Genomic DNA, 71651 nt, shown 5'->3' on the forward strand with positions numbered 1-71651 from the left:
CATAACTCTGTCCTCTATATTTGCATCTCCATTGCTGCCCTGAGAATAGGTTTATCAGTACCCTCTTTCTAGATTCCGTATATGTGTGTTAATGTGAGATATTTGTTTTTCTCTTTCTGACTTCCTCCACTCTGTGTAATAGGCTCTAGGTTCATCCACCTCATTAGAACTGATTCAACTGAGCAATATTCCATCATATATATGTACCACAGCTTCTTTATCCATTCATCTGTCGATGGACATCTAGGTTGCTTCCATGTCCCAGCTACTATAAATAATGCTGCAATGAACATTGGAGTACATGTATCTTTTTCAGTTTTGGCTTCCTTGGAATATATGCCTAGAAGTGGTGTTGCTGGGTCTTATGGTGGTGTTACGGAGAAGGCAATGGCACCCCACTCCAGTACTCTTGCCTGGAGAATCTCATGGATGGAGGAGCCTGGTAGGTTGCAGTCCATGGGGTCGCACAGAGTCGGACATGACTGAGTGACTTCACTTTCACTTTTCACTTTCATGCATTGGAGAAGGAAATGGCAACCCACTCCAGTGTTCTTGCCTGGAGAATCCCAGGGACGGGGGAGCCTGGTGGGCTGCCATCTCTGGGGTCACACAGAGTCGGACACGACTGAAGTGACTTAGCAGCTGCAGCAGCAGCAGCATGGTGGTGTTATTCCTAGTTTTTTAAGGAACGCCCATACTGTCTTCCATAGAGGCTGTATCAATTTACATTCTCACCAGTAGTGCGAGAGGGTTCCCTTTTCTCCACACCCTCTCCAGCACTTGTTTGTGGATTTTTTGATGATGGCCATTCTGACCAGTGTGAGGTGATATCTCATTGTAGTTTTGATTTGCATTTCTCTAATAATGAGTGATGTTGAGCATCTTTTCATGTATTTGTTAGCCATCTGTATGACTTCTTTGGAGAAATGTCTATTTAGGTCTCTTGCCCAATTTTTTGATTGGGTTTATTTTTCGGGTAATGAGTTGTATGAGCTGCTTGTGTATTTTGGAAATTAATCCTTTGTCAATTGTTTTTTTTGTTATTATTTTCTCCCATTCTGAGATTTGTCTTTTCACCTTGTTTATAGTTTCCTTTGCTGTGCAAAAGCTTTTACATTTAATTAGGTTACACTTGCTTATTTTTGTTTTTATTTCCATTATTCTAGGAGGTGGGACATCACTGACTCAATGGACATGAGTTTGAGTCAACTCCGGAAGTTGGTGATGGACAGGGAAGCTGGGTGTGCTGCAGTCCAGGGGGATGCAAAGAGTCGGACATGACTGAGTGACTGAACTGAACTGAACTGTTTATTTTTGTTTTTATTTCCATTTTTCTAGGAGGTGGGTCATAATGGATCTTGCTGTGATTTATGTCATACAATGTTCTGCCTATGTTTTCTTCTGGGAATTTTATAGTTTCTGGTCTTATATTTAGGTCTGTAATCCATTTTGAGCTTATCTTTATGTATGGTGTTAGGAAGTGTTCTAATTTTACTCTTTTATGCTTGGTTGTCCAGTTCTCCCAGCATCACTTATTGAAGAGACTTTTTCCCATTGTATATTCTTGCCCCCTTTGTCAAAAATAATCTGGTACCCATAAGTGTGTGGGTTAATTTCTTAAATCCATTTTTGCTATATCTGAGGTCATAGACCAAGAGATTTAAACTAAAGTCCAAAAAACCCACAGTAGATAAAATTTATTTCTGACTAAGTATATATAATATTATGGCAATGTCTGTCAGCTGGAATGTGAGTTAAGTAGATGGTGAGTTGATGTGAGTGAGGAACAGTTTCCTAAGAGGATTATCTGGAACCCAAGAAAGGTGTCCTGTTTCCTGGACGAGAGGAGAGCTTTGCCCCATGAGTATTTGAAAGAAAGGGGTCAGAGCAATAAGGAGCTCTAGTTACAGAATGACGTGGTGGTGGGGGGTGGCCAAGTATACGGTGTGACAACTGCAGATCTTTTTATAGATGTGGATCCTTTAATAGATGCTGAGATATAGTGCTGGTGGTTGTGTTGTAGTTATTGTTGACTTGCTTGGTGATGATATTTTGAGTCTATGAATTCCTTCTAGTGAGCTGTCTCCAAATGCTAGAATTTGAAAGCGCTCCAAGAACTCGTAGAGGCCATAGAGCCAGTACAGTTAAACCACAAAACTCAAACATCGTGAAACACTGTAGTATTTTCAGTCTGCAAAGAAAGATTGCAGTATTTGTTTTCTGATGGATATGGGAAGATAGATAGCAGGGAACCAACTTCAGTAAAAAAATGTTTTCCTTGTAGATCCTATGCTAGCTGAAAATTGAATGCCATGTTCTGGAGATTGGGAAGCAATACTGAAAATAAAAATCATGTTCCAGGAGGTAATAAAGAATCTTAGAATGTGCCATGTGAAGAACAGCCCACGGAACCAGAGAAGAACTGGTGATGGTGGGAGCAGGAAAACATATAGCAAATCTTCAAATACCTGATGAGCTTCAATATATATAAGGAAACAATACATTTGTTTCAAGAAAAAATTAGGACCAATAAGAATAGACATTATAGATAGGCTGATATTGTTTCAATGTATAAAAAATCTAATAACAGTGCATCCTTTTAAACTTTATGGCAGTTATAGAAAATGAAAGAATTTCTACAGCTCATTGTGGAAAAAAGTGGTTCAATGAATCCTGCCTGCCTGAGGTCTGAGATGTTTAATATCTTGACAACCTGTAATCCATTCACAGCACATTTATGGGAAAATTTGTTAATAATATGATCAGTGGGCTCTGAAAAGAGTAAATTCCTCATCATAGTAAACCTTCAGGCAGAGTTTGGAAACAATGTAGATGGGATGCTGTAATGGCAATTTTAAAAATCCTTTAAAATGTATAAACTTTTTATTGTATTGTTTCATGAATTCTGACAAATGCATAGACTCCTACAACTACCACAACAATTAAGATACAGAATCATTACCATCCTCCAGAATTATTTTTTACTTCCCCATTGTAGTCAAATCAACACCCATCCCTTAGCACTGGCAACCACCGATCTGTTCTGTACGCTGAAATTTTTACTTTCCCAGTGAAAGTGAAAAGAAAGTGAAAGTGGAAGCCACTCAGTCGTGTCCAACTCTTTGAGACCCCACGGACGATACAGTCCATGGAATTCTCCAGGCCACAATACTGGAGTGGGTAGCCTTTCTCTTCTCTAAGGGATCTTCCCAACCCAGGGATTGAACTGGGGTCTCCTGTATTACAGTTGGATTCTTTATCAACTGAGCTATCAGGGAAGCCTGGGACTTTCCCAGAATGCCATGTAAATGAAATCATACAATATCCAGCCTTTTGGAACATGTTTCTTTCACTCATCATAGTATATTTGAGATTCATCCATATTGTTGACTCATCCAAGTTTTGATCCTTTTTATTGCTGAGTAGTACTCCATTGTATAGATCTACCACATTGTCCCTCCATTCACCAGTTGAAGAATATCTAAGTGACTTCTGGTTTCCAGTATGGCATGTAAGGAGCTTGGAAGTCATGTCTCCATTCTAACAACAATTTAAAAGCTGAACAAACTGAAAATCAACAACTTTTCTTATATTCATCAGAGAATTGAGATCCCAGGAAAGACTACTGCCCCTGAAATTGAAGAGAGAGATAGGTGGATACAGAGAATCACAATTTATTGGAACAGAAACATACAAGTAGTGACCTTCATGAGAATGATTACTGGGTTTCCTTTACTCAGTACTCATATCCAGCTTTCAACAAAAATTACAAGGTATATCATAGGCAACAAACAGAGTTTGAGGAGACAGAGCCAAACTTGATATGGCAAGAATGTTAGAACTGTCAGTCCAGGAATTTAAAACAACTGTGGCTCAGTGGCTCAGTGATAAAGAATCTGCCTGCAATACAGGAGATGCAGGTTCAACCCCTGGGTTGGGAAGATCCCCCCTGGAGGAGAGCATGACAACCCACTCCAGTATTACTACCTGGAGAATTCCATGGACAGAAAGGCCTGGTGGGGTTACAGTCCATAGGGTTGCAAACTTTAGGATGTGACTAAAGTGACTGAGCACACATGATTAATATGCTAAAAGTTTTAATGATAAAAGTAGACAATATGCAAGAACAGATAGGTGGAAATCCAGAGATGGAAATCCCAAGAAAGAGTCGAGAAGAAATGCTAGAATTCAAAACTACCAATAGAAATGAAGACTGTCTTTAATGGGCTCATTAGTAGACTGGACACAACTGAGGAAAGGATCAGTGAACATGAGACCATGCTAACAGAAATTTCCAAAACTAAAGCAAAGAGAAAAAAGATGGAAAAAAGCTGGAACAGAATATCCAAGAACTGTGGGCTAACTACAAAAGGTATAATGTACCAGAAGAGAGAAAGGAACAGAAAAAATATATCTGAAGCAATAATAACTGAGAATTTCCCAAAATTAATGTCAGACGCCAAACCACAGATCTAGGAATCTCAGAGAATACCAATTAAGATAAATTTCAAGAATGTTTGGGTTGCTTCCAGTTTAGAAGGAATAAACTACTAATACTACAAACATTAGCAGCATATAGGTTTTTGTGTGAATAGAACTTTTCACATTTTTGGAGTAAACCAAGGAGAATTTCTGGTCATAAAGTAAGCCCATATTTAATTTTATAAGAAACTGCCCAATTGTTTCCCAAAGTATCTGTACAATTTTGCATTCCCATCAGCAATAAGTGAGAACTCCAGATTCTACATCCTTACCAGCATTTGGTATGATCAATTTCTTGATTTTAAAATTTTAGTGATTCTAATAATGGTATTTTAATCAGTTATCCTAATCAGTGGTTTTAATTTGCATTTCCTCTGTGAATAATGATGTTGAAAATCTTTTTATGTGCCATCCATATATTTTCTTTGGTAAACTGTTCAAATCTTTTGCCTATTTGAAAAATTGGATTATTTTCTTATTGTTGAGTTTTGAGAGTTCTTTATATATTCTGGATACAAGTTCTTTATCAGTTATGTGATTTTCAAATATTTTTGCCCAGTCTGTGATGTTCTTTTCATTTTAAAAACATTTTTAAAGCCTTTTATGAATGTGTGTGCGTGTGCTCAGTTGCTCAATTGTGTCCAGCTCTTTGTGATGCCATAGACTGTAGCTCCTCTGTCCATGGGACTGTCCAGGCAAGAATACTAGAGTGGGTTGCCATTTCCTCCTCCAGGGGATCTTCCCAACCCCTGGATCAAACCCTCATCTCCTGCATTGCAGGTGAATTCTGTATTGCTGAGCCATGGTGGAAAGACTTTTTTTGTCCCCAAAGCCTCTTATGACTCCGTATTTTTCATTTTGATGGAGTCCAGGTTAATAATAATGTCTTTTGTTACTTATGGATGTTTTGGGGGTTGTATTTAAGAACTTTTCCTGACTCAAAATAACAAAGATTTTCTCCTATGGTTCCTTTAAGGTGTTTGATAGGTTTATACTTTATATTTGGGCATATTATCCATATTGAGTTTATTTTTGTATATGGCATAGGGTGTATGCTGAGGTTGACTCTTGTGGGTATGGATGTCTAACTGTTCCATCACTACTTGCTGAAATGACTGTTCTTTCTCCATTAAAAATTTTTTGCACTTTTATCAAAAAATTGTATTGAGTTAATTAACCATATTTGTAAGGGTCTATTTCTGATCTCTCTATTGATTCTGGGTACCTCTAAAATCTCTGGAGAATGTTAATTTTTGTGTTATTGAGCCCATCCAGTGAATTTTCTCTGTTTCAGAAACTATTTTAAGGGTCTAAAATTTCCACTTTGTTCTTCTTTAGCATTTCTATTTTTTCTGGTGAAACATCTATATTTCCATTCATTTCAAGAGTGTCCAATTTCATGGATCATGGTTATAATCATCACTTTAAATCTTTATAATTCCAACACCTGGATCGTCTTGGGTTTGGTGTCTGTTGATGCTCTTTTCCTTTGAGAATTGAGCAGATTTTCTCTTTGTTGCTTTTTCTGTGAGTCAAGTAATTTTGAATTGTATTCTGGAATTTTGAATATCATGTTGTGAGACTCTGGGTTGTATTAAAATCCTCTGGAGGACAGTAATTTTTGTTTGTTTATTTTCGTAGGCAGTGTACCTGGTTAGGCTCATACCCCGAGTTGTGTTTTGCCTTCTGAGTAGTGGTTCCAATATCAGTTCAGTTTTCAAAGCTTTTGCTGTGCTCTGTGTGTCTGCCCAACACATACACCATTCAGGTGTTTATCTGTTCCTTGGACAGTGATTTATATCATAATTTAGTTTTCAAAACCTTTCCCGTTATTCTTTGGGTCTGTTTTGTGCAATGTGTAACTCAGGAGTGAGTCTGAGACTGGTAATAGTTCATATTCAGAACTAATGGGTTTCCTTCTCCAGCTTTCTCATCCTCGGACTTTCCCTGACTCTCCCTGGCTCCCAAGGGTCCTTTTTTTGGCAGTCTTCTGGATAGAAACCCACTGTTTCTCCCAGAATTTTAGCCCATGCACTTTCTGAGCACCTGTGGTGCTTCCTAGGCAACATGAAGAGAAAGAAGAGAGAAAAATAACAGGAATCCTGCCACACTCTTCAGACCATTGGGCTTTCCTTTCCCAATTTTGTGTAAACTGAGAGATGGTTGTTTGAGTTTTAGGTGCCCACACCTCTGTGGCCACCATCATGACAGTGAAGCATTGAGGTCTGGGAGGGAAAGAAAAAGAAAAAGGGATTCTCTCCCATCTCCTTTGCCTGACAAGCACCCTTTCCTGATCCTCTGGTTAGAAAAGGGGGCTTCTTTTTTATTTTTACTTTTTTTACAGTCTATACCTGGTGACAGTTGCAGGACTTAGCCCATCCTTGGATCAAAGCCAAGAGATACAGGAAAGAAAAACCAAGTAATCTCATTGCCATACCAATTGCTCTTCAGATTTTGACTTCCCTTCTCAATCTACTTGCTTCTGTTCATTTTTCAGAGTTCTTAGCTAGTTGCTATTGTGTTCTCTCTGGAGGTTTTAGTTATAATCAATGGGAGAGGCTATAATGGGCTCGCTCTGTTTTGATCAGCACCAGAAGTTCTGTAATGACAATTTAAATGCTGAATGATGGTTCTTCCAGAGAGTTATTCTCAAACCTAGCAACAAATTTGAATTAGCTGGCAAGCTTAAGAAAAAAAAAATTCCAGAGACACAGACATAGAGAACAAATGTATGGGTCCCGGTGGCGGGGGCCGGAAGTGAAGATTGGGATTACTATTGCTCCTATGTATAAAATTGATAACTTATGAGAACCTACTGTACAGCACAGGGAACTCTATTGTGCTCTGTGGTGACCTAAGTGGGAAGGAAATCCAAGAAGGAGGGACTATATGCAAACATATAGCTGACTCACTTTGCTGTATAGTAGAAACTAACTCCAATAGAAATGAAAAAAAAAAATCCCAGATTCATCTCTTGAAGATAGGAATCTAAGAATTTGTAAAAGATGCTTCTGAGTTTCTGATATAGCCAACCCGGCACCAGTTTTGGGAGCGGGGTGCTCAGACTCAGGGTCCGAGCTGAAGTGTGAGCAGCCCTGGATGAGATGATTTCTAAGGTCCTTTTCAACCCTGAGATCCTCAGGCTTTATGTTGAGAATATTTCATTCAGAAAGCTGCTTAAGGGAGGTGCCTGTCTATCCATTTCCCTCAGATATGTAACTGTTGCTCTGGATCACATATGTTGTCTCAAATAATGCCACAGAACAGACCAAAAATACGTAGAACTGATAGGCAAAATCAAATAGTAATACCAACAGGAAAATGAACAGACTTTCAACCTGTAAGATGAGTTTCATTGGAAATGAGAGCTTCTTGTAATAACAGCAGCAACAAATTCTCAATCTGCTTTATGTGGTGTTAGGCAGGAGGGGAGACCATGTATTTTCAGGTCTGAGGATTAGTGGTTTCATTAAGTGGCTCCTTTTCTCTCTAGGATCATCCCTTTCCCATATATTTGATAAACTTCTTTTGGTTGAGTGCAGTTTCTGCTTATGTGCTAGGAATCGACTTTCAATTTGCTTTTCATAACATGCTTTCAAAATTTATTTCTAAGGGACCTCAGAAATCATTTCCTTGGGCTTACACCTCTAATGATACAAGAGGAAACCAGGCCTGCACAGTTATGTGTCTTAATTAGGGGGTCAGAGCTGGGGCCAGAAGCCAGCCGTGGGCTCCCAAGCCACATATTTTCTGTCTGACTGAGCTGAGGCAGGTGAGGTCTCGGATGCAAAGGCTCCTGGCATCGTAACTGAGCTGGGTCAGATGCTGCAGTGGGTGCACAGTGACTAAGTTACATGCAGTGCGTTTGTAAAGGGCACGTTGACCTAAAAATGCTTTAGCTCCTGGATTTGCAGTTACGAAAATCCTGGCAACCAAAATGACCCACAGCTTATAAAGTGCCAACAGACTGGCACATCCTATTCTCTGCGCACTGGGCACTAGACAGCCCTTGGTCACCTCTGAACTCCCCCAGTCCCATTTCCTTTTAAATGTGCTGCACAGTGTTTTATAGTCAGGGTTAAATCAGAGAAGCAGAACCTCAATAAGGGATATACATACATACATACATATATATATATATATATATATTTTTTTTTTTTTACAGGAATTAGACCTTGCACCACCATTGTAGGAGGAGCTGGGAGAGTAACGGTTTGAAAGGGTGAAATGGAGAATCAGGGCTGGCATCAACCAGTCAGTCCAAGGAGCCAAGCACTCCTCTTTTGGTGAACTCAAAAGCGTAGCCATTACACGAAGGGGTTTTTGTGAAATGGTGTTTTGGCTTAAGCAACTTGATACAGCATTAATCACTATAGGTAGGGAGCCTAAAATAGAAATAGCTGTCATGCTTTGAGAGTAATGTTCCTGGCTCTGTTCTCATTTGTCATGAACAATCTGGAATCAGCCTGTTTCACCACAGTCTGAAAACGTGTGACAGCTTTAGTGTGACGGAGCGCTGGGACGTGGGGCCCTGGCATCAGAATAGCTTTGTCCTCAGGCTGATCTGCATGTGCATGCTGGCTTTGCGCACTTACTGTGGGATTGGAGCTATACTTTCTGAAAAGCTACGTATTTGCTTTCTCATTTGTAAATGGGGCCAGTAGTAATCACCCCATAATACTGATTTGGAGTAGGTATACTAGTAGATGCTCTAAGAAAAATGATTCTTTTTATTTATCTAGTTCCATCCTTTCGCCTAGTACATCTAAGACATGTACTATTTCTCAGAATATCTCCGTGTAGGAATGCCCTTATTGTCTATTGGATTTTGATAATGAATCTAGGTATATAATTTATATTCAGCATTCCTGGCACTCCATCATGTCCCAGATTCCTAGTATCAACAATTTTGTATTTGTATCGACAGTGAAAGGACGACTATTTAGCAAGAAAAACATCTGACGAAGCTCATGGACTTGCCCCCACAGGAGAGAAATAGAGCACTCTGTAATTAGTTAGGAATCTATTGACTTGGCTTAATTATTTTTGAACTTTTTATTTTGTATTGCTGCTGCTGCTGCTAAGTCACTTCAGTCGTGTCCAACTCTGTGCGACCCCAGGCTCCCCTGTCCCTGGGATTCTCCAGGAAAGAACACTAGAGTGGGTTGTCATTTCCTTCTCCAATGCATGAAAGTGAAAAGTGAAAGTGAAGTCACTCAGTCGTGTTTGACTCCTAGCGACCCCGTGGACTGCAGCCCACCAGGCTCCTCTGTCCATGGGATTCTCCAGGCAAGAGTACTGGAGTGGGGTGCCATTGCCTTATCCAATTTTGTATTGGGCTATGGCCAATTACAGAGAAGGCAATGGCACCCCACTCCAGTACTCTTGCCTGGAGAATCCCATGGACGGAGGAGCCTGGTGGGCTGCAGTCCATGGGATCACTAAGAGTCGGACACGACTGGGCGACTTCACTTTCTTTCATGGCCAATTAACAATGTTGTGATAGTTTCAGATGACCAATGAAGGGACTCAGCCATACATACAGATGTGTTCATTCTGCCCCAAACTCCCCTCCCATCCAGGCTGCCTCATAACATTGAGCTGAGTTCCATGTGCTATGTAATAGGTGCTTGTTGGTTATCCGTTTTAAATATAGCAGTGTGTACATGACCATTCCAAACTCCCTAACTATCCCTTCCCCCTGGCAACCATAAGTTCATTTTCTAAGTCTGTGAATCTCTTTCTGTTTTGTAAATTAGTTCATTTGTATCATTTCTTTCTAGATTCTACATATAAAGGATGTCATGTGATATTTCTCCTTCTCTGACTTACATCCCTCAATATGACACTCTGAGTTCATCCGTGTTGCTGCAAATGGCATTATTTCATTCTTTTTGATAGCTGAGTAATATTTCATTGTTGACTCATTGGAAAAGACTCTGATGCTGGGAGGGATTGGGGGCAAGAGGAGGAGGGGACGACAGAGGATGAGATGGCTGGATGGCATCACTGACTCGATGGACGTGAGTCTGAGTGAACTCCGGGAGTTGGTGATGGACAGGGAGGCCTGGAGTGCTGCGATTCATGGGGTTACAAAGAGTCGGACACGACTGAGTGACTGATCTGATCTCTGCTCTGATATATGTGCCACATCTTTATCCATCCCTCTGTATTGACTTGGTTTATAAAAGTGAGTGGGTGACATCAGCACCCCTGGAATCCTTCCATTTTCCTAGGTTAGGAGAGAGATTCATTAATCATGAAGTCAGAAGAAATAGGCAAGTTGAAGCTGATATCAAAGTTGGAGAAAGAGAATCAGAAAAACAGAACTTGAAAAGCATAATTATTCTGTAGCCATTAATTTTAGGAGGATAGAGACCTATATGTTTGATAGCCCTTGGGGACATTACTGTATTATAGATGCCCAAAATTGTTTGTTGAATTTGAATTTAATAAAATAATGCTCATGAACTTCTGAAACATGAAGAAAAATTTTAGTTATATTCAAAGTACTCTGTTTAGGAATCTGGAAAGCTATATTATCATTTTAGAAAGACTTTAATTAGTAGTAACTAAAATAAAAAATTTATGCAGGATAAACTTTTAGAAGAGTCAAAGAGGATATTTTATTATCAAAAGTGGGATAATTGGCATTGTTTTACCATAATGTTGAAAACAATGCTGAGCATATGGTAGAAATTGAATGAATGCTTTTTTTGGGGGGGAGGGATGAAACCTGAGATTCAACTAGAATAATGCTTTTAAATTAGAAATCAGAAAAAAAAAAAAAAAAAGAAATCAGATTATGCAGGGCAGATTGGACTCTGAACTTAACTCATGGAATATGGAAAATTCTCTTGAAATCTCTCAGAAATGTAGTTAATTACCTGACTGTTGAAGGACACTGATAATATATTCCCTACCTACTTTTCTACAAATTGTTGACAATCACAATAAATCTAATATAGCTACTGATCCAACTGAGCAAGTAATTGACCTGAATGCCCTTAACAGAACTTTGAGATATAAAATCACTCTCTGTAAGTTGATTAAAAGGTTGATACTTCTTTTCAACCTAGAATAATGATAATTTTCTTTCCAGCTTATCTCTTATTTTAGCTTCTCAAGATTTAAAAACTACCAGTCAATGGTAAATACAGTAAAGAATCTACAGTCAACCCATACTCTTCTGTATAATTAATAGAATTGCTCAGGCAGCTTATCTGCTTAAATTCTGAAAATCTCTTTATCCTTTATCTGCAGAAACACTAATCGCTTGAAAAGGACAAGGCTGAGGAAAACTTGTATTAGAGCTGGGTTTAAACAATTTTTTTTTTTTTTCTGCAGCAAATTCTGTTGCCCTAATTCCCTGGGTTACTTGCATCTCTTCTTCATACTATCACTACCCTTCTAGGTATTTTGAACATCATGTTGCATTCATTTGAGCATATGTGAGTTGCCTACGTTTTCTGGTAAGATAAGCATTTCTTTCTTTCTTTTTTTTTTTGCAGTACAAAATTATTGTAATAGCACAGTCCTACACACAGAGAACATACCAAGAAACATATTCGGTTTCCCAATAGCAGCAAAACACGATAGATCTTTAATTCTGTTGTTTTAATTTTTGGCTGCACTGCAAGCTGGGCCAACTCGCTTGTTGCGGTGCGTGAGCTTCCATTGTGATGGCTTCTCTTGTTGTGAAGCATGGACTCTAGGGAGTGTGGGCTCAGTAGTTGTGCATTGGTTTAGTATCCTGCACATGTGGGGTCTTTCTGGACCAGGGATTTCTTAAAGTGAAAGTGTAGTTGCTCAGTTGGGTCCACCTCTTTGTGCCCCTATGGACTGTTGCCCACCAGGCTCCTCTGTCCATGGAATTCTCCAGGCAAGAATCCTAAGTGGGTTGCCATTACCTTCTCCAGGGGATCTTCCCAACCCAGGGATTGAACCTGGGTTTCACGCATTGCAGGCAGATTCTTTACCGTCTGAGCCACCAGGGAAGCCCAAGCATTTCTTAAGGTCTCTTCTCTTCAGCCCTTGGCTGGATTTCACCAGGCCCAGGGAACAGGGAACTAACTGGTCTGGGAACTGGGAAACCTTGGCTCTGAGTTTCACTCTGTGATTTGGTAAGCGTCCTTTGTTTGCATCACAGGTGTGAGCAGCAACATGCAGCAAAGGAAATTTCTTGGAAGGATAGCGAAGATGTGCAGAATCAGCAGATGACTGAAAATCAGGCTTGAACTCCAGCAGGTGTCATGGCTTTTCCAGAGCAACAGTCTTGTGGTGGGGACAGAGGAGTAAGAATGCTGCTGCAAGGATGAAATGAATATCAAATTCCAGGGAGGTTGGTTTAGACTGGATGACAAGCCTGCTCTCATTCGATATGAGTTGGGAACCGCAGTTACAGTGTGCTGGGCTCCACCCAGTAATTCCTTAAGAGGAAATTCAGGAGGCAGTTTGAGGAAGAAATTTCATGCTGGCCAGGTAACTTTGTCCACTCTACTATCTGGCATCTTTTTTTTTCTTCTTTTTTTAAAATTTTATTTTATTTTTTAACTTTACAATATTGTATTGGTTTTGCCATATATCAAAATGAATCCACCACAGGTATACATGTGTTCCCCATCCTGAACCCTCCTCCCTCCTCCCTCCCCATACCATCCCTCTGGGTTGTCCCAGTGCACCAGCCCCAAGCATCCAGTATCGTGCATCGAACCTGGACTGACGACTCATTTCATATATGATATTATACATGTTTTAATGCCATTCTCCCAAATCTCCCTCTCCCTCTCCCACAGGGTCCAGAAGACTGTTCTATACATCAGTGTCTCTTTTGCTGTCTCGTATACAGGGTTATTGTTACCATCTTTCTAAATTCCATATATATGCGTTAGTATACTGCATTGTTGTTTTTCTTTCTGGCTTACTTCACTCTGTGTAATAGGCTCCAGTTTCATCCACCTCATTAGAACTGATTCAAATGCATTCTTTTTAATGGCTGAGTAATATTCCATTGTGTATATGTACCACAACTTTCTTATCCATTCATCTGCTGATGGACATCTAGGTTGCTTCCATGTTCTGGCTATTATAAACAGTGCTGCGATGAACATTGGGGTACACGTGTCTCTTTCAATTCTGGCATCTTTAAAGTTGCTTCCAGCTTTAAAAATGGAGAGTGATTCTCCCATGAAACCCTTGGGATTTCCATGTCCCAGTGATGTTTGTTTCTATGAATGCCTATAAAACCAGTGAACAATAATAAGATAAACTGGAAGAAGACATTTATGAAGACCCGTGGGTTATGTAGCTGTGTTGGTTATCTACTGCTGCATGACAATATCACTGCAAACTTAGTGTCTTCAAACAGTGTGAATTTATTATCTCTTAGCTTCTGTGGGTCAGGAGTCTGGGAATGGCTTAGATGGGTTTTCTTATAAGGCTGTCAAGGTGTCATGGCTGAATATTCATTGGAAGGAATGAGAGTCGGACATGACTTAGCAACTGAACAATGAGTATGTATAACTGATACACTTTGTTATACACCTGAAACTAATGCAACATTGGAGGTCAACTATACTCCAATAAAAATTTAAAAAATGAAAGAAAATCTGCCTTCTTAGCTGTACTTGGTTGTTCAAACAAAATGTATTTGAAAGGGGTGAGTTTATAAACATTCAGATTACCCTGAAATGATGTGCCTGGTTCTCCTAGAGCTGCTGGGCATGCATCTGGAGGGAGATGGGTAATAAATGGATAAAGACATGGGTTAAGTCCTTGCATAAACTTACAGTGTGACCCTGGACTTGCTGCTTGAATCTCTGATAGTCTCAGTGACCTTGTCATACTAGCTTGTAGAGGTAATGCCTTTAAAATACATAGGGTGATGCCTGGCACATTGTAAACATGCAGGAAATAGACATTATGATGATCCTTTAAGAACCCCAACCAGAGAAGACACGTGTCAATTCTTAAGGTGCAATTCGTCACATAACCAGAGGATCAAGAAAATGTATGCTGAACACACTGTAGCTCATTCCTTCTCTTGAAGCTCATGGAGGGTTTGATGCGGTAATTCCTTGTGTGTATAGGATTCGAAATTAGAATCCAATTTGCCCATCCCTGGAGCTGGGCCATTTGGAAAGAGGACTGTAGCTAAGAGTTGGACACCACTGAGCGACTTCACTTTCACTTTTCACTTTCATGCATTGGAGAAGGAAATGACAACCCACTCCAGTGTTCTTGCCTGGAGAATCCCAGGGGTGGGGGAGCCTGGTGGGCTGATGTCTATGGGGTTGCACAGAGTCGGACACAACTGAAGCGACTTAGCAATAGCAACATAGCAACTGTAGCTGCAACCCCTCTTCTGTTGACAGTGGGAGGCCCGGGGTGGATGCTTGGCCATGCCAGGGCAGGGCAGGGAGCACCCCAGCTCCCACCTCTCATTTCCAACCTCCCAGGGTGTGGTGGAAAGCACACAGGACTACGCTGGTTGTCCTTGGCAAGCAGTGGCTTCTCTGAAGCCATTTTCTGTAAAAGTGGAGCCATATGCAGGATCAAAAGAGGGGAAGAACACAGGGGATAAGCTTGGCGTATCTAAGGGGAACCAGGATGCATGCTCCACACCAAGACTTTCTTCCCACAGGCCAAATGAAGATGTTAAATACATTTTAGAAAAGTTTTAATTTGAACAACTTATGATTAAAAATACATTTTATAAATAATTTTTCCATAGACTTGATTAAGGATTGTTGCAAACTTTACAAAAAGACATACTGCAACAACAGCGGAAAGAAATTACAAAAAAATATAGCTACAGTCCTCCCATTTAAAAATACATTATACATCACAGCGTTGTCTTTGTGCAAAGTTAAAGAGAGCGCTGTGTTAGGCCTGTCACAGGTTCACCCGAAGGGAAGTAAACTTTAACACAGTTACTCGGCATAATAGGGTAGGCACAGCTGAAAAAACCAACCCCTGCCCCCAGAAGTTAATATATCTTAGTTCAACATTTTATTTTTTAGGACTGATGGCTGAACTTAGCTTAATACAAATATATATTTATATGTCTGTGTGGATATATATATATTTAAGTACGAAAATAAGTGTCTGTTTTGCAAATAAGTAAACCCTCAACGTATTTACAGTATTTTCAGAGAATGTGTTCTCCAAATCAGTCTGAGGCCATCTTCTCTGTTACACAACTCTTCAGAAGATTAAACGAAGCCAAATATGTCAATTAATGGACATCCTCCGCTGAGACTTCCAGTTTTCGCTGTGGGACGAAGAGCGTTCCCACGGAGGTGTAATTAGCACCATCAAAATCCATGCAGGGGGAGCCTGTTGGCTTTGTTGGCCCACCTGGAGTACGGAAGAAGCTTTCGGCCACTGGCTGGGACCCTTTGGGTGTCACAGGAACAGGCTGATTGGAAAGAGAGGAATGGAGAAAAGTCAGACCCACACAGACAGGTCCATGTCCTGGCAAACTCAGCAGAGTGAACTGGAAGGACGTGTCATATGATGGGAACCTTGAATGCCCTGAAATCTGCTAAATGAGCCTGCCTGAGTTTCACATGCTCAACTATTTTTCTTAAGGGGAAACAAAAAGCTCATGATAACCCCATAATCTGGACTCCTTGAGCACTCTTGCTGGATTTACAAGGAAGGCAAGCCTTTAAGCATTTCCTTCTCCCATCCTTTCCTTGTCCGAAAGCAAAAGTGAGTCTCCCATGATACTAATATTTGGGATTTAAGAACTAAAAGAGAAAAAACATCAGTGAATGGACATGCTCTTACCTGTTGTGCCCCTGTCCCTGCAAATGATTGTCCATTTGTTTGGTTCTGGCTCAGGATGGATGCGTCACACTTGGTGGCCCTTCCTTGCTCAGCGCCTGCATTTTCGGGTGTGACACTAACAGCCTCTATTCTTGGCGACACGGCAATGGTTCCGGGTCCAGGGCTGGTGGACACCTGCACACCGGGGGAGATGAGGCCCAAGTGCTGCAGGGTGAAGTTTACAATGGCTGAGCTCGGGTTCTGGATGGGAAGTGGGTGGCTCGAAGAGAGAGCCGGGCTGTTCCCAACAGGGACGGCTGCCATGGAAGTTGGTGAGACCATTAGCTTCAAAGGTGTTACTTGAAAAGAGGGAAAATTAACAGCAGTGAGTTCAGATGATGTCACTGGAATAACACCTGGAAAGAAAAGGCAGGACAATATCTTAAAAGCACAATATCTTAAAAGCACATTTGTCCAAGAAGTATATAAGGCTCAAGTGAGCTTGAGAATGACTGTGTTTGAAAGATGTTTTTAAGTACACTCACCTGCAATCGGGGAGCTGTAGATACTGTGATTTGGGGAAAGTGTACCTGAGTTTTCATTACTAGACAGAATGGACTCTGCCCCCAGGGTTGAGCACTGGGTGAGAGGGATTAGGTATCCTGATGGGAACAAGGTCTAGAAAACAAAGAGGAAGGGTTTATTTTACACACGAATACAGAAAGAAATGATGGAAACAGTGACAGATTTTATTTTCTTGGACTTCATAATCACTGTAGATGGTGACTGTAGCCATGAAATTAAAAGATGCTTGCTCCTTGGAAGAAAAGCTATGACAAACCTAGACAGCATATTAAAAAGCAGAGACATCACTTTGCCCACAAAGGTCTGTCTAGTCAAAGCTATGGTTTTTCCAATAGTCATGTATGGATGTGAGAGCTGAACCATAAAGAAGGCTGAGCACCAAAGAATTGATGCTTTTGAACTTTTGGTATTGGAGCAGACTCTTGAGAGTCCCTTGAGCAGTCTTCCTGGGTTTGCAAGGAAGGCAGGCCTTTAATCACTTCACTCTCCCATCCTTTCCTTCTCCCAAAGAAGGCGCTCAGCCTTCTTTATGGTGAGACAAACAAGTCAATATTAAAGGAAATCAATCCTGAATATTCATTAGAAGGACTGATGTGGAAGGTGAAGCTCCAATACTTGGGCCACCTGATGTGAAGAGCTGACTCATTAGAAAAGACCCTGATGCTGGGAAAGGTTGAAGGCAGGAGGAGAAGGGGATGACAGAGGATGAGATGGTTGGATGAAATCACCAACTCGATGGACATGAGTTTGAGCAAGCTCTGGGAGATGGTGAAGGACAGAGAATCCTGGCGTGCTGCAGTCCACGGCGTTGCAGAGAGTTGGACACAAGTGATCGACTGAACAAAAACAAGAAAAATGACCACGTGCCTCTTCTGGGACTAATATCCATTGGTGGTTATTTGTCTCATCAGACCAAAGCCTCCAGTGGTATGGGCCACGGGCAGGCCAGCTCTATGGCTCTTTGAAGACACTATCCCTCCTTCCCATCCCAACAGTTGTCCTGAATAACCACATGTTCCTTAAATGCCAGCTGGCGTCTTAGGAAGTGTCCTAAAGTCAGCACTGAGTCTGCTTAAGGGCAAGATTTACCTAGCACTCCCCACCACCCTCAGGGTCCTAAGTCTGCTTCCGGACTTCTTGGTATGATGTGGTGCTGTCAGAACAAGCTGAATGCAGCTGGCCACCGTAGTGCCACTGCTGTGTTATCATCTGATTGTCCTTGAATTATGTGGGATGGTATTTCCCAGAGACTATTCTGAGGGACCCTAGTTCTTTCTATGGGATGCAAGCAGGTACTACTTGAATCATAATTAAATTATGTTTGGGGAAATGCTGAATTCAACAAAGGAAAATGGAATCTTTATGACAGAATTTCTAAGGGAATTTCATGATGGCATACAGTGTGAATCTCCAAGAGAGTGTTCATCATTTAACATTTCCCAGGCTATTCAGCAACTAAATGTTTGGTAGTACTGGTATTTAAGGAAAAAAAAAAAAACATGTTAAGAAATGTTGATTTAGAGAAAGGGAATGTCAAACCACAGGACTAAAATATAGCCTCTTGGCTGTTTTTGCAAATAAAATTGTACTGGAACATAGCCATGCTCATTCATTTACATATTGTCTGCAGATGCATTCCTACTTTAAAAAATTTTTTTACAATGGCAGAGTTGAATCGGTGTAACAGAAACCATATGGCGCACAGAGCCAAAAACATTTACTCTCTGGCCCTTTACAGAAAGCTTCCCTTGTGGCTCAGTTGGTAGAGGATCCGCCTGAAATACAAGAGACTGCCTGCAGTGCAGGAGATGCAGGTTCAATTCCTGGGTCAGGAAGATCCCCTGGAGATAGAAATGGCAACCTACTATAGTATTCTTGTCTGGAGAATTCCATGGACAGAGGAGCCTGGCAGGCTATAGTCCATGGGGTCGCAAAGAGTCGGACACGACTTAGTGACTAAACCACACAACCTGTACAGAAAAGTTTGCTGACTCCTGATTTGGAATAAAGGAATTATAGAACTATAGATCTTTTTCCCCCCTAGTACTTTAGGTTCCAGTGATACCAAGCAAACACTCTTATACAAATGAAAGGGCAGGGTACCAGGTTTCAAAAATGACAGATAAGAGCACTGATTAATTCATATTAGATGTCCAAATGTCATGCAGAAAAAGCTTTAGGGAATAAAGTTACATTCCACACGGAAATGGCCAGAGTGTTGGGCTGTGTGTGTCTGCAGCACGCCTGCTCATCACGGTACTTTTCCAACAGAGCCTACATGGGTGGCTGAGCCACCTGCAAAGTCTGATCCGTCTTACCAGGAACAGGATTGGTAAAAGCGAAAAGCAGCTCTTGTAAACCAGAGGCCCACCTTTCATCTCCCTGCAGATCTTTCTTCTCACCACTGTCAAAACAACGCCCTATGCTTTGATCTAGCTATTAATAGGTCCAGTCAGAATCCCCAGTGCTAAGGGGTACCACAAACTTTCAATTTTATTTCTTAGATGCTTGGTTCTGTTCAATATCTTTACTAGCAGGTTCCTTGAAGGCTTCAGGAATAGAGAATTTTCAAGGGGCAGATTTAGGTGTTTTACCATCGGCTGCTCTTTGGCATCTTACAGTACAATGTTTTCTGGTTTAACTCTCTTTAAAAAATCTCCAGCAAAACTCTAATAATTACTTTTCCTTTTCCTATAAACTATATTCATCACAAAATTGTTTCATCTCTAATGCCAATCCCTTTTTTAAAATTAGAACTATTCAAGTAGCTGGATGAAAATAATTTGACATATTGTCACTTGTAAGTCTTCTCACCCAGACTATATATATCAACACTCCTACCCTTCTTCCTACGACATGATCCTCTTTTGCTTTCGCCATATTTCTTACTATTCACTACCTGATATGCTTGTGTGTGTTTGTATTCTCTCTTCTCTCCACCCCCAGAAGTGTAGATTCTCAGTAAATGTTTGTTGAATGAATTAACACGTGAATCTCTCCCTTTCTTTGTTCTGCTCAGTCCATGCTAAAAAGAATTGGTCAAAATGAAGTCAGAGATGAAAAAAAGAGCAGGGGGTGTGAGCAATCTATCCAGTGAAAACCCTAATCCTGAATCACTAAGTGAGCAACAGGAGACCATTATTAAATCATACTCATTGCCTCAAAGAGATTACAGACCTCCCAGAAAATCAAATCAAGCTGAAGCCTTGTGATTTTCCCCTAGCATGTGTATTAAATGCAAAATGATACTATGCTAAGATAATGGATGTTTTGAATGGTTACCATGAGGCCATCCTCAGGGAAGATCTGACAGACTCTAAAGCCTCCTTAATAACAACAGTTACAGATAATACCCGTCAGCTTCTACAGTGCCTTGAAAGGATCACAAACCCCTTTATGTATACCATCATGTAATAAATTCATTTAACCTCACAAAAACTGTAAGATGGCCCTGGGGCAAGTGCTCAAAAGCAATCATCCGCAAAGGCAGGTGCTGATTTGATCCAGAGCACAAGTGCTTTATACCCAGTAGACAATCAGGAAAAACTGGCAGAACAAATTCTTTATAGATGTGGGAAAACAAGATGTAGAGATGTAAAATAACCCGAGTTAACAGCAGGGACAAAATGAGAGATTAACTTCTGCTTCCATGTTTAGTGATGTTTGTTTATCTGCTGATGCTGTCTTTCATATACAATTGTCCCAAGAGTGGAAAACGAGATAACGTATGCAAAAGCGCCCAACACTTCTGCCATCTAGTATGTGGGTAGGCAGCCAGTACATGTTCTTTCCTTCCTAAATTAAACTCCATCCAGGAAAAAAACTGTCTAGAACATCAAAACATCTAGAAACCAATGCATCAGATACCCTAAACCTTGCCAAGCTAAGTCTGATTTTTCTATTTGCACAACATGGAAATTTTGGTTTAAATTTGACGTAGAAAGTAAAAACAAGGGGGATCCATTTCTCTGCTAGGCCACAGATGTCAGTTACGTGATGTCAAACGAATATCAAGTAATGACTCAGAAAGCGGGAGTTAGAGGAACCCTATGTGTCCATCCATTCATTTGGGGTCACGTCTGCTTGTAAATTATTTAAGACTTTCATGGCAGGTGTTTGCATTCCAGTGTGGGATAGAGAAATGGACTTAAGGACAACCACCCACAGTGCTTTAAAAAGAGAGCAGATAATCCCTTCCTCCAAAGGTTAAAAATGCTTCTGCCGCCAACCCAGTCAGGGGATTAGCTGCCTGAGGCCTTGTTTGGATTATGGGACGCTAAGGAACAGTTCCCTGTTTTCTGGGAGACTGCTCTTTGCTCTGGTAAATTTCACGAGCCAGCAGAGTCCCTCCTAATTAACTGGGGGGTACCTAAAGCTTTGCACAGTTCAAGGCTGTACTTACTGTGGAGACATTTTCAGGTGCTTTCTGGTCTTCTTTAAATTTCTTTTTGGAACCACTGTCCTCGAGCATGCTTGCCCTCTTGGAGCCTTTTTCTCTAGCTGGCTCCCTCTCTCGGTTCTTTGCACCTTGTCTCTCCGGCCCTGGCAGCAAACTTCCAGGCCTGGTGGATACACTGGACTTTGGGGCGTCACTGTCTGCATTCTCGCCGGTGGCATCAGTGGAGTCCTCTGATATCATAGCGTTAGAAGAGGTGGTGGGGCAGACCGTGGGGCTCAGGCCTGGGGGTGGCGTTATAGTTTGGGCCTGGGCAGGCTGCAAGTAGATGGCATACGATGTCCCCGAAGGGGTCTGAGGTAGGATCACCGGCACTGCTGGTGACAACGGGCTGGGGAGGAGGGGGACCACCCCCAGGGGCTGGATGAGGGATGGTGCCATCATCTCTGGCTCGGCATTTGCTGGAGTGTCCAGAGGGGCCACGGATTGGCAGTGCCCAGATCCTGCCAGCTGTACTGTCACATTCTTTCTGGGTTCACTAAAAGACAAGATTGAAAACATGAGACAATGGAAACACATGTTCTCTAAAATGTTCTACTATTTTAGATTGCCCCAGATTGAAGCTACGCTTTTATGTAACTAGCAGATAGTTCCTGTAATGATTCCATATTATGAGTTAAGGAGAAGATTCTCTCACCGGTTTCCAAGGTTATTGCCTATTCTTACATGAAATAAGTAATCCTAATGATGCAACATAAAGTAACGCATCCTGTTACTGAAGAGCATTGCCCACCTACCTTGATTGCTCTTCTAACTGCATTTTGCAGATAGCTGCGAGCTGAGCCATTTTGCTCCGGAAAGGTACAGAATTCTGAGTGCTCTCAGCTGGTAAAAGAAAAAGAGGGTGGGGGAGGGAGTTGGTCAAAGCAAAAGAATGAATCTTCACAGAGATGAAACATCACTGAGGTCAAAGGAACAGAAAACATGCACTGCTCCCTCCCCCAAATCACACAGCAATTAAATGATAAACCCCACGATTCACATTTTATCCTTTAATTCAAATGTAAGTTGGGCTTCAAGTATGTTTGGGACTATGGAAACAAACAATTCTCTAGCAAGTCCCGAGGGATCAAGGAAGCTAAATGTCAATGAGGAGGGATTCTTTGAAGCAGAGCCCTGACACGATAGGACACATACCTTTGTGGGTTTTGATAGGGCTACTGGGAGCAGAATTTATCTTTCTCCGGTCACTCTCTATGCTCTTTACCAGTTTGATGAGAGATGGGTGTCGAGTGAAGTTTGGTTTCCCACGTGTGGAAAAGAGGTTTTTGGCACAGTTCTCTTTTGAAGATTGCCTCGCTTCCAAATCAGAGGCAGCACAAGGAAGGACTGGGCTGAGACCTGAAACTGGAAAGGGCAGTGTGTTAAGACATGAGTGGTTCAGCCTCCTTCTGGGGTATGAGGTCAGTGCGTGCACGCTCGCTCAGTTATATCCAACTCTGTGCGACCCTATGGACTGTAGCCCGCCAGGTTCCTCTGTTCATGGGGATTCTCCAGGCAAGAATACTGGAGTGGGTTGCCATTTCCTCCTCCAGGGGATCTTCCTGACTTGGGGATCGAACTGGCATCTCCTGTGTCTCCTGCATTGGCAGACGGTTTCTTTACCACTGAGCCACCTGGGAACGGTTCTAAAATGATTTCAGATTAAAGTGGCAACAGTTACGTGCCTACTATGTGCCAGATACCATTTCAAGGGCTTTACCTAAAAAACCCTGTTCATCTTATTCTGAATGAATTCTGAGATGATAATTCACTTTAACATCTCTGAAAGACTTTGTCATCTTATAACCAGTGGTGTGCTCTCAGGGTGACTGTCAGTGGTTTTTATTTCTTACTGAAATATAAAACATCGGGCATATCAGCATCAGTGGAGACTTCATCTGATGAAATAGGGTGACCGTCCCTGCTATGGACTGAATGTTTGCATCCCCTGCCCCATTCCTTCTCCCCAAATTCACATGTTGAAACCTGATGTCCAATGTGATGGTACTGAGAGGTGGGGCTTTTGGGAGATGTTCATGAGGGTGGAACCCTTTTGAATAGGATTAGTGCTCTTATAAAAGGGACTCCACAGAGCTCTCTAGTCTTCTTCCACTATGTAAGGTTACTATGAAAAGACTAGAAAAGTCTAGAAAGCAGGTCCTCACCAGACACCGAGTCTGCCAGCCTTGGACTTCCCAGCCTCCAGAACTATGAGAAGTAAACATATTGTTTATCAGCTACCAAGCCGATGGTACTCTGTTGTGGCAGCCTGAACAGACTAAGACACTCTCCACAACTCAGGCAGGTACTTCTCAGGAAATGCACTCCCATTTCAGAGACATTTCAGACATTAACTAACTGGTTCAGGGTCTCTCAGCCAGAAGAACGTGGGCCTGGGATATGAACTTGATCAGTCTAGCCCAGAGCCTGTCCTCCAAATCCCTGTACTGAAGGACCTCTCATTGAGGTTATCTCCAAAACTGGAAAAACCTTGCAAAGGCGCTGTCGTTCTTCCTACTAGGGGTGAGGAAACAGTCTTAGAGAAGTCACCTGCCCAAGGCCACACAGCTGGAATAAGTGGCAGAGTTGGGACTGGAACCTAAGCTTCCCTCTGCTTCCGTGGCCCGTGTTCCTGCCACTTTCCACAACTTCTGTGTGTGGGGTCTTGGTAGAACACAAAATGTAAGAATCCCAGAGTTAAGATGGAGACAGAATATTCATTCTGGAATGAATCCATTTAATAATATTCTCCACATGCACGGGCTCTGTCTCAACTTTGTCAAATTCTTTCACACACAGATTCTACCTCTTACACGGGTGTGATGGTTACGGACCTTGAGTTGCTGATGGAACCAAGGGCCAAACTTTCCATATTGGTGCTCATCTTTGTCTTTTCAATCACTTATATATTATGCTCTTCCCATGTGGGAGTATGGGTAGGAAGAGAAAGGAAGAATATTTCCAAATGTGCATTAATTCAAAGTAATGAAGCAATGAATATACAAGGAAATAAATACATACCATTGGGATTTGGACTGATTTCTGGGCCTGTCCATTTAAAAGCTGGTTTTCGGCCTCTTTCCTCTGTCACATGAACTTTCTTGATAAGATCCAGGCTGCTCAGAACATTAGCTATATCATACAACCTCCTAATTTTTGCTGGGGGAAAAAAGTATGTATATCACTTAATGGAATAATGAAAGATCAAAGGACTTTGCTTCCCAAGGACTTCATGTGTAAGCTGTACACTCAAAGAGCTATCCTAACCATCAGTGTCAGAGAAAAACCATCAGTGACTTTTCTGGAGTTATTCTAGTGATACTGCATGGATGGAGCAGCCTGGTGGGCTGCAGTCCACGGGGTCGCTAAGAATAGGAAACGACTGAGTGACTTCACTTTCGCTTTTCACTTTCATGCATTGGAGAAGGAAATGGCAGCCCACTCCAGTGTTCTTGCCTGGGGAATCCCAGGGGCGGGGGAGCCTGGTGGGCTGCCGTCTATGGGGTCACACAGAGTCGGACACGACTGAATCGACTTAGCAGCAGTAATACTGCTTTAATGAAAACAAAAAGTTTTAAATATTGAGACTCAATTACTGCTGATACTGGATTTTGAAACAAAAGCACTGGATTTTGAAACAAAAGGGAAAATAACTCAATGAGATCACCCTATTGGGAAACATGTTACAGATTTTCTAATAAAAAGTTACCACTGCTGGGCATCTCCTAATGAGGATTCAGAATTTTTGGAACAAATAGAAATAATCAATAATAAATGTACTATTTTCCTGCTTGTGATAGTTTATGAAAATAAATGTATTTAATTTCACAAGCATGGAAAATTTTATACCTATCAAAATTTATAAACATTTATACTGTCCGTATGTATAGGCAAAGCATAGATTTGCTAATTCTATAAGTCTTACATATCATGAAAAGTTCTGTTACAGAAGTCTGCCTTTACTTCATCTTGTAGTACAAAGCTGCAAATTGAGCCCTGCCTTCACAGCCACGCCGGAAGGTTCTGAATTCCCTAGGGATTCAGCAAATTACACATCTGCAGTTCCTGGAATAGTTTCCAAGGCTGTGACTAACCAGTGAAATAGAGAGCTGAAAACTGGTGACTCAGAGAAAGCAGGTAGCCCATCGGTAGGATTGGGATGTGTTTTCTGAAATGACAAATCTCCTAAGCCAAATGCTAGGCTTACTGCCTTAATCTCTACTCATTTTGTCTTTATGGAGACACCATCAAACTGGAGGAGTCTCAATACTTTCATGGGACCAGTACAGCTTCACAAGGATGGGAAGGGGTCTGCATGACACCTCCCAGGCATTCCCCTGCTATGCCTCAGGGTCACCAGTCAGCCGGTCTCCCGAGTGATCCATGTCTAGGCCAGCCTAAGCCCTGCTCGGAGGTCAGCTAATGCCTTCTACACCTTCTCTCTGCTTCTCTGTGTGTGTGCATGGGGCAGTTCCTGCAAAGTCTTTTCTAGAGGCAAGGGCAGAGCTGTTTTAAGACTTCAATCTATGATTTCTTCCCAACAGAGAGCAGATATTCTGGCTAAAATCATGCTTTTTTTTTTTCCATAGTGAAATCAAATAGTTTTATTCAAGAATTGGAAATAATCAGTAGCCATGAGAGAAAATCCAATATTTAATAAACATTTCTGCATGTAAAAAGAAGAGCAATTACTCTCTTAGGTTACTCTCCTCGCTTAGCTATGGGACAGACTCTCAGGAGCAAGCCCTTGGGACCGCTCCTGACGGTGGTCATCCGCACACAGGACAGGGTGTCAGACTTTGGTTTCAGGGCAAGAGAGAGCAAGCCTTGCCTACCACCTAGACAGGCTGGGTTGTCTGGCCCAGCCAAGTCACTGTGGAGGCAAACTGTCTAAGGGCCGTAAGTGCAGAGAAGGGACACCGTAAAACCACTCTTTCAAAATGTCCAATCCACTGTGCTGCAGGTCACTTCTGGAGAGTGTTAGAAGTTATTTACACCCTCAAATACGAGAGCCAGTGGAGAGAGCAGACACTTGGGTCCCAGGCCCACTTTACTGCTTATTTAGCCTTCAGACACTGTAAAATGGAGACAGTGTTACAGTAGCAAGTGAGGTAGATAAATCAAAGTGTCAGGTAAGAGTAGCTATATACGTATCTTTGAATCCTACAAGCTAGCTCAAGCAGTATCTTCATGAATTCTGGGGAGAAGTGAAGATACAAAAGCCTAACTAGAGATGATCTGTTTATATAGCCAATGTATTGGAAAGTAATTTAAGAGTAGGTCCAAAAGTCCAGGGCAGTTGGGCCACTTACTTTTAAACTTGCTTCTATCCAAATCTTCCACATGGTCCTCCCAAGTTAAAATCTTGGCAGCAATTTCCAAGCTTACTATCTGAGGCGTTGACACCAAAAACAGCGTCACAAATTTTTGGCTCATCACTTTTAAAGACTTGTCTTTGCGGCTGTTTACAGAGGCTTTGGAGAAGGAAGAGGATTAGAGAATTAAAATTCATGAAGGGACAAGTGCTTTCAAAAGTAACAAAGCTACAAATACCACAGCCTGATCCCACGGTTGACATGCAGCATTTTCATATGAAAAGCGGCAGTGGCTTTGAGCTGGGTTCCCTAAGGAACCTGGTCTCTAGACCTCCAAGAGGTTCCCTGCCACCTGAGCTTTTCAACACCAGCTGTCTCACCTGCCCGCAATTCCACTCCAGGGCGTTCGGCACAACACATGTCTGGGTGTCCATTTTGGCCAGTGTTTGATTTGATGATGGGATCCTCTGTATTGTAACTCTTACTAACTTCAAACTCTTGTTCATATTCTTTCTTTTTGATCATCATAATCTGCTCAGCGTACTTGTTCTCCTCCCCGACGCTTTTCAAAGTCCCAAGGATCTGGTTGAGGTTGTGTCGCCCGTGCCAAGTGTACCTGTTTTTGGCGAGCCGGCTCACCATGTGTAGACTTTCTAGGACGTTGACGATATCATAAATGCGTCGGCGCTCGACATCTGTGGAGAACAAGCAATGGCACCTTACTAGGATCAGATAGTGTAATGTGGATAGAATCGAATACCTCTCTTTTCCCCAGGGATTCCTAGTCTGTAGGTTCTGGATTAAATAACTTTAGTGGCTCAGATGGTAAAGAATCTGCCTGCAGTGTGGGAGACCTGGGTTTGATCTCTGGGTTGGGAAGATCCCCTGGAGGAGAGCATGGCAACCCACTCCAGTGTTCTTGCCTGGAGAATCCCCATGGACCAAGGAGCCTGGTGGGCTATAGTCCATGGGGGTCACAAAGAGTTGAATACAACTGAGCGACGGAGCACAGTACATGCTAAACAGAGTATGGAGATGAGAAAGGCGTGTCCCTGCTCTCAAAGGGTACAAACAGTTAATATAAATTAGAAAGGTGACGTTTACTGAGGGTCTTTGATGCATCATACAGGTTTAGGAAGATTTTACCCTAACTTGTGAGGTAGGTGATTATTATCCATGCTTTTTTATTTCTTTAACAATAGTCTTTACTTTTACACAAGGCAGTACAAAATGAGGCAGTTCCTCAAAGGGTGACTTGGAGCTAGAAAATCCATCCTGAGTGTGAAAGTTAGTGCTAGCTGCTAAGTCATGTCCACCTCTTTGTGACCCCATGGACCGTAGCCCACCAGGCTCTTCTGGTCCATGGGATTTCCCAGGCAAGAACACGGGAGAGGGTTACCATCGTGAAACTTCTTATTATCCATGCTTTAACGATGAGGAGATAAGGTCAGGCTGGCTAAGCTGCTCACCCTAAGGCACAGAGCAACTGCTGCCACTAAGTCGCTTCAGTCTTGCCCGACTCTGTACGACCCCATAGACGGCAGCCCACCAGGCTCCGCCGTCCCTGGGATTCTTCAGGCAAGAACACTGGAGTGGGTTGCCATTTCCTTCTCCAATGCATGAAAGTGAAAAGTGAAAGTGAAGTCGCTCAGTTGCGTCCGACTCTTAAGGCACAGAGCTAGTAAGTGGCAAAACCAAGTCTTTCGAGCTCTAAAATCCATACTCTACCCTCCGTTTCTTATATTAGTTCCTAACACACACACACGGCTGTCATACAATAGGTACAAGGTTCTGAGATTCCTTGGTTCCTGGAACTTGCCAGAGGGCCTTTGTGTGCTAAGCTGTTCCTTCTAGCTGGATTCCCTCTCCCAGATGTCCTCATGGCTCCCCACCTCTATTCTTGAGTCCTTGCTCAGATGTCACCCTCCTAACAAGGCCTGACCCAACTACTTAATTTAAAATGAAGTTTAAAATTACGGAGCACACTCTTAGCACTCTGGATTCCCGTCTACCCTGGTCTGCATTTGCTTTTCTTTAGCGCTCATTACCCTCTTACATCCTAATTACCCACTTATTATGTCCTTTGCATATTGTCTATTGTCTTCACTGGAAAGCAGGTTCCACAGGAGCGGGAACTTTGTTCTTTCTGTCCACTTATGTTATCCCAGCTGCTATGACATTGCCTGCCACATAGTAGGTAATCCATAGATACCTGCTAAATTAAATGGTATACCCTCCATAGCTATAATGAAGTGTATGTGAAGAGAGGAATCTAAATGGCATTTCTTAAAGTTGATACGTATGAACATGTATTAGAAGGGCAAAACTTTCTTCATGGGGTGATAGCTATATACTAAAAAAATCCTGTATATCTCTTCACAGATTCAGGTCGTAGTATTTTCATGACTCCAAAGGTATCCTACATTTGCCACAGATTCCTTTTTTAGCTCTAACTAGATATGAGTCCACGAAGAGAGGAGGAAAAGAGGGCGGGGGGATACAGTAACTTTTGGCAAACACAAACTGAGAAAGTGCTGAATGGCAGAGAGGGCTAAAGCCCGGCTCCCACGCCCAGAGGCTGGAAGAAAGCATTTGGCAGCCTGGCTCCTCAATGAGAAACAAGATGCAGGTTCAGAGTTGTAGCTGTTTGTGAAATAAGTCATAGAACAATGTTGCCTTACTTTACAGCTTCAGAGCTTTCACAGTACAGTCAGAGCAATCTCCATTGTGATTTTCTGCTTCTGTTTTGAGACTTAAATGTGACTGGGAACTACATGCTGTTATTCTGAAATTAATAGGGCTTGACAGATGGATAATTTCCGTGTGGTCTTGTGTCATTACAAACACTGGCTAGAAGGAGCGTGGGTCTGAAGGACTCAGTCTGTGAAGTGCCTTTAATGACTGACCATTTCAGCGAGCTCTTTGCATACTTACTAAGTTCTTCAGCTACTTCGTCAAGACAGATGTCATTATTCACAGCAGGGTTGGGATAGTTAGGGTATCGAGCTAAAAACTTATGACACAACAATCCTAAACTTTTCTCTTTTCGACTGGGTTGGGATTTCTCATATTCATCTCCAGAGAAGTGTTCCTACAAAGAAAGATGTAAATAATGTCTTATTCACAAAGATTTATTGGAGGCATTAACGCTCAATGACTAACACTTATATACATAGTTTGCTTCAGTGGCTGCAAAATTGGGAAGATAAGTGGGGAGAAGTCAGGATAAACTGCTTGAAGGATCTGAAAGGGAAGAAGCTCATAAGTAAGTGACAGGTTCAGATTTCCCAGAGCTGTATTTGATGGGGTCCAAACCTTTCCAGTGCTCTGACTGGGGTGATACTTTATACTGCTAGTGTCTCAACAGCCACCCCCCTTCCCTAGCTCCCCAAATCCCCCAGTTTCCACCCTGTCCTCTGCACACAAACCTACATGTAAACAATCTTTGACGTCAGATAATCCGTTTCTGTTGTCAAACAGACCCCTTTTCTGATCCCTGTCGCGGATCTCGGGGCTCACGGCACTGATGAGCATTTTTAGGTTGGCTGTTGGTGTCCACGGTTCTCCCTGGGAGATCTCCTTGGGCTTGGTGGGTGTGGTTAAAGGGCCAAAGTCAGGCTGGATATCCGCCAACACTATATTTGCTGCAGTGGATTCTTTCAGAGGTGTTTTCATCAGTCCCCTTTTATGTGGCTCGAAAAAGAGATTTTCCTGGTTCAAAACAAGTAAATTATTAAATCCAGTATAAAAAAAAATTATCAGATAGCTTTTGACTCTAAGAATTGTATAAATAGAAATAGTAGTTAGGAAACATGCTCAGTGAGGTTGTAGAGATGATTAAATTAGTGACTATATTCCAGTGATCACTTTGACATTTGTCCAGAACAGCTAAATTCCCCATTTTTAATTCTGCAACAATGCATGGATTTAAAATTTTCATCTTATGTTCCAAGAATTTAAAAAGAAAACTTTAAGACTTACAATTTTAAAATTTATATTTTGAAATAATTTTAGATTTAGAGTTGCAAAGATCCTCCAGAGAGTTCCCATATACCTTTTACTTAACTTCCTTTAATAGGAATGATAATTTTAAGTGACCCCAAACTCCTTGGAGTGACTTTGACTCTTGACACTATAATAAGTAAAGGTCTCCACGGCAGAAACCATATGCCATTCACCTGTGTATACACCTAGCACAACAGTTGCATGCAGTGGGTACTCGGTGAAATACCACTGATGAAGAAAAGTCAGAGAGCCAAGGAAACAAGGGAGAGGGCTAGCCTGTGGTCAGACTTGTTAGCAAAATCCACTGGGGTGCAAAATCCAGAGTGGCTACAAGCAGAAAATTCTGCTCGTTGAATATTTACCCTTTTCACTTTACAGATGGAGAAAAAGGAACCCAGAGAAGTAAAATTAGTTAACCCAAGACCACAAAGCTGGTTCCTGGCAGAGGCTGGGCTGCCACTGAGACATAAGAGGGTAAATTAACAGCAGTTTATGCCTAAGACTGCTGCTGCTGCTGCTAAGTTGCTTCAGTCGTGTCCAACTATGTGCGACCCCATAGTTGGCAGCCCACCAGGCTCTGCCATCCCTGGGATTCTCCAGGGAAGAACACTGGAGTGGATTGCCGTTTCCTTCTCCAATGCATGAAAGTGAAAAGTGAAAGTGAAGTCGCTCAGTCGTTCGATTCTTAGCGACCCCATGGACTGCAGCCTACCAGGCTCCTCCGTCCATGGGATTTTCTAGGCAAGAGTACTGGAGTGGGGTGCCATTGCCTTCTCCACATACCTAAGACTAAAGGAGACTGTTTTTTCTACTTTTGGCCACTGGCGACTTCACACATTCTTGCCATCTGTATCTATTCTAAAGAAAATGCTTGGGATGGCAGGTAAGTGCACTGAGATGGTACACTTGAGAGGTTCTGATCCAAGAATGGGATTTTTCTCAGGGCTGCTGTCCTTTGCCTCTGACCATCAGAAGCAACAGCAGTTCTCTTATTTGTTTACATCTAAAATTTTTAGGAAATTTGCATATTTCATTTTTTAACCCTATCAATATTTAGAAATCAATCAAGATATCACCAGTGACAGTGGCCCCTATAGTTAAAAGAAATTGGTGATTTGGTAGGAAATTATCTTAACAAGAGATCCAATGTCAAATCATGTCAAATGCCCCTTCTGAATTCTTATAGTTTAAGAATTCTCAGAAATATCATAAAGCAGCTAAAAAATTTTATTATTCTTAAAAATATCTTTTCTCTCTACTTATCTCTCTGAAACTTCCACCAATTCATTAAAAACTAGAAAGATTAATCCTGGGTAACTTTTCCCCTCTTCAAAAATTAAATTTCCCTTCCTTCTAGGTTTTTAATAGAGGTTAACCAAAAAAGAATGTGGTGTTGGTAAGATGTTGGATACTGAAAAATTATGCAGTAAAACCAGGATAATGTTGCATTTAAAACTGCAAGGATGAATACGGGAGCTAAAAAAGTACCTTTTCGTTCTCCATTCTGTAAATTTCTCATTCATTTAGTTTCTTTAAAAATGAAAAATCTGGAGTTCTTTATCCTGATGGTTCAAGTAGTTCAGGTAGTCCAATTAAAAAGTTTAATATCCTTAAAGAAAAAAAGAAAATAGAAAAAGTTAAAGAAAAATGCAGGAGATCTGTTGAAAATACCTTTCATTACTGGACGCCACAGTCTGCTGAAACAAAGGCTAAGGTAAAGAAAACTGACAAACTACACTTAACATTGTATTCCCGACCGGAGGTAGCCCCACAGAGCAGGGAACTCCCATCAAACGCCCGTAAATTACTTCAGCAAGCCGATCTGCCGTCAGAATTTCTTTGGTTTTCAAGCAAACCCAGAAATTCCAATGACAGCCGTTGCCCACCTTAAGAGAGGGCAAATCATTCTCTGGACCGCACCGAATGGACTCCAGCGAGCACAAGCACCCACCTGTTCACAGATCAGAGTTCCGGACTCAAGCGCATGAGCCCAGGTTCCGGCTAAGGAGCTGCAACTCCAAATATCTGGATAAAAATCTACATCTAGATGCTTGAATTTCTCCCTTGACACACACGTGCATGGGATCAGCAGCAAAGTCTTGGGGAAAAAGCTTGATAGGTAATTTCCAAATTCAGTCCTTAAGCTCCTGGGCATTTAAAGAGCACCTTACGATTAAAACTTTTTTTTTTTTTTGAAGACATTCTTAAAGATGCGACTTAAAAAAAAAGTTATGTACTTGCTATTCAGGTGGCCAGTTCACACCACAATCCTGGATCCTACTATGGAAGGCTGCATTTGCTCAGCAAGGCAACCAGGTACAGTCGCCACCAGCTCCCGCGCCCGGCGCGCTTCCCCTCGCTCCTGGCCAACTCCCCTCCCCCCTGGGCCCAGTACACGCGCCGCTAGTCAGGCAGTTCCCGGACTGCATCCTCGCGGTTTCTAGGGCAACGACTCCCAACCAATCAGAGCGTTGGCTGCAGGCCTGCGATTGGCTGGCGGCGCCAGGGGCGGGTCTGGACCTTCCGCCTTCGATTTAAAAATTTGGCGCGGAAAGCCATCCCTCGGTCGGCGCCGCCCCTTGAGCAGCGCGGGGCTTGAGCGCGGGCAAACCCGCGCCCGGAACCACGGCGTCCCCACCCCTCCCCCTCGCTCGCCCCCCTCCCCTCTGCGCGGGATCTCGGCTCCTCCCTCCACGGCCCCCGGCGGAGCGAGAGGCGGGAAACGGCCGCCGCTGCCTTCCCGATCACTCTTCCGGTGCCAGTCTGGCCCGGCGCCGCGCCCCTCTGCGCCCCGCTGACCTGTCAGTTCACCTCACACTTGGAGCCGATGCGGGCTGAGCGGGGACGCCTCTGCACCCCTTCCCCGCTCAGGCCTGGGAGCCCGCGTGTAGGGCTGTCAGTCGGTCCTTAAACGCCGCGCTGAGGTGGGTGCCCGAGGGAAACGCCGGGACCGGGACTGGCGGGCCGGCGGGCGGGCACAGTGGACGTGACCGTCCAGGAGCAGTCAAGCCCCCGATTTGAAATTAACCCGCTCCCGGCGCGAGCCGATCCCGCGGGCGGGGAGGGCCGCTCCCCTCCCCCACGCCCGCTCTTCCCGGCCCCGGACCACGCGCGCCAATCCGAGTCTCCAGACGGGAGCCGGCGGCGAATCAGGGTGCAGGCACCGCCCTCCGGTGCCGCCTCCAGGGCTGAGTTGGGGGAAAAGTTCAGAAACTTTTTTTTTTGGGCGAACACTCCCTCCCCTTGCTCAAAGTTGGGGAATAAAGTTTAGTCAGCCGAGGACACGCGGGTTGAGACGCGGGCGCTCCGCAATCCCCATCCTGCGTCCGTCCCAGGTCTGCCCACTCCCACGTCCGCCCACCTGTGCTGGAGACCCCAGCCAGGACCATTACCCCTTCCATCCATGGCATGCATTATTGTGCTGCCCACCATCTGCCCATGGCTTCTAAGAAACGGGCGTGGAGGGAGAAGCTTGGCTACCTGGCGCTCCCATTTGATGGGCGCGGGGTCTTGGCCCAAACGTGAGAACTCTGGTGTAGAAGGTGTAGGTGTAAGGTTGAAAACCCGCCAAGCCTGTTCCGGGCGTCCCCTGTCTTCCCTCTCCAGGTCTCCCACCGGCTCCTCCCTTCCCCCCTCCCTGTCGTCTTCCCTCTCTTTCCTCTCTTTTTCCGGTTTCAAACCCTTGGGCAGCGCCAGCATGGAATATTGTTGACTTCTAGATTAATAGGAGTTTTGGGAGACACTCTAGTCCAACGCTCTGCTTTGCAGATGGGGAGACCGAGACGCCGCGCGGCAGCGCTGCCCTTGGTTGCGCCTAGATTGTTTGCGCCCGCGTTGTCTTGCTTGGCTGTACTCGGCTTTCTGCTGCTGCTAAGTCACTTCAGTCGTGTCCGACTCTGTGTGACCCCAGAGACGGCAGCCCACCAGGCTCCCCGGTCCCTGGGATTCTCCAGGCAAGAACACTGGAGTGGGTTGCCATTTCCTTCTCCAATGCATCCAAGTGAAAAGTGAAAAGGAACTCGCTCAGTCGTGTCTGACTCTTGGTGACCCCATGGACTGCAGCCTACCAGGCTCCTCCGTCCATGGGATTTTCCAGGCAAGAGTACTGGAGTACGGTGCCATCGCCTTCTCCGACTCGACTTTCTAGCGCTTCCCTTTTCTGGGGACCTGTGCCGGAGTTGCAGGACCGCACGTATTGCCCAATAGCGCCCAGATCAAGGGGCCCATCTATCGACAGTTTGGTTTGAGCTCTTCCTCGTCTTTTGTAATCTCACATCTTTTAAGCTCCAGCAAAGCCCGGGGCCGCGATCCCCTTGTCCTGTCTCGTATTCATGTGTGTCAATGACTTGCAGCGCCAGATAGTTTTATATTCCCGGTCGCGATGTAAGGGCGGGGATACTCTGGTACTGAGGCCAAGGTCGCCGTGCTGTAGCTGCAGGCTGTAGGACCGGGCGGGGGGGGGGGGGGGGTCCCGGTGGCGAACGGTGGCTCTTTCTCTCCGCGGAACTCAACCCCAGGGCGCGCAGGGTGGCTGCCCCAAACAGTTAGCGCCGCGCTGGCTGGGTCCTTGCTCTCCGCTACCCGGCTTCAGGCAAGTGTCGCTCAAGACCGCGCCGCTACCTGAAAACCGGCTTTGGGATCAGTGCTGTGCAGAAACCAGCGGTCACCTAGAGCCCTCAGATTTAAAATAAAGTGCGGTCACCGGGCAGGGCCCCACCCTAGACTGCACAGAGCAACTGTTTCTTACTGAGCCCCGTGCACCTTTTCTGGAGCAAGGTGTGTTTTTAGATACATCAACAAAAGGTGGGCAGTTGGCCGCTTCTGAGATAGCCTTTGTTTCACAGATTGTTCCCCTTTCCTCACCAGGGTTTATAGCAGTGCGTGGTGTCCCCCTCTGCCCAACCTACCTTAATTTTTTATTAATGCAAGCTGGGAACCCTCTTTAAAGCGACAGTCTGATGCCACTGTGTTCAGAACCGGTGACTGCCGTGCTCGTGTCTGTGACTACAGGGGCATTCCTTCTCCCAGGTGTCTGAGTGCCACAAATAATGCTCAGAGCAGCCACCTCTCACTAGGCTGCACAGATGGCATCACATTCAGTACTCAGCGTAGTTGTTAACTGTGGGTTACCATCTGGAAAGTGAAATAGAGCTCTTTAAAAAAAAATTAATTTTTTAATTGAAGTTTAGTTGATTTACAATGCTGTGTTAATTTCTGCTCTACAGCAAAGTGACTCAGTTATACACATATATACATTCTTCCTTATATTCTTTTCCGTTATGGTTTATCCCAGGATATTGAATATAGTTCTCTATGCTATCCAGTAGGACTTGTTGCTTATCCATTCTATATGTAATAGTTTGCCTCTATCAACCCCAAAGTAGAGCATTTTAAACTAACAAACCACAGTCTTAAGGTAAGTGGCTGGTCTGGGATTTGAAGCCTAGTCTCTTTAACTTTTAGGGGCTTTCCACTGAAAGCCATGTTCTCCACTGTGCTTGGGTTGGTCCTTACTTGCTTCACAGGATAGTTGTGCCTCATTTTATAGAGAAGAAAACTGAGGCACCAAAAGGTTTAAGTGATGGGCAATTTAGCTATAGAGTCAGGATTATAATCCAGATCTACCTGCCCCCACTTCATATATCCCATTCCACTGGCTCAGAAAGCTCCTAAGAAAGCAATGTTGGTGACACCTTAGACCATTCTTGTAACCATATAACCCTTCCTCTAACATAACAAAATATAGAAAAAATGGGATCTGTAATCCTTGTTTGAATGACAGTTGTTTTACTGAAGCATGCCAAATATAATCCAGCTTACTGACTAGGATGGAAAGTGAAAAAAGTGAAAGTCACTTAGTTGTGTCCAACTCTTTGAGAGCCCACTGATTATACAGTCCATGGAATTCTCCAGGCCAGAATTCTGGAGTGGGTAGCCTTTCCCTTCTCCAGGGGATCTTCCTAATCCAGGGATCAAACCCAGGCCTCCTGCATTGCAGGCAGATTCTTTACCAGCTGAGCCACAAGGGAAGCCCAAGAATACTGGAGTGGGTAGCCTATCCCTTCTCCAGGTGATCTTCCCGACCCAGGAATTGAACCTGGGTCTCCTGCGTTGCAGGAGGATTCTGTATCAACTGAGCCATCAGGGAAGCCCGACTGGGATGGAAAGTGACCCTATTAAGAGGGAAATGATGTACTTTTAAAGTTTTAACAACTCTTTCATGAGTTGAAAGGAAATGAAAAAAGAAACCAAGCTGAAACAATTCTACTCAACACTGTATCATGTGTCTGACTTGAAATTCAGCCTGAATGGAAAGGAAAGATACAAGACTATTGAAAACCGATATTTACTGCACAACCATGAAGAAAGGTTGAAGGGACAGATTTGACATCTGTTTTTCTTGCGTTACCGTCAGTTGTGCTTTCCAGTTATGTAGTCCAAGGGGCTATTTGTGCATTTGTTTCTGGTCTTTTGTTTACCATGTTGTGTAATCTGTGTGTTGCTGAACCAGATCTGTCTTTGAATTTGCTGCTGCCACCATTATGCTAGCATAACTGGGAGGGTGAGATGTTATGTAACACATTCAGCATTAAACAATGTAAAAAAGAGATCCACAGTAAGGGGGAAAGATGGGGGTCACCTGAGGTGTCTAGATTCAAAAGTAACATTGGGGATTTGGAATCATAGCCCTTTTTATTATCACCAGAGCCTCACACCAAGTGTAAAAAGAACAAGTTCTTCCTTGTTGACTGGGGCAGGCTAAGGGGCTAAGAAAAAGGTTGCTCTAGCCAGTGGGCTCCTAGGACTTCCCCCTTGCTCTCTTACTGCCTCCACTCCCATGTGCTTCTATCACCAGCAGCTCTACTTCCTGACCCAGGGAGGGGCAGTTCGGGCTTGTGCTTTTCTGCAGCACACGTTGACACAGGCTCTGTAAAACAGCTGTCTACAGCTTTCAATTGCACAAATCCCCATGTGCTGGGTTAGACTGCAGCTGCTCCCAAGCAAATCTCAGCCCTCCGTGGGCTTGTTAACTAGTTGGTTACTCTTCCTGAAAATAAAGGGTGCTGCGTCCACTTTGGGCAGAGTTTAAGGAGGGTTGATTTAGCAAGGGATGCAGGAGGGAGAGCTTGGAGCTGACTAATGCTGACCACAGGGTGGAGCCAGAATTGGTCAGAGCCTGCGGGGCTGTGCATGAGGTTGGTTCCAACTCTCCTGTGACTTCCTGCGTGGAACTCCACTCAACTTTGAGCCCTGGAAGGATACTTGCAGTTCTAGATTCAGCTGCTGCAGCAACAGTTGTTGCTGCCAATTATTGAGCAATTATTGCACCTAAATTTTTACAATGCTTTAGGAATAAAAACACAAAATACCAAGGACCATTTTTATAAACTGGAGTCCGAGTTCTGTCCTCATTGCCTTACTGCATCGGGTGCATGCGTGTGTGATAAGTCTCTTCAGTCCTGTCCGACTCTGTGTGACCCTATGAACTGTAGCCCGCCGGGCTCCTCTGTCCATGAGATTCTCCAGGCAAGGATACTGGGGTAGTTTGCCATTTTCTTCTCCAAGGGATCTTCCCCACCTGGGGATTGAGCCCATGTCTCCTGCATTAGCAGGCGGATTATCTACTGCTGAGCCACTGGGGAAGCCCCCTTACTGTATCATCTGATCTTAAAATAGTCGTAAAGCTGAGGGTCTTTATGTTTAGCACTTATCCTGGATTGAAAGAGCCCATTTTCCAGGTTCCAGACTACTGGAAATATATGCTGATTCCTGGGAGTGGGGACAGGAATTATTACGTGAAAAAGTCCTAGTCAATGGAAGAATCCCATAACCTCCCTGATGAGCGATGGCTACCCTTCGCTTGAGGTCTGGTAGGGGAGGGTAGCTGTCCTGGCCCCTTTTAGGTAGGTTCCTCATGCTCCATCCTGACCATAACCCTGTGTGTGTGTCTCTGTTACACACACCCCACCCACACCACTGAAAGCTCCTCAATGGCAGGGAAAGGAGCTTCCTTATATCTCTGTCCCCCCAGTGCCCAGCTGGATGCCTGGCCCAGAACAGAGACTTGATAAGTGTTGGTTGATTGAATAAGCGCCATCTCACCAAGCCCAGAATATACCTTGTCTTAATCTCTATCTTCAGGGCCAAGTTCAATGCCTGGCACTTAACTTGGTGCTCAATAATGTTAGAAAAAAATGAGCTCATAATTACCATCCTTTAATTATCATTATTATTTTTTTACTTTAGCTAAATGCTATTTCCACCTCCCCTCCCCTCCCCATGACTTGTGTTTTATCTGTTCATTCACTAAAGCATAGTATCCTGAATGCCTATTATAGCCCCAAGCCCTGACGTAGGTACTTGGTGTATACAGGTGAGTGAAAGAGGCAAAGTCCTTGCCCTACTGGAATTCACAGTCAAGTAGTAAAACAGTGTTTGGCACAAAGTGTTAACTGCTCTTATTATTACTTCTATCATCTTATTTTTTTTTCCTGTAAATGTGAGACTTCTCAGTTTACCAAATGTCTCTTTTTCTGTGTCCTACCTCAATAGTACTTTTTTTTTTTAAGTTTTCTGTAGGTACTTTTCTTCCTTAGGAACCCAAGTTCTGATTTTTCTTTCTTTCAGCTCACATGTATAGGTCTCTTGCTCTGAGCCTAGGGGCCATGCTGGGCACCTGCTGTAGGACCCAGTGCCTGCCCTCAGATCACAGCAACAAAACCACCCTTTCGCTTACTTACCACCGTCCTTTCTCTTTCTCTCTCTGCCTTTTCTAGGGACACAGACTTCATCTGGACGGGTTGTCTGCTTTGCTGAGGCTTTCAGTCTGCTGCTCCAGAGTTCCTGGAGGCAATCCGATTTCTCCTGGGATGGTCACTGAAGTCAAATTTAAGTGGTTTAGTTAAATCTTGGCTTGCTCTTGTTTGCCAAGTCTTGGAGACGGGAGCCAGGAAGACAGGCCAAGTTGGGCTGGGGGCATCTCCTGCACCGGGTTACAGGCAGTCACCAAGCCCTCTAACAACCCACTTCTTCCCCTTATACATTTCCTCTAACTCACTGGCACTTGTGAATTCCCTCAAGTCATGCTTTTTAGGCTCTGACTTGACCTAATATACCCTGGTACCCCAACATATTATGGTTTAATGGTTCACTACACTGCTTCATCATATAGTACAGAGATTGGATAGGACGTACATAATTAATTTTGTTGACAAAATACTTAGTGCATAGCTGTCCTCTCAGCTTTAATTGCAAATGCTCAATAAAAGCGCACAGTATTTTTCAGTATGGAAATTGGCTGGAGTAATTGCATATGAATGTGCCCACAAAACGAGTGGTTCTACATATGCATTTATAAATAGAGCTAAGCTTTAAAGTTTAACTCTTTCAATAAATAATAGAGCTAAGCTTTGTTTCAAATTCAGTCTTTGGAATAAAAATGTACAGTTGTTTTAAAAGTTAATTTGAGTAATATGAAATGACATTCCTTTTTGTGAAAAAAGGGAAAGGTATTTGGTAATCAGAGTTTTAGATGCTGGTTATCTTGGTATCATTGTGATATGTGTATGTATGTGTGTGCGTGTGTGTGTACTCAGTCATGTCCAACCTTTTATGACCCTGTGGACTGTAGCCTGCAAGGCTCCTCTCTCCATGGAATTTTCCAGGCAAGAATACTGGAGTGGGTTGCCATTTCCTTCTCCAGGGGGATCTTCCTGACCCAGGGATCAAACCTGCATCTCTTGTGTCTCTTGCATTGGCAGGAAGGTTCTGTACCAGCTGAGCCACCATCATTGTGATAATTATGTCCTATCTGTAACATACCATCCATGGCCGCTTCTTAGTGAAATTCAGGGTTTGGAGAATGGAGAGGCATCTTCTAGTTAGTCACCTTCCTTGAGAGAGGATACAATGTGGATACAAGTTAGGACTTTGGAGTGAAATAAACTGTATAACCTTAAACAAACTATTTAACCTCTCTGATACTCACTTTTCTCTCCTCACTAAAATGGGGATCAAAATGCCCACCTTGAAGGATTAGGTGAGGATTAGGTGAGGTGATAACTGTTATTGAGTACTTACTTAAAGTGCTTAGCACAATGTTTAGCATGTTACAGTAAGATCGCAATATGAGTTATTATTGTTGTTCAGTCGCTGAGTTGTATCCAACTGTTTGCGACCCCATGAACTGCACCACACCAAGCTTTCCTGTCCTTCACTATCTCCCGGAGTTTGCTCAAACTCATATCTATCAAGTCGGTGATGCCATCCGACCATCTCATCCTCTGTCACCCGCTTCTCCTGCCCTCAGTCTTTCCCAGCATCAGGGTCTTTTCCAAGGAGTTGACTCTTCGTGTCGGGTGGCCAAAGTGTTGGAGCTTCAGCTTCAGCATCAGTCCTTCTAGTGATTATTCAGGGTTGATTTCCTTTAGGATTGACTGGTTTGATCTCCTTGCAGTCCAAGGGATTCTCAAGAGTCTTCTCCAGCAACACAGTTCAAAAGCATCAATTCTTCGATGCTCAGCCTTCTTTATGGTCCAACTCTAACATCCATACATGACTACTGGAGACACCATAGCTTTGATTACACTGACCGTGGTGGGCAAAGTCATGTCTCTGCTTTTTAATATGCTGTCTAGGTTGGTCACAGCTCTTCTTCCAAGGATCAAGTGTCTTTTAATTTCAAGGCTGCAGTCACTGTCAATAGTGATTTTGGAGCCCAAGAAAATAAAATCTGCCACTGCTTCCACTTTTTCCCCCCATCAATTTGCCATGAAGTGGTGGGGACCAGATGTCTTGATCTTAGTTTTTTGAATGTTGAGTTTTAAGTCAGACTTTTTCACTCTCCTCTTTCACCTTCATCACTTCATCTTTAGTTTTCTTTGTTTTCTGCCATTAGAGTGGTATCATTTGCATATCTGAGGTTGTTGAACAGTTATTATTACATGTTATTATAATCCAAACAAATCCGGACAGAGCAATGTTCATTTTCGTTTTTGTTTTTTCCTGGTTTTAGTCCCTCTGGGGGAAAGAGTCCCAGTACCCAGATGGTTTGGCCAGGAAATTGTTCCTTTTTACCAACAGAGTCTGCATCTTCCCGCCCTGTTCTTCTTCCCCCACTGCCCCTGCAGGAGGGGCAGCTGGTTCTGTGCTCAGTGTCGGGGGCACACATCCAGTGTTCTTGGAAGCCCTAGAACTTGAGGCCTTTTTTAAGGACCTAACTTATAGAAATGCTTGAGAAAGATACTTGGAAGAGGAAACATACTGGAAGATAACACACTCTTATCTCTGATTAGAATCAAGAAATGCATCCTCAGTGAAGGTTTACTGTCCAGTTTATGGCTCTGCTGGACACATTGTGTCTCCTGCTCTTTGTTTTCCTGTCTGTCTCCTCCCAGCACACAAACATCTTAAAGGCCCTTATCCTAGGCCTGGGCATAGAGTTTGCCCACTGGATTAGAGTACAAGGACTCGGCCCTAGCCTTGGCTGTGGCACCTTCTGCCTCTGTGCCCTAGTGTAGACCACTTAACCTCTCTAAGCCTCAGATTCCTTCTCTGGAAGGGGCTGGTAATGTTTGTGGCCTAAATTTCACTGATTGTGAGAGACCAACCAAAGAAACATATGTAAAAAATATTTGAAAACATGACTTGTGATTTTATTACAAGGAAATGGTCTTATTAATATGAGCAAATCTCTTGTGAGCTTATTGCTTTGTGTGGTGGTAGGAGCTACCATGCATGGTGTGATCTTAAGCAAGTCACTCAACTCCTCTGAACTGTAGTTTTGGATAGAGCGTAACCTGTGATATGGAGAGAGCAGACTTAATTACTTACATCTCCCAACGTTGTATAATTTTATGCTAATGTTGAGCTTCCTTTGGGAACTGGAAAAAGTGCAGGCTTTGAAGGCTGATAGACTGGGGTCAGTCCCCCACTTCACAGCTTGCTGTCCTTTTGTCTTTCTGGACCCTTAAAATTGTCTCAGAGATCTGCAGTTTGACGGGAGGGTAAGTTTAGCCTGCAGGAAGACCTCAGCTGTGAGCAGTGCTCTGCAGTGATGAAACGGATCAGGCCAAGGTTCAGGTCTGGAACTTCCAAAAGCCAGTGGCCCATTTGCTAGGACCAGTTTGGTTTTTTGCATGTTGAATTTTTTTTTTGAATAAATAAGAGTGCTCCAAGAGCTGGAACGGTGTACTGGGCCCCTTGCCGTTGGTTCTGCTGCTCTCGAGGAGTGACCCGAGCATTTCAGACAGGCCTGTCTCCCACCATCAACCCCCAGCCCAGGCGTGCGCCTGCAGCGTGTCAGCAGGCTTCTGAAGTCCACACACCCCAGCGTATAGGTCAGCAGTCCTGGATCACCTCCATAAACTTAGTCCCAGGAAATCAAGAGAAACATGTCAAAGCTGGCATTGCCTGAGAGGCAGGGGAAGGAAATGGTGAGGTCCTTGACAGAAATTTCTCAGGGGAGAAATTTACCCAAAGTCATGGTGTGAGTCCATCAGCAGGATCTGGGATTGGTGCTCACTGCTCTCCCTCCGGGCTCAGAATCAATACAGGGGCCTAGTTTATCTTTACTCTGACCTGTGCCCACCATGTGTCTGTGGGAGGATACGTGCGACTCCTGCACAGTGAAGGCACCTTTCCAGAAAGAGCTTCTGAATCGTCAAAATGTGAACAAACTACGTTCAGGAGAGTTTCAGGGTTACGTAGGACCTTTTATTTTTGTCTTTGCTAGTTTAAGACGTTGGTTTCCCTTTTTTTTCAGCATGTAATGAGAGGTCCCCAAGGGGGCAGACACTGTCCAGGTGTTTCACATTATCATCATATTGTCTCATTTAATCTTCACCACATTCCCTCAGAGGGAGGTTGTTTTTAATCCCTATTTTGCAAACAAGAAAAGCTCTAGGAGGGAAAGACTGGCTGAGGGTAACACAGCTGGCCAGCAGCAGAGCAGGGACCCTCTAATGTGGCCTCTCAAACCTGCATTCAGAATTGCTACTCTACACTCCCTCCTACTGTAAAGCTTTGCTTGGTTAATATGCTGGGGGACTGGGAATCGATCTTGGCTTGACTAACAAGCCTCCTTTTCTGTCCATGCTCCCTAAGTTCAAAACCGTCTGTTATCTCCTCCTTTCTATCCATGGTCTGCATGTCCTCTCGGTCACTGAATCCTGCCCGTTTGTCCTTGGCTTGCGTTTCTTTTCTTTTGTATCCTCATTACTTCACACCTGGACCATTGCAGTAGCCTGTCAGCTCCCACTGTCACCACTCTTTCCATTTTCCATCCTTTTGGCTCACCCTGCCAGATTCATCTTCCTTTAACACCACTTTGTCCTAAAATGTTTTATCTGAAACATCCCGAGGATTCTTTGTGGCTCACAGGACAAAGTCGATACTCAGGGCTTGACATTAAGACCTCCCCACCCTTCCGTCTACAGGGTCGCACAGAGTCGGACACAACTAAGGCGACTTAGCAGCAGTAGTAGCAACCCTTCCCCTGCCATGGTTGACCTCAAAATTTGCCAGTGTTACCCATCACTTTCTGCCGTGACTTGATGTTCTGACCTCGGCATCTTTGCTCACGAACATATTCTCTGCCTTGAATGTTATGCATCTTTCCACCCAGCCTGCCATCCATTAAAATCTCACCATGGCCCACCCGAAAGTGGCCTGTCTTCAATGAAACTTTTTCCGGTCGCCTTGCAGAAATGATGTGCCCTTGAGCAGTTGATTACACTTAAGCAGTGCACCTCCATGTGGCTTCACTGCTGTTACCTGTGTGCCATTTCCTCTCTATTCCCAAGGTGAGGGTGGAGACCGTGTGTATGTGTCCCCTCATCCACCCTCATGATCATTCTCATTAGCACAGTGCCTCACAGGAGACCCTGGTTCTATTCCTGGGTTGGGAAGATCCCCTGGAGAAGGGATAGGCTACCCACTCCAGTATCCTTGGGCTTCCCTGGTGGCTCAGCTGGTAAAGAATCCACCTGCAATGCAGGAGACCTGGGTTTGGTCCCTGGGTTGGGAAGATCCCCTGGAGAAGGGAAAGGCTACCCACTCCAGTATTCTGACCTGGGGAAATCCATGGACTGTATAATCCATGGGGTTGCAAAGAGTCAGACCACGACTGAGCAACTTTCACTTTCACTTTTGCGCGTGGGGTCCTTACTTGGTTGAATGAATGATCTGATGAGTTGGGGAAACCAGAGAGTAAGAAACAAGGTACTGATGGAGTGTGTACTGTGTGCCAGCCAGTCTCTATTATTGGTTATAAGTCCTCTAATCCTTGCAACTGCCTCAAGGGGTAGGTGATATTATTGTCCCCCTGACAGAGATGAGGAAGCCAGGGCACAGCAAAGTGAGCCAGCTTGTCAGAGAATTAGCGGTAGACCCAGGATTCAGAGCCAAGCTGTCTGCCTCTAGAGCCCAGGCTTTCACTGTAGGTGCCTCTGCCCCTCCCGAAAGGTCCCAGCCGGCCACTTGCTGGGCTTATGGGTTTATGACTTGCAGCAGGTGCAGGAGAGCCTGAGAACCTTTAGGATCCAGCTTTTCTTCTCTGAGCCAGCACACAAAGCCTGGCCCACCTTGGCAATGTGCACTGGGCATATTGGCCAATGGAACCAGCCCTGAGTGCTGGGCTCCCTCAGGTGACTGGTGCTGTGTGAAAATGAAGTGTGTTTTCCATGTCCTGTGACACGTGGTCACTTGCACACTGTAGTCCAACAGTCGGCCTGGGACTCCTGTAACACTCCACTTTTGGTGAGAGATGATTACTTGGTTAATAATCCTAATCGGCCTAATGCATGTACCCTATGTTTATCACTCCCATCTCATAATTAACTTTTATATTTTCCTTAACTTTACAACTCAATCTGTGCACCAGAGTGACTGCAAACCCATATTTATCTAATTTAGCAGACATTTGCATGTGCTGCAATTAGACTCCCGTGTTCTATGATCAACGTCCTTTGCTAATTGCATAATTCCTTTTGCATTTAATTGTTGGATGGCATCCTTTTTTTTTTTCCCCCTGTCTCCATGGTTTGCTGCTGGTTGTGAGCTGCATGTAGAATTTCTGGCTAAGGCACCTGCAATCACAGAACCAAAGATTTTCTGGGAGGAGCTGCCTCCTTTGTTTACAGGTGAAGAAACGGAGGCCCATGAAAGTGAAGGGACTCGCCTATACAAACAGCTTGTTATTAAGAGTTCCTGCAGACATGAAAGGATGAATACATCTGCAAAGAACATCTTCCAAACCATGTCAATGTGGAAATTCCATGAATAATTCAAGCTGGTCTTGACAGCGTGGAGCCCGAGTCTGGGCAAGATTAGGCTGAGCCTAAAAGAAATCAGGTTAGAGGCAAGGAAGAATTTTTGTATATCCTGAAGTTATAACCCTTACCATTTGTTTTTTAGCTTCTTCAGGCTGCTTCTTGCCAGCACACACTTCATTGGAAGGGAGGCTGGCAAAGCTTGTTCCTTCTGCCTCTTTGTGGAAATTTTTTTATTCCTCTATAAAGCTAGATTTTAGAAGAAAGTGGAGGGTTTATCTATGAATTCAGGATTAGCATAGAAAGAATCAGAATATTAGAGTTGAGTGGGAACTCAAAGATCTGAGCTACTCAGCTTGTTTTATAGGCCATTGTGAAAGTCACAAGGTTGCTTGGTCACAGATCTGGGACTCAAGTCTGAATTTCTATCTGTGTCCAAGTTTTACTCACAACGGTACTTTGCTAATGAAGAGACCAAGAGTACAGGGTGTGCCTTAACTCCCTTCCTTCCTTCCCTCCCTCTCTGGTACCTTTACACAGTGCCTGGAGGTACCAAGCCAGGGTATGAGGAAGCAGAAGCTCTGAGCTTAATCTTGGCTGGGATGAAAGATCTAGGGAAGGGGATCTGCCCACATGGAGAGAGCACCTGCTCCCCAGTGTGATTTTGAACTCAGGATTTCAGAGAACACAGCAATGCCCAACAGAGCTGGTCCATCGTAGTAACTGTCTGGGTATTTGCAGAATGGATGTGTATACTGCCAAGGGCATGAGGATGGGGTGATGAGGTTAGATGAATAAAAGCAAGCTAGCTCTTGCCAACCTGCAGTTTCTTTGCTTGGAAGGTAGAAGACACCATGAGAAGCCTTTCACAGTAGACTTCATCTCTTTATCTGCCTAGGGAGAAAGATGTGGTCATTAATGTAGAAGCATCACACATTGTTAGGGCTGGAAAATACAGTCCAGTGGCTTGTTTAGAAAAAAGAGGCAAGTGGTCAGTGGCCTCCACCATAGCTCCTGAACTGAGAAGCCTTCCCGTGCTGCTGACAGCAATAGCACGCCCTGCTCTCTGAGCCGCTACTCTGGCATTTGCTACCCTCCATCAGATGCACGCTCTGAATCTCCTGGTTCCTCACAGCGTTTAGGGAATAGTAGCTGCTCAGTAAATGTATCCTGAATGAACAAACACATGCATTGTACCACTGTTGAAATGCATGATTCTCACCAGGTCAGCAGGGAGAAAGATGGCCAAGGTAGTATTAAAAATATTTTAATAGCCTATATAGACAGATGAGAGCAATAAGATTAAATTTTCCTAGTGTAAGTATGAGCTTCCCTGGTAGCTCAGATGGTAAAAAAAATCAGCCTGCAATGCAGGAGACTGAAGTTCGATCCCTGGGTTGGGAAGATCCCCCGGAGAAGCGAATGGCTACCCGCTCCAGTATTCTTGCCTGGAGAATCCCATAGACAGAGGGGTCTGGTTGGCTGCAGTGCATAGGGTCACAAAAGAGTCAGACACAACTGAGCAACTGAGCACAAACTGTAAGTGTAACACGAATTCTACACTTAGTTTGAAAACACAGTTGCCCAAATAGAGAGTAGATGATGCTCAAAGGGGTGCAATCCGTATTAAAAAAGCCAATGCGGTAGCTATTGGTGAGCCATAATTGTGATGTAGCTGCTGAAACAGGTTTGGATTCCACTAGAAGAAGCCAGGTCCAGATCAGTGCAGGTGAGGCTCCCAGCTGTTTGAGCTCATACAGGTCACCCAGGCGTGATGCTCATCTGTGGTTTCGTTAATAGCCACACCTTAACCTGGTCTAGTACTTTAGTTTACAATGTTTTTCCAGGCATCATCCTGTTCACTGTCCTAAAGACAGTTTATATACCAGTAAGGGCAAGCTAACTTGCTCAAGGTCACCTGGCTAATAGGTGACTGAACCCAGCCTTCTGACCCCTTGTCTGTATTCTTTCAACTGCACCAGGCCACTTTTTTTCTTGTTGCAGAGCAGAGCCCCTGCTGGGTGGCATGTAAAAGCAAGGCTGGCATGACGCTTGTCAAGCATTGGCTGTCAAGAGTGGACACGCTCAGATGGGCACCTCGCCATCCGGCAGCCTGACAGTGATGGCTCAGAAACCACTTTTCCTGACGCGGGGCTTTGACAGGCCAGCTCACACTGCGAGCACAGTGACCCTGCCCTGTTTCAAAAACTGACAGCAGACAAACCTGGAACATCACCTCCCCTCTGAGTGAGCCCAGGAAAACGCAAATCTCCGTCCTGAGCGCCTCACGTCCTGCTCAAGGATTTGTGAGCTGGGTTGTACAGAGGAGGAGGGAAGGGGAAAGAGCTAACACCTGGCAGGTGCCTGCTGAGTGTCTGGCTCAAAGACATTTCCCATTTCTTTGCGTTTCCGTTTCTCATGAAGCACCTGTCTCTGCAAGCTCATGGCTCACTCTAGTCAGCGCTGGACTCCTCCACCCCCTGGCATTGGGTCGTTTTGTAATCCCTCACATTTGTCTGGTCTCCTCCAAGCATCGTCTTATTCACTGTCCCAAAAAAAGCCTATGAGGAAACAAAAAAACTGCAGGCTCTTATACATGGACTCTGAAACAGTTGAATATGTAGGAGCAGACAGAAGGGTGTTTACTGGGGGTGGGAGGTGGGGGAAATCAGGAGACATTGGTCAAAGGATACAAGGTTGTTGTTATGCGGGGTGAGTTAGTCTAGAGGTCTAATGCATGGCATGATACCTATTCTAATAGAGCTGTGTTGAATGCTGGAAACACGCTAAGAGAATAGAATTCCGGTGCTTTCGTCGCAAAGGTAACTGAGATGATGTGTTAGTTAGCTTGACTGTGGTAAGCATTTCACTATGTGTATCAAATAAGCCAAAAAAATCCTGTGAGCTGTGGAAAGCAGAGATTGTTTCCTCATTTCACAGTGACGCATAAGAGCATCTGTCTGATCATCCATCTATCCATCCCTTCATTCATTCAATAAATATTTATTACACTATGATATTCTAGGACCTTTGCAAGTCACTAGTGAAGCAAAGGTATCTAGAAAGCTCTTGGGAGAGATATATACATACAAGAAAAGGAGGTATCATTTTGAGGCTTTTAAGTAGAAAGCCATGTATTTGGATAATGGGGTAGTGGGGTGTTGTTGCAGATTGTGACCAGTAGGTGGTACTCTGGGTCACAGGAGGCTTAGAGCCCTTTAGCCTTCCGCCGCTGAGCTTTCATTTTATATTCATTAGTGTATTTAAAATCAAATTCTAAGTCATATCCCTGAAAGGCTGTATTCAATTTGATTTTAATTCCATTTATTTGCCGTTAATTGTTCCATGCTCTTCTAAAACAGTCAAATTAAATCTACCTGTGTCAGGGCTTTGTGGGTAAGTGAAAGATGTCCAAGAAATTCAGACTCCAAAATAAAATGAGCACCTCCTGTGATTGGTTCTAGGTCCCAAATTCCTTTCTTAGGAAATGCTAATGAAAAGTTAATGCTATTGGGAAAAGATCTGGAAGGATACACTCTAAGATGTTAGTGGTAGTATCTCCTAGTGGTGGGAATACCGATGGTTTGGTTTTGTTTCATATTGGTTTGTCCTTTATTCATTTTTTACAGCGGGCATGTATTAGTTTTCTGTTTGTTTGTATTTAGTTTTTCATTGAAGTACAACCTACTAAAGGAAGATATGTAAATTGTAAGCAGTTTGGATTTATATGTTTATATACATAACCTCCACTTAGATCAAGATATACATTACCTAAGCCCCTCACATTTCCCTTGGATCTCTTCCCAGTGATCCCTCCCCTGCTAGGAACCACTCTTCTATCACCATGGGTTAGTTTTGAGTATTTTGCACTTCATATAATCGGAATCATACAGGCTGTCTTCTTTTGTGTCCGACTTTTGTTCAGTATTATTTAAGTTGATGTATGTAAATACAGTAAAGACTCGCCAATCTTTTCTACTGTTTTCTGTAGCAGAAGTCTGTTCTTCGTTGGTGTGCAGTATTCCATTGTAGGCATATGTTGCAGGTTTTTATAATCAGAAAAAGATTTACTTAAAATGCTTACGTATAGACAGAAAAACTTGCTGGAGGCCAGGGAGACATTCAACTGCAAGATGATCCTCACAGTATGTGGGTTTAGACAGCCATCCGGGAATTGGCTCAGGCCCAGAAGCGCATGGCATCATCGACTCAATGGACATGAGTTCGAGCAAACTCTAGGGGATGGTGAAGGACAGGGAGGTCCGGCGTGCTGCAGTCCATGGGGTCGCAGAGTCGGGTGTGACTGAGTGACTGAACAATAGCAACAGGAGTGCAGGGTCTTGGAGTGGATGCGGGCATAGCTAACTGTGGGGCAGCAGATAAGCCTAGTTCTGGTTCTCCCACTGGCTGTGTACCCTGGGGCAAGTCACTTAAGTCACTTGTTCTCACTGAGCCTCAGTCCTCATCTGTAAATGGGTAATGTTACCAGACTTAGAGGAAGAAAAGAAGGAAAACCCCAGAACATCCAGCCAAATTTGAATTTCAGATTAAACAGTAATTTCTTAGAATAAATATGTCCTGACAATCCTAAAGAATTACTCACTGTTTATTTCCACTTCAAATGTAGTTGTGTTTTATCTGACAAACACAGGTATAAAACATTCCCTGCTACATGATAACACAATTGTGACAAAGTGTGGGCAGAAAGCTATGTACAGGTGAAAGAAGCTAGAGAAGGCCAGAAAGGCAGGGAGGAGGACTCCTGGGTTTGGAAACTGAGCCCTGTGAGCCTCCGTAGGACAGGGACCTCGCTCTCACCCACCCCAGCAACCCCAGCACCCGGCCGCATGGCTGACCCTGGGAAAGAGGCGCAGATATATTATCTGTTGAACTAAGGACTGAATGGATTTGCTTTCCAGTTCCTGCACTTACTTGACTTTGACCTTAGGTAAGCTAGTGAACCACTAGCTTCTGGTTAGTGGTTTCTGTTGTGTTTTTGTTTTTTTTTAATGCGTTCCTTCAACACTTCTTTCAGGGAGCCTAACTCTGTGCTGGAGAAGGCAATGGCAACCCACTCCAGTACTCTTGCCTGGCAAATCCCATGGATGGAGGAGCCTGGTAGGCTGCAGTCCATGGGGTCGCTAAGAGTTGGGCATGACTGAGCGACTTCACTTTCACTTTTCACTTTCATGCATTGGAGAAGGAAATGGCAACCCACTCCAGTGTTCTTGCCTGGAGAATCCCAGGGACGGGGGAGCCTGGTGGGCTGCCGTCTATGGGGTCGCACAGAGTCGGACATGACTGAAGCGACTTAGCAGTAACTCTGTGCCAGGTACTAGGCAGAGACAATAAACCAAGGAGGTTTCTGCCCTCCTGGAGTTTGTTTTATAAAGAGGGAAGAGGGAAATTAAGCAGGTAAAGCACATAGAAAAAAAGATACTTTCTCATAGTGATGAGTGCTATGCTAAAAATAAATAGGATGTGTAACAGAGAGGGTCAGAGGTGCTATTTGGATGCAGAGTTTGGGGGAGGGGTGTCCTGAGACGGTGATGCTGAGCAGAGACCACCCCCCCCCCCGCCCCCGCAACCCTCACTTCCCAGGGGCCTTCTGGGCTGAGGGGAGAAGCAGGTTTTCTTACTTAAATACTGAGGATGAGAAAACCTACTGCCCACCTCACAGAACTATAAGGGGTTGAATGAAGGAAGGTTGATGTGTGAAATCTTCAAGTTCTCTATGTGTGAAAAGGATTATGAACTTTTCTCATGGAACCTCAGCCCTGCTCCCCAGGCCTCCTGGAAACTCAGGACTGTTTGATTCTTTAGCTGTGAGTCCAGACCTGCTCAGTACCATCTGGATGGCACTATTTCCATCAATCTTGTGAGATATGTACAAACTCTGAAAGCATTCGAAAACTCTGACACTGTGGAGTGCAGATGGTATCTTATAATTTTTTTTTTCATTTTATTTTTCTATTATCAGTCTGGGACGGACCGAGAAAGAAACAAACACCCTAGTTGTCCTTCATCACAGACAGTTTGAAAAGCACTGGTGTAGAAGCTATAGGATGAGAAAAATCTGGGCTTTATTGCAGCTCAGTAGCTTACTAACTGGTTGATGTTAATTCAAGTGTATTATCTTCCTGTGCCTTGGTGCCTTCACCTATAAAATGGGCTTAATAGTGCACATCCATTAAAGCTTTGAGATGTCAATGAAGAAACAAGCATAAAGCACGCAGTACAGTGAGTAGTACCAAAATGTTCATTCCTATTACTATACTCGGAGAAGGTGATGGCACCCCACTCCAGTACTCTTGCCTGGAAAATCCCATGGACAGAGGAGCCTGGTGGGCTAGAGTCCATGGGGTCTCTAGGAGTCGGACACGACTGAGTGACCTCACTTTCACTTTTCACTTTCATGCATTGGAGAAGGAAATGGCAACCCACTCCAGTGTTCTTGCCTGGAGAATCCCAGGGATGGGGGAGCCTGGTGGGCTGCTGTCTTTGGGGTCGCATAGAGTCGGACACGACTGAAGCCACTTAGCAGCACTAGATACTACTAGTATCTGACACTAATTTATTTCATTCATTTGATCAACAAATATTGAGTGCCCTGTGAGTGCCTAGCATGGGTTAGGCCTTCTTTTAGGAATGGGGGATAAAAAAGATAAAAATCCCCTTCTTTTAGCTTCTGTTGGGAAAGATAGTAGTAAATGAACAAGTAAAGTAAATGATAAGTCACATGATAATGGCTAAAGAAAAATGAAGAGAGAATCAAGAGATGGGTGAGGACAGGCAGAGAAAACCTCACTGAGCAGAGAGGAAAGAGGTGATGGAGAGAGCCATCGACTATTGGGAAAAAGAGTTCTAGGTGAGGTGGACAGTAATTGCCAAGGCCTTGAGGTGGGATCATAGCCTGCCTGGTGCATTCAAGGAGACAGAAGGGAGGCCAGCAGGACAGATACAAGTCAGAGGGAGCGGGGGCAGGAGATAAGTCAGAGTGGGAGAAGGGGCCTTGGCGTCCAGGCCATCCCAAGAGCCAAGAGCTTGGCACAGACTTGAGGAGGGCTTGGTCCTTGGGAACTTCCCCCAGAGGACAGAGCCTGGAGTCTGTGAGGGGGCAGAGGAGCGATGCTCCCCATCCCCAAATCCAAGTGGGGGGCCTTTAATTCTCCTTACTGCCATTCTCAGCCTGAAACGCACCATGGTTCTCAACCAGGCAAGCCCTGACTCTGAGATTCAGGTGGATCTTTTTCAGCTGAAATGGGATCCGTCCAGAAGGTACTTGGAAATCAAGTCTAGATTTGTGTCGCCTGTCCTTTTCAAGATACCTGCCCTTTTTAGGTTCTTAATAGATACTGTGGCTCCTCATTTTTAGTGGATTTGCAAATTCACCTTCTGCTAAAAAAATTTGTTGGTAACCTCCAAGGCAGTGCTTGCTGGGCTTTTACAGTGATGCACTGACATGCACAGAGTGGAAAAATTTGAGTCTCCATCAGACTTATTTCCAGCTGAGATGTCCTGCCTTCTCATTCCCCTTATACTGTAAAGAAGTATCCTTCACATGGTCTGCTCAGGGACATGCGTTTTGGGGGGGTTTTGTTGGTGATTTTGCTGTTCAAAGTGTACCCCACCAGCTGGTTTGCTCTCGGGTGCTTGTAAGCACGAGAAAGCTGTGATGTGCTTTACACAGAAAATACTTGTGTTTGGTAAACTTCACTTAGGCCTGGCTTATACTGCTGCTGTCTGTGAGTTCACTACTAACAAGTCAACTATATCCAGTGTATTGAATGAAGCTGAAGTTAAAATGTTAGTCGCTCAGTTGTGTCTAACTCTTTGCAACCCTATGGACTGTAGCCCTCTAAAACTTCTGTCCATGGAATTGTTTAGGCAAGAATACTGAAGTGGATAGCCATTTCCTTCTCCAGGGGATCTTCCTGACCCAGGGATTGAACCCGGGACTCCTGCACCGGCAGGCGGATTCCTTACTGTCTGAGTCACCTGGGAAGCCCAATATTGAAAGAGGTATCTTTAAACAAAGACACATGTAAAATATGTTATGTGTTGATTGGTTGACAAAAATGTCATGACCAGAGGCACACAGCAACCTAGCCCTGTATTCCCCCCAGAACTGTGGTTCAGCATGCACTGTGCCTCAATGTTCATGGTGACTTTATAGAATGTAACTGTGGGGAACAGCAAGAATCGACTGGACACTGCCCAACTGGTTTCCAGAGAGGTACAATCAATGCATCCTCTTCCCAGCAGGAGGTAAAGAGGCCTGTTTTACTGCACACCTGCCAGCGTTTGATATTATCATTCAAAAAAACCTTTTCTAATTTGACAGGTGAAAAGACTGTCTAATTCTAATTTGTCTTTTTCAGCTCCCGGCGAGGGTGAAGATTTCTCCTAGCTTGTTAATGTCTCTTTGTGACTGTCCATAACATTTTAGGACAAATTTCCTTGAGTCCTTTGTGAGAGAAGGGGAAGGAAGGAAGTGTTTCAGGTCATCCCAAGAACAGGAAGCTGGGACAGGGCTGAAGGTGGTTAATTTTTTTGATCACAGAATTTTCTTCAAGTTAAGGGAATCCATAGTCGATCGCATCCTTGGTGTGTACAAGCCTTATGCCAGGCTTCCCAGGGGTGGCACAGGCGGCTCTGGGTGACCCCAGTGCTTCTGCTTAGGTATCTAGAGCAGAGGTTTGCAGTAAGACGTCTCAGTAGACAAATACACCAACCTCCTGGCTAGGTGATATGGGCCGGTTTCTTAATCTGGGCCTTGGCTGCCGCACCTGTAATAATGGAGATAATACTTTACCTGATAGATTTCACAGGTAGGTAAATCAGTTAGTGTGGGAAGATCCCTTAGAGCAAAGCCTAGCCCCATTTAATAGCTCCATGCCTGTTGTCTTTGTTGTTAAATACCCTGAACCGTGGAGAGCGCATAATCCTTGTCCCAGAGAAACTTGCTGAGGAGACAAGATGTGCACTGAGGGAAGGGTCGGGAATTCTGCTTCTGTTTCCCTTTTGCTGATTTCTTGGGCTCAAATCACTTCATCTCTCAACATTTTTCTGGGCTCCAAAATCACTACAGATGGTGATTGCAGCCATGAAATTAAAAGACACTTACTCCTTGGAAGGAAAGTTATGACCAACCTAGACAGCATATTAAAAAGCAGAGACATACTTTGCCAACAAAGGTCTGTCTAGTCAAGGCCATGGTTTTCCCAGTAGTCATATATGGATGTGAGAGTGCCGAAGAATTGATGCTTTTAGACTGTGATGTTGGAGAAGACTTGAGAGTCCCTTGGACTGCAAGGAGATCCAAACAGTCCATCCTAAAGGAGATCAGCCCTGGGTGTTCATTGGAAGGACTGATGTTGAAGCTGAAACTCTAATACTTTGGCCACCTGATGTGAAGAGCTGACTCACTGGAAAAGACCCTGATGCTGGGAAAGATTGAGGGCAGGAGGAGAAGGGGACGACAAAGGATGAGATGATTGGATGGCATCACCGACTCGATGGACATGGGTTTGGGTGGACTCCGGGAGTTGGTGATGGACAGGGAGGCCTGACGTGCTGTGGTTCATGGGGTCACAAAGAGTTGGACACGACTGAGCGACTGGACTGAACTGAACTGAACTAAACCTCAGTGCCCTCACCTGTTAAAAATATAGGCACATGCCCAACCTTTCTGATGCAGTTTTGCATCTCTGATAGAAACTTCCCAACAGTCATGTTCTATCGACCTCACTCTTCCTGTATCCCTGATGAAGATACTGCTGCTTAGAGGCTGAGGGGATTAGTAGTTAGTGAGAGGAAGCACTTTTGACTCCCAGCTTATCCTACCATCGGGCTTCCCTGGTGACTTAGATGGTAGAGAATCTGCCTGCAATGCAGGAGCCCAGTTTCGAGTCCTGGATCAGGAAGATCCCTTGGAGAAGGGCATGGCAACCCACTCCAGTATTCTTGCCTGGAAAATCCCATGGACAGAGGAGCCTGGTGGGCTACAGTCCATGGGGTCGCCAAGAATTGGACATGACTGAGTGACTGACACTTTCCCTTTCATCCTGCCACATCACGTGTCTCTTGTGGAAGATGAGGGATGGGTTTGGTTTGCAGGACTGTCTGGCCCTGCCAGCTAGAAGTCAGTGACCACTTAAAAGGAAGAGGTGTGGTTTAGGGGACCTAATTCACCTAATGGGTGCATCTTCACAACCTGTTAAGTCTACACGTTCATCTTGACCCCTTCGCTTGATGCTTTACCTCTTCTGAGTGTTACCTCTCTCTTCATTTCTACCCAATAAGTGGCTTTCAGCCACTATATTTGCACGGGCTTGTTTTCTGGCTGGAGGCTCCTCTGCCTGCCTTTGTGAGCAGAATCAATGCACTTCTCTCTTCCCTCGTGTGCGCACCTTTCTCTGACATCTGTCTTGAAGCTGTGATAAACGCATCTTCCTTGGGAGTTGTTCTACACTTTGAACACATAGGCAGGTCCCGTCTTTTTATTTGCAGCCACCTGGGCGACCGGCTGTGGTGCATGCTGTCTGCACCAGCATCTCTCCCCTTGGAGAATTAACTTCCCCCCTTTGCTCCCACTCTGATCCTTCGCAAACCGAGTTCGTCGTGGCTGACATGTTCTCGTGACACAGTCCGTATCCTTTGGCAAGGTCAGACGTTACTTTGCCATTTGATACTTGTAGACCCAAGGCCCCAGTTACATCTCTGGCTCAGGAATAAGTGATAAATGCGGTGTTAAGGTGTACACTTCTCACTTAACTTCCAAGTCATGGCTCTTCGATTGTCTCGAGATTCCCCCAGCCTAAGCTCTTGGAATTGGAAATGAGCATTATTTGTTCCTATCACTGCCTCCCAAGTGGCGGCTCTGTAAGAGTGGCCTTCTAGGCTCTGCAGCTGTCGCCTTAGCCCGTCCAGGGCCTTGGCTAGTCAGGGGAGGAAGGTTTACGGGTGGTGTCCACCCGTCCTTTTTCTGCAGCATTCTTCTTACTGTCTGGTTAGTGCATTTTCCCTATGGCTGGTGCCAGCCTGCTCTGTCTGCCAATTTCCAGGCAAATTTAGTGCAAAAATTGTGTGTGTGGGGGGGTAGGGTGGAGTGCAGGATCTGAACCCTTCCAAAAAATATGTCCACTTAAAAGCCTCAGCTATGTCTCCCTGTTCATTGTCAGATAACTTCCTCCTTGGCAAACCCCCTGCCCAGTGGCTTGAGCAGCTGCCCATTCCTGAGCCAGCCCACAGGATTCCTCTTCCAGTGTCAATGGACACCACCTTCTTTGTCCATTTTAACTTAATTCCTCTAAGTGAGTGCTTTGCACATGCCGTGTTTTTGACCGTAATAGTCGTATAATTTGTTTGACAAATATGCCATTCATCATTCTAGGTTCTCGGGGATGTTGCAGTGAGATCAAGTCCCCCCACCTCACCCTGTGGATATCCTAGTGCTCTGTGTACACTGGTGCAATGTACACACATGTGCTTGTGCAGAAATAAACACACTGGTAAATGAGAATCAGAATGTAGTTAGCGTCATTTAGGTGGTGAACCTCACTTTATCTTTCATGATACAGACCACGGGCCCCCTCCTCCACGAAGACTTTCTGGACTACACTGCTGCTGCGGTTCTTTGTCCTGCTTTGTGCATAGGTCTTGACCATCGCTCCTGACATGCTAGGTTGTAATATATTTCACTACAGACTTGTTTCTCACCTGACCATGAGATCAGAGACTAAGTCTTATTTTCACTTTCCTAGCATTAGGGGGGCCTGGAAAATCCCATGGACGGAGGAGCCTGGAAGGCTGCAGTCCATGGGGTTGCTGAGGGTCAGACACGACTGAGTGACTTCACTTTGACTTTTCACTTTCATGCATTGGAGAAGGAAATGGCAACCCACTCCAGTGTTCTTGCCTGGAGAATCCCAGGGACGGGGGAGCCTGGTAGGCTGCTGTCTATGGGGTCGCACAGAGTCAGACACGACTGAAGTGACTTAGCAGCAGCAGCAGCAGCATTAGGGGGAATGCTGGCACAGTGGGAATTTAATAAATGTTTGTGAATGAATGAATGAATGGGTGAGTGAATGAATGAAGTAGTGGGTGAGTGCTGCCCTGTGTGTCTGGGTGAATGGTTCTTCAGCTTATTTTCTTAGTAGTCATGGCCAAATCTGAATGTCATCTATCAAATGGATGCTGACCGCAAACACTAGAAAAGCGTAGTATGACAAGTGTCACTTGCTCAAACGCCATTACAAAAGGCTAGGAAACCCTGAATGTAACAGATCCTAAACCCAAACCAGGGCAAACAGTCCTCCGGCTTGGAAGCTTCAGATCAGATCAGATCAGATCAGTCGCTCAGTCCTGTCCAACTCTGCGACCCCATGAATCGCAGCACGCCAGGCCTCCCTGTCCATCACCAACTCCTGGAGTTCACTCAGACTCACGTCCATCGAGTCAGTGAGGCCATCCAGCCATCTCATCCTCTGTCATCCCCTTCTCCTCCTGCCCCCAATCCCTCCCAGCATCAGAGTCTTTTCCAATGAGTCAACTCTTTGCATGAGGTGGCCAAAGTACTGGAGTTTCAGCTTTAGCATCATTCCTTCCAAAGAAATCCCAGGGCTGATCTCCTTCAGAATGGACTGGTTGGATCTCCTAACAGTCCAAGGGACTCTCAAGAGTCCCAACTTAACCCATATATCTGCCACCTATTGAAATTTGATTTAAAGTCGTCTCTGTGCCCCATTCTGGGAAAGATTGAGGGCGGGAGGAGAAGTGGGGATAGAGGATGAGACAGTTGGATGGCATCATGGATTCAATGGACATGAGTTTGAGCAAACTCTGGGAGATAGTGAAGGGCAGGGAAGCCTGGTGTGCTGCAGTCCATGGGGTTGGCACAAAGAGTCAGACACGACTGAGCGACTGAACGACAACTGTGCCCCCACTGTCCCTGACAAGTCAAATTTCACTTGATAAAATCATGGGGAGTTACAATGGAACTCAAACCTCTCTTTCATTCCAGAACAAAATAAGGCATTTCAAAGCGTGTTGAATTCTGCTCATGTCAAGAATTCATGTCCCTGCCTGCCCTCCTGAGAAGTCTGGTTATCTTACAGGTCAAATGACACCCCTTTTGACAAATTATTACAGACAGTGAGGTGGGCAGAACCATGTCTTCACTTTCAGAGGGTGAACCTGAGACCAGGCATCCTTGCAGTGATGCCAGCTGTCACCAGGGGCTGGTGGTTCGTCATCTCAGACTCCCGCTTCCACGGGGAGCCTCACTGCTTCTGCGACACATTCACAGCTGCCACCTCATTTGGCCCCAACAATGGCCCTTTGTGCTGGACAAGCCCAAGATATGATCCTCGCTTCTAAGATGAAGAAACAGAGGCCCAAAGAGAATAAACGACTGTGCCCAAGGTCATACACTCACTTGTCCGAGGGGTTAAAGGCAGGGTTCAAACTTTATTTGGGAGTCTCAGTTCAGCTTCTCTCACCTCCGTGATTCGGCCACATGCTGTGATCGAGGCTCAAGGGGGCACCATAAGCTCCCAGCTCCCTGCTCACTGGCATTTGCAGAATTTGGTTCCCCAAGCAATTACATCATCCCTGCGTGAATTTGTACTCCAAGAAAACTGTTAAGTAGGGGCCCATTTCATGTCACGCCATCCATTCCCCATCTGTCCTTCCTTCCATTGTCAATACAAGACAGTCCTCGGTTTTATAATGAAGGGCCTGGTGCAGGGGAGGGGGGTGTGTGGTGGGGGAAACACCCGGTCTGCAATATGATGCAGCTGCAGAGGTGTGGTTTACGCCCATATCCTAAAAACTCCTTTCTGGCTGGGTAGCAATGCCAGCACCCACTCTCGCCTACCCCAGCACCTGCATCTGGGGCTGGCGTTCCCTGAAGGGCCCCTGTGGGCCAGGGACAATTGCAAACTACTCTGGCAGGAGGTTGGGCACATCTCCAGTGGTTTGTCTTTTGAGAAAGCAGAGTGCAAAAGGAGCTGAGGGCTGGGCATCACCAAACCCTGAGTGGGAGCTTCACCCACGAGGGGAGGAGGCAGGTGAGTCATCAAAGCTCCAAATTCCCTGGAAGTCCTCAGACTGTACGACTGAGTGGAATCCAGTGGGTGGGAGAGGAGGGCTGGAGAGGAAAAGCTGCCTCAAGCCCTCCTCCTGGGGAAGCATGCAGTGCCTCGATATAACAGAGATCCCAGGGTAACGGGGCTGGAAAGGCCATTAGCACGCCCCCTCCCAGGTGTGTCTGCATATCCCCTGGTGGTGTGAGAGATGATCTTAGGAGTCACATGGAGAAATACTGAGTTTTTTTTTAAATTGAAGTATCATTAATTTACAATGTTGTGTTAGTTTCTGGTATACAGCAAAGTGATTCAATTATACATTTATATACGTGCGAATGTGTGCATGCATGCTCAGTCACTTCAGTCATATCTGACTCTTTGTGACACTATGGACTGTAGCCTGCTTGGCTCCTCTGTCCATGGGACCCTCCAGGCAAGAAGACTGGAGTGGGTTGCCATGCTCTGCTCCAGGCGATCTTCCTGACCCAGGGATCAAACCCACGTCTCCTGTGGCTCCTGCCTTGCAGGGCAGATTCTTTACCTCTGAGCCACTGGGAAACCCTTACATTTGTATATATGTATATACATTTGTTTTCATATTCTTTTCCATTAAAGTTTATTACAACATACTGAATATGGTTCCCTGTGCTATATAATAGGTCCTTGTTTATCTTATAGCTTTACATCTTACACATTACAATAGCTTGCATCTGCCGATCCCTCACCGTTCCCTCCCTCCCTCTCCTCTGTTTTCCCCTTTGATAACCATAAGTTTGTTTTCTGTGTCTGTGAGTCTGTTTCTGTTTTGTAAGTAAGTACATTTGTATCATATTTAGATACCATGTGCTGTATAAGTGATATCATATGGTATTTGTCTTTCTCTGTTTGACTTATTTCACTTAGTATGATAATCTCTAGGTTCATCCATGTGGCTACAAATGGCATTATTTCATTCTTTCTTGTGGCTGAGTAATATTCCATTGTACATATATAAGTATGTATATAATATATGCGCCACATTCTCTATCCATTCATCTGTTGATGGTCATTTGGGTTGCTTCCATGGCTTGGCTGTTGTAAATAATGCCACAATGAACATTGGGGTGCATGTGTCTTTTTGAGTTAGAGGCTTTTCTGGATATACGCCCAGGAATGGGATTTCTGGATCATGTGGCAGCTTTATTGTTAGTTTCTTAAGGAATCTACATACTGTTCTCCATAGAGGCTGCACCAGTTCCCACTCATACCAACAGTGTAGGGAGATTCCCTTTTCTCCATACCCTCTGCAGCATTTATTATTTGTAGATCTTTATTTTTGGCTGCACAACACAGCATGTAACAGTTAGTCCTGATTAGTTCCCCAACCAGGGATTGAACCCACATCCCCTGCAGTGGGAATCTTAACCACCGGACCACCGGGGAAGTCCATTTGTAGACTTTTTAATGATGGCCATTCTGACTGCTGTGAGGTGATACCTCGTTGTAGGAAATATTGTTTTAAGTGTAATAATCATGCATTTTAATGTCTCTTCTATTTATGGCAAGTCATATAGCTTTTCAATTGATAGCCATGATACCAAGTTTTTAAAAAAGAAGTTGACATAAAAGTGAATTGGTTTAAAAAAATATTCAGAGGAGCAGCAAACTGTATAGTTAAGAAAGTGAACTCCAAAGCCAGATTTCTTGGATGGGATTCCCAGATCCTTCCTGTATGAGGAGCGATGGGCGGAGATCTTCACTGTGGAGCAGCTTCCTTATCTGCGAAACAGGAGCCGTTTCATAAGGGTGTTGAGATGGTTACATGAGTGAATACTTCTACAGCACTTAGAACATTTTCCAGCTCATACTAAGCACTGTATTTGTAACTGTCAGATAACATTAAGGGAGTTGAAGGTGGGAGGGGGGTACAGGCACAAGTCATGAGGATGGTTCAGGGAGAACGGAAGGTTAGGAGAGCTTGGCTTCTGCTGCCCTTCCTGTGTCAGGCCAGGGGCCTGAGACCCAGAGGGTGGAAGGCACGTGTCCAGGGTTACGAGCCAACCTGGCGTGGCACAGCCAGGACGGAATCCCTGGCCGCCTGGCTTGCTGTCTGTGGCCGGGCGGCAGGGGTGGGCACTTCTATGGAGAAAGGCGATTTGTCCCGTGGTCCATTGCACAGAACAGCAAACGTGGTCTTCAAGAGTGGGGACCCAGACATTTCCTCAGAGGAGCGCTAGCCAACCCTGACCCCTTGGATGCACACAGTCGAGATTTCTGGGTGCTGATAAGCTGACCACAGCTGTAAGGCTAGTACATTTGTGTAAGTGTCCCATAGGCCAGGGCCAGACCTGCATGCTACCTGACGGAGCCTCGGGGCCTAGCCTGGAACCTGGCTGAGCTCTAAGCAAATGTTTGATGACTGACCGACTGAATGAGAAGAGGAAATGATTCTCCATCATCCCCACTGCATGGATCAGCTAAGCAGAGGATAGGGGTGTGATTAAGGGCTTGCTTGACTCTGTATGTGTGTGTGTGTGGGTGGGGGGAGTGTGCGGGTGAGGCTGTGGATGAGGTTGTTGGGGTGAGTATCTGGAGGGAGTCCTAGCACACCACTCGATGTGTGAGACACTCAGCAGCACCCTAACATGTCACAGATGTTCCCTGTGACCTTTGGGATCTCAAAGGTCACTATTTCCTAGAAGCTGAGATACAGTGAGGTCTGGGGAGTTTGGAGGAGAGAATGGAGGTGAGACAGTCCTGGGGCCCAGGACCCAGGGAAGTCAGGGAGGATGGTATGAAGGCACTTAGCTGCCAGGGCGAGATCCTATAGGCAGGCTCAGGGTTGAATGATCATAATGAGGAGCTGACATGTATGCATTGCTCTATACTTTACCTGAAGCACTGTCACGTGGGATCTTCACCCCACATTAGGTGAGCAGAGCAGTGGTTACAGTTGCCATTTAAAGACAAAGACCCACAGGGAACTGTATTCAATACTCTGTAGTGACCTATATAGGAAGAGAATCTAAAAAGAGCATCTATGTGAATAACTGATTCACTTTGCTACACAACATTGTAAATCAGCTATACGCCATTAAAAATTAATTTAAAAAAAAGATAAAGACAGCCCAGAGAGATTAAGTAACCCGTTCAAGGTCACACAGCTATTTAATGGCGAAGCTGAACTAGAACCAGGTACTGTGTCTGGTGATCCTGTGTCTGGTACTGTCTTTACTAAACCAGGCTTTCATTTGATTATGTTTATCTGAGCACCCCACCTCAGATACGGCTCGGTGCTTGGCAGGTGATGGCCATCCCCTACTTCTAACATTGTTGCTGATGAGTCAGTGACCACATGAGCAATGGCAATGAGAGGCCACAAGAGACCTGACCAGGGTGGGTGAGAAGGGTTTCAGGGTGGGGCTGGAGAGTACAGGAAAAAGTAAAGCCTGGAAGGAATTCTCTGAAGACAGGCTGCCTCTTTTATGACTGTGTGGTTGGTTGGTCAGGCCAGGCTTCAGCTCCCGCCTTCCCTTGCTTTTGATTTATCAGAAAATTTCTTATTGATTCCCTAAATACTCAGAATAAATCCACAGCCCTCAAAATTGTCCACCAGGGCCACGTGAACTGGTGGTCCATGTTCCTTGCTCTTGCCAATCTGCAGCCATTCAGGTCTTACTACTGTCATTTCCAAAACACTCCAGTGTGCTTGGGCCTCAGGGCCTTTGCACCTGCTGTTCTCTCTGCCTGGAATGCCTTTCTGCCTCAAATATTACCTCCGCAGAGAGGCCCTCTCTACCACCTCACTCCCTGTCTGCTTTGTCTTCATAACACTTCTCACTCCCTGGCAGTATATCATTTATGTGTTTGTATCTTTCTATCAGAAATCAAGCATCATGGGGGCAGGTATTTCACTTCCTTGTTCATTGCTATATGCCCAGTGCCTCACACCAAGCCTGGTGTATATCAGGAACAAATTAAATTTATTTGCTGAGTGAAAGAATGCATCTGGAAGCTTTTACTCCTCTGCAGCTTCAAGGCAGGTACCTTTAAGCTTCTAAGAGGAACAGTGGTCCCTGGTCTAGCTCTCTGGTGCCTGCCAGGCCTCAGCACTTGTGCTTCCCTGGGTTCACTGGGTTCCTGGGAGTGAGGCATGCATGGCAAGAGGCAGCCCCAACCTGCACATCCTTTGCCCAGACCGATGTGTTCTGGTCCTGGAAGAAGATTCCAGTGGGTAGGGAGACTGGAGGAAGAACCCTGAGCTTGGATGGTGGACCCGGAGACCAGAGCAGGTGAGGGCGGGCAGGGCTGAGAAAGGTCAGGAGTGAGAGGGCTGGGATCAGGGAGCAGGGGTTTAGGGGATGCAGGCAGGGGAAGCCAGGGTGCCCCCAGTGGCCAGCATGTCCGGGGTGATAGTGGGGTGTCAGTTCACGTGGCTCCCTGTAGGCACTATAGGGCTTCCCACCTGGCCCTGGGGGGCCATAAGTTCCATTTCCTGGCTGAAATCAATGACAACAACAATACTGAAATATATCAGGGGCCTTTATATCTATTACCTCACAACCATTCCTTCATTCAGTCAGCAAACACTTCATTGAACCAGACACTGCAGTCATTGCCTTAGTCGCGTACAGCAAACGTCCACATTTATAGGGTTAACACTCCTTCAACTAAATTGATTAATTATTTATTAAAACACACCATCTCCTTTATCATCAGTGCTAAGAATAGCACAGAGCAATGCTCAAGTGATATTTTTGAATTGCTGGATTAATATATAGGTTAATCAGTTTCACTACTTAATAAACAAGGAAATAGCCCAGAAAAATCAGATTTGGAAGTCTCCAGACTGAAGGGCTCTCATTTAAAGCAGAGGTTCTAAGATTTGGAGTTTCACAGACTGGTCAATTTCTAAACGAAAAATGCCCCCAAATGTTAGAGTTGGCCAGTTGTTCATTTTCTAGGTACAGAGAGGGAGAACAATATGACCAATGCTCATTATTTCACAAAAGGATGTTTTGAACACTCCAATTGTGTGAAAGATGATCTTAGAATTTTTAAAAATTGGGGTGCATTTTGGCTCAGGAAAGCTATTGCATTGTTTTGATAGATCTCATTTCGCTGAGGATTGGTGAAAACGTCGCTGGTCAACCTGGAAAAGACAGGCTGGGATTCAGATTGGAGCTTCTGGCCTGGAAGAACCCGTCCTTCAAATTCTTGCTCCCATCTTTTTCCGTCTCTCCAATTCCTCTGTCAATTTCTCCCTGTCTCTCCTTTTACCTACACACACACATATGCACATGCACATATGCCTGTGTGTGCATGCATGCACACACACACATACACACACACACACACATTTCAAAGCTCCAAAGAGAGATGTGCTATGTATCAGAACCGGGTCTTGGGCAGAAAAGAAAGGCAATCTCTTCTATTCCAAATCCGGAGTCCCTAACTCTGAAAGGAGAAGGAGAGAGGGGGTAGATTATGGGAGAATCTTTCCTGCCTCCCTACTGACCCTCTTTATTATATTCTCAGTATTTGTTTATGATTCCTGCTAATCACATGGAATAACCCTCCCAATTATCCAATGATAGAGACATGCATTCCTTCAAACAGAATAATTATTTACTAAAATGAATTAACATGTAGAAAAGCCTTAGTTCTGCGGAGGCTGGAACTTAGCATAATGAGTTTTTCAGGCTTAAAAAGAAGCCCAGACAGGCATTTTTTTGGGCAAAATAAATACACTGATTACAGTGAGATTCATCCGTGCTGGCATCACGCCATTGGTTATTTCTTTAGTAAACACAGCTCGAGTCGATCATCTGTTTTCAATATAATTTATTGAGGCTCCCCTTCGTAATTAACAGCTGTGGTGGGGGTGGGGGCAGGAGAACATGTTCTTACCAGCCTCTTCCTGCAGGTCCCCAAAGTTGCTCATTTGGGGCATTCTTTGTGATTTAATGGGCCTGCCTATCAGTGAGCCTGGTGGATGGATCTGATCTGGTTGACAACATACTTGTCATTTGGAAAAGCATCTCCAGGAGATCAGCCCCAGCTGTGAGGGGAGTTCAGTGAAGAGGAAATAATTATGCAAATTTAAACTCTCCTGAGCCCCTCCCCCGAACTGGCAAGAGAATCAAGGTCAGCCTTCTGTCCCTTCTCTACCAGCAGTGGACCCTCTTGCCACGTATCTTCCGGAGAGATCCCTAGGTTATTTAAGCATCTTCAAGATGGCCTCATGGGCACATGGTTAGGAAACAGGATTTATGGACAATTAGGACTGAAAAATCCTAATTGTTCATGGTACCCTCTAAGCCACTCAGTCTATTAAATTTATTTTTAATAGTGATAGTGTTGAGTGTTCACCAAGGGACATTCAGATCATTCATTCATCCATTCATTTAATGAGTATGCATTCTACAGTGCAGTGCTGGGTGTACACAGAGCTTGGAGTATACCTTATTCATTCATTCAAATATATATGTTGAGTATCTACTATGCGTCCCTAGGGAAGGGAGGTGAACAGAGCAGATGAAGTACTTGCTGTCATGGACCTTAGCCCTGGGATGGCAGCTGTGACTCCTGCTGGTCCCAGCCCTGTGTGATGCCCAACTCTTCTTCAGTATGGCTGGCCTAGCAACTCACTTCGAAGAAAGAGAATACAGCCAGAGTGGTGGGATGTCACTTCTGATTAGGTCACAAAAGACTAACTTCCATCTTGCTAGCACTCTCTCTCTGTCTCAGTCACTCTCTCTCTTGCTCACTCCATGAAAAGAGCCATCAACGCCATGAGATGCTCTATGGAGAGGCCTCCACTGCAGGAAATGAGGGTGGACTCCAGCTAGCAGCTTCTCAGAAGCTGAGACCTCAGTCTCTCACAGTGAGGAACGGAGTCCTGCCAGCAACTGCATACTGGAGCCAGAAAGTGGACCCACCCTACTGAGCCTTGAGGGGTCTGCAGCCCCAGCCAATACCTCGATTGCAGCCAGTGAAGCTCAGAGCCAGAGGACCCTGCTGCCCCTGGATTCTCGAGCCACAGAAACTGAGATAGTAAATGCTGTTCTTAAGCCGCTGAGTTTGGGGACAGTTTGTTATGCAGTAAATGATAATATGGGGGAAGAAGTTATAAACTAGTAAACAAAGAAGAAAATCTTAGCTGGTGATAAGGTAGTGCTGAATATTAGTGAAGGGTGACAGGCTGAAGAGGGGCTTCCCTGGTGGCTCAGATAGTAAAGAATCTACCTGCAATGTGGGAGACCTCGGTTCGATCCCTGGGTTGGGAAGATCCCCTGGAGAAGGGAGAGGCTACCCACTCCAGTATTCTGGCCTGGGGAATTCCATGGATGTCCATGGAGAAGGGAAATGCTACTTTAGTATTCTTGCCTGGAGAATTCGAACGACAGAGGAGCCTGGCCGGCTACGGTCCATTGGGTCGCAAAGGGTCATTGGTGAGAATTGGTGTCTCAGGGTGGAATGGACCCTAAAGGTGCTTTGGTCTGGTGCCCCAGGTGAAGCTTCTGTGTGCGCTGCATGTCCCTTCCAGGAGGCATCCAGCCTGGGGTCAAATAAGCCCCAGTGATGGGAAATTTATACCTTTCCAGTTACTCTGTCACATCTTTGGATATGAAAAAATATTTGCTGCTGCACTGAAATCTGCATCCCCCTCCCTCTGGTTTATCTCCCTGGTCCTGGCTCTTCCTGTGGAGCCCACATGCCTGTTCTTGTGTTGTGAGCCCCTCTCTTCTGGGTGATCAGCCCACCCTTCCCTTGCTGCCCTCTCATTCCCTGAGCTGGCTGTCTCATCTTCCCTTGCCAGACTCCTGGCTTCATCTGTTTTGATCTGGACTTTGGCTTTTATGATGTGACTGGCTTTCCATCTCCCCTCCCTCTACTCCCTGATCTCGCTTCTGTGGTCTTGGTGTCCCTGTAGCTTTAGTAGGAAACCCTTCACCCCTGGGGCAGGTTGACTGCCCTCACATGCATCATGCCAGACCAGGCACTCACAGGGGAGCTCCTTCCCTTAGCTGAATGTGGTGCTCTCCTGGCCAGGAAGCTTGCTCCTTGGTGTTCCACCTCCTCCCTGCCTTTTGCCTCCCCGAGCCTCAGTGATCACTTCTGCAGATGACTCACTGAAGGATGGCTTCTGTCTCGCCAGCTACCTGCTGGACAGTTTCCTGTGGCCATCCTTCTGGTCTCTCAGGCTCAGCATGCCTTTCCTGCCCTCCTACCACAACCACGTGCTGAACTCTCATGCTGGGCCCCTCCGGTCAGCATCTCCCGTTCTCTGCTACCTGGTGGGCCAGAGCCTCCTGCACCTTCTGGTGTCCCAGGCTCTGAACTCAGGAACAGCCTGGCCTCTTTCTCCTCCCTCCACCTTCCATACCAAATCTGTCATCTGGTCCATCCATTTTTTTCCTTCTTGGGTCTTTTTCATCTGCCCCTTCCTTCTGCCACCCCTGAGACCTAGGTGCTCACTCCTGGATTATAATAATACCTATCCTTCAACTGTGAGTACAGTGGTGGGCAAAGCGGACTTGGAGTCTGTCCTCATGAAGCTTACAGTTCAGTGTGTTCATCCATGCATCCGATTGAATAATTTCTGAACACCTACCGTGTTGACTGTATCAAGTTGACCCAGATTGTTGATGGTTGGAGGTAACTTCCTTTCAGCTTTGTTGGATGAGAGGGACAGTTTCCAATAAACTGCTTGACAACTGCTTTGGTAGTTGGTGGCAATAAATGAGAAGGACTGTCTGGAGAAACAGGCAGACTGTCATTCTCCACCCCAGGAAGTGTGGTTCTGAGAGTTTCTTGGCTGGAGCCTCACCCGTGGGTTGGCCTGACTATGGGAGCCCCATAGAGACTTCCCAGGGAATGCCAGGGCTGGGAAAGTGCCCTCAGGAACTACCTTTACATCCTCTATTCCCTTATCCCAACCCATCTTCTTCCCATCACCTTTAGTCGATCCACTTCCAGGACCTGCCTCATCCCAGGTAGCCTAGCTACTGAGGAGAGGGGTGTCCTGCCTGCTGGGTGGGGACCAGGCAGCAGTGAAGAGATCTGTGTCCAGACAGCTGCCTGTGGAATCTCAGGGAAGGACTTCAGGCTAGAAGGAAGAGGGAGGCAGTGGGGAAGGACCTGATGCAACCGCAGGCTGTGGGGTGGGTGTGTGCATGCCCCAAAAGCCAAGAATGGCGTCAAGGCGAAGAATATGCAGACCTTTGGGTCCCAGAGCCTTGACTACTAGTTTGTTGGTAAAGTGGGTTTGTGCTCTGGGACTAGTGATTTGATTTCTCCAAGTGGCGTGTATTTCATCTTAAATGGGACCAGTGGTACCAACCTTGGAGGATTGTTGGAGGTTTCCATGAGATAACGTGAGGAAGGGCCTGGCATGGAAGGCCCACCAATGATAGCTACTCTTTATTAGTATGGTTAGGCCTGTGTTGAGTGGGGTTTGGGCAGAAAGAACCAGGAAATGGGAAGGAACCAGAGTCCTCAGAGAGCATGTACGTGCAAGCTGGGAAAACCGAGATCCTTCTACAAATGCAAAGAGCAAGTACTGAGATAAGAGTGGGACAAAACTCAGGGCAGGAGCAAGCGGGAGGGCAGGGATGTGGAGAAGCACTACGCAGTTGCCAGGGATTTTTCAGGATTCTCAGCATCTGCCTTTATTAGCTGTCTACTGAGGAGGCCAGACAGAGTAGGCGGCAAGTGGGCCATATAAATTCCTCTTCCCCTGGCTTAGGCCAGAATTGTTTCCAGAGATGAGCCGAAGCTCCGGATGACTGTCAGGTAGCCACTGGATCGAGGCTGCAGGGATGTGGGGGCAGGCACCCAGGCAGGCCCATCCAGACCTGGCTCACATTGGGGGTACTCCAGAGAGGTCACTTTCTGGGTCCACATGGAAGCTTCGTATTTTCTCTCCTATGGTCCCAACTGTTCAGGGCCATGCACATCTTATCTCTTTCGAGAATGCTCCTCAGACACCTTTAGGCCCCAATATTGCTGCTGTTGTTGAGTCACTCAGTTGTGTCTGACTCTGTGCGACTCTCTGTGCTCCTCTGTCCTTGGGATTCTCCAGGCAAGAATACTGGAGTGGGTAGCCATTTCTTCCTCCACTGAGCCCCCATAGTGACACCTATGCCCAATCTGCTCACAGCAATTTCCTTTTTGCCCATGGTACTGTAATAGTTGCTTTATATACACATGGGGGCATTTATGCCTCGAAGCATCCACGTGAGGAAGATGTTATTCCCATTCTACAGAGAGGAAAAGTGAGGCTCAGACTGATTAAGTAACTGGCAGCTTCTCACAACTGGGAAAGGGTAGGGTAGGGATTTAAAAACAGGTCTGCCTCGCTCTAAAAACCCAAATTCTGCTCAGGAGACTAAGGTATTCCAGTTATTATGACGGTGTAACAGATTTATCCAAAGCATAGTGGCATAATCAGTTCAGTTCAGTCATTCAGTCGTGTTTGACTCTTCGACCCATGGACTGCAGCATGCCAGGCTTCCCTGTCTATCACCAACTCCCAGAGCTTGCTCAAACTCATGTCCATAGAGTCAGTGATGCCATCCAACTGTCTCATCCTCTGTCGTCCCCTTCTCCTCCTGCCTTCAATCCTTCCCAGCATCAGGGTCTTTTCCAATGAGTCAGTTCTTTGCAACAGGTGGCCAAAGTATTGGAGCTTCAGCTTCAGCATCAGTCCTTCTAATGAATATTCAGGGTTGATTTTCTTTAGGATGGACTGGTTGGATCGCCTTGCAGTCCAAGGGACTCTCAAGAGTCTTCTTCAACACCACAGTTCAAAAGCATCAGTTCTTCAGCGCTCAGCTTTCCTCATGGTCCAACTCTCACATCCATACATGGCTACTGGAAAAATCATAGCTTTGACTAGATAGACCTTTGTTGGCAAAGTAGCGTCCCTGCTTTTTAATATGGTGTCTAGGTTTATCATAGTGGCATAATACAACCATTTATTGCACTCATGTATAAATTCAAAGAAGATACCTCAGGGATGGCTTATTTCTGCTCCACAGTGACCAGAACCTCAGCTGGAAGACTTGCAGGCTGGGGTTGTGCTCATTGGAAGGCTTGTTCATTCCCACATCTGCCATCTGAGGCTGGCTTGAGGCTCGGGGCCTCACTCCCCTCCATGTGGGCCTTTCCATGACCTCTGTCCCCATGGACTAGGGGCCTCAGCTCCCCTCCACGTGGGCTCTCCATGACCTCTGTCCCCATGGACTAGGGGCCTCAGCTCCCCTCCACGTGGGTTCTCCATGACCTCTGTCCCCATGGACTAGGGGCCTCAGCTCCCCTCCACGTGGGCTCTCCATGACCTCTGTCCTCATGGACTAGGGGCCTCAGCTCCCCTCCATGTGGGCCTCTCCATGACCTCTGTCCCCATGGTCTAGGGGCCTCAGCTCCCCTCCACGTGGGCTCTCCATGACCTCTGTCCCCAAGGATTAGTTTGGGTTTCGTCACAACATGGTGGCATTGCCCCCCCCAACCCAAAAAAGGGATGGAGAAGCAGGATGGAGTCACAGCAGTTTTTATGACTACCCCCAAGAGTGGGCGGTATCCGTTCTGCAGGATTCTACTTGTCAAGGCTGTCACAAAGGCCCCTCTGGACCCAAAGGGAGAAGAAATAGACTCCACTATTTGATGGAAGACTGGCAAGGTTTGGAAAGGAAATGTTAAAAAATTATAA

General features: G+C 45.0%; 1 protein-coding gene and 1 long non-coding RNA gene across 7 annotated transcripts; one reads left to right on the forward strand and one right to left on the reverse strand.

The window, feature by feature from the left end:
- Nucleotides 1–15143: 15143 nt before the first annotated feature.
- On the reverse strand, nucleotides 15144–33649 carry E2F8 (E2F transcription factor 8). Of its 6 annotated transcripts, XM_086385182.1 has the most exons (14): nucleotides 33397–33633; nucleotides 32086–32206; nucleotides 30025–30303; nucleotides 29527–29683; nucleotides 26973–27287; nucleotides 26590–26751; nucleotides 24299–24436; nucleotides 22433–22642; nucleotides 22033–22120; nucleotides 21242–21773; nucleotides 19739–19864; nucleotides 16800–16932; nucleotides 16276–16670; nucleotides 15146–15901 (listed from the first exon to the last, which is right to left on the reverse strand). In XM_086385182.1, exons 2-14 carry the CDS (start codon nucleotides 32098–32100, stop codon nucleotides 15719–15721), a joined length of 2733 nt encoding a protein of 910 aa, XP_086241308.1. In that variant the 5' UTR covers nucleotides 32101–32206; nucleotides 33397–33633; the 3' UTR covers nucleotides 15146–15718. The 6 variants fall into 6 exon arrangements, with proteins under 6 accessions (XP_086241306.1, XP_086241303.1, XP_086241307.1 ...); XM_086385180.1 differs by lacking the exon at nucleotides 19739–19864 and having other exon boundaries at nucleotides 15144–15901; nucleotides 16276–16613; nucleotides 33397–33649; XM_086385177.1 differs by lacking the exon at nucleotides 19739–19864 and having other exon boundaries at nucleotides 15144–15901.
- LOC147342426 (uncharacterized) lies at nucleotides 33201–40060 on the forward strand. Its single transcript, XR_015157990.1, has 2 exons — nucleotides 33201–33521; nucleotides 39375–40060. It is a non-coding gene; the product is annotated as an uncharacterized LOC147342426 (long non-coding RNA).
- Nucleotides 40061–71651: the final 31591 nt, after the last annotated feature.

The sequence above is a fragment of the Bos grunniens genome, chromosome 29 (genome assembly GCF_055505025.1).
Source record: "Bos grunniens cultivar Pamir isolate PY7600 chromosome 29, Bosgru_T2T1.0, whole genome shotgun sequence".
NCBI classification, from domain to species: domain Eukaryota; kingdom Metazoa; phylum Chordata; class Mammalia; order Artiodactyla; family Bovidae; genus Bos; species Bos grunniens.

Excerpts from the sequence above, each read along its gene's own strand:
- E2F8 (XM_086385182.1), bottom strand. Across the intron at positions 29,684-30,024 it reads ACGTCAAAGATTGTTTACAT|GAACACTTCTCTGGAGATGA; the intron begins GTAGGTTTGTGT and ends CTTTCTTTGTAG. Across the intron at positions 22,643-24,298 it reads AATCAGTCCAAATCCCAATG|TTTCAGGTCTCAGCCCAGTC; the intron begins GTATGTATTTAT and ends TGCCCTTTCCAG.